The 72,089-nt window shown below is 38.7% G+C and overlaps 3 protein-coding genes and 1 long non-coding RNA gene across 4 annotated transcripts; 1 reads left to right on the top strand and 3 right to left on the bottom strand.

The window, feature by feature from the left end:
* Nucleotides 1-6,615: 6,615 nt before the first annotated feature.
* Nucleotides 6,616-20,366, top strand: stc2b (stanniocalcin 2b). The gene is made up of 4 exons (XM_077224881.1): nt 6,616-6,905; nt 16,627-16,769; nt 17,020-17,231; nt 19,848-20,366. The coding sequence occupies exons 1-4, from the start codon at nt 6,761-6,763 to the stop codon at nt 20,221-20,223; spliced, it is 876 nt and encodes a 291-aa protein (XP_077080996.1). The 5' UTR covers nt 6,616-6,760; the 3' UTR covers nt 20,224-20,366.
* A 5,220-nt stretch (nt 20,367-25,586) lies between these two features.
* bnip1b (BCL2 interacting protein 1b) lies at nt 25,587-42,864 on the bottom strand. Its single transcript, XM_077224755.1, has 7 exons — nt 42,741-42,864; nt 29,718-29,888; nt 29,467-29,559; nt 28,097-28,188; nt 27,916-28,017; nt 27,642-27,760; nt 25,587-26,288 (listed from the first exon to the last, which is right to left on the bottom strand). The coding sequence occupies exons 2-7, from the start codon at nt 29,832-29,834 to the stop codon at nt 26,092-26,094; spliced, it is 720 nt and encodes a 239-aa protein (XP_077080870.1). The 5' UTR covers nt 29,835-29,888; nt 42,741-42,864; the 3' UTR covers nt 25,587-26,091.
* On the bottom strand, nt 40,768-68,728 carry crebrf (creb3 regulatory factor). The gene is made up of 9 exons (XM_077224754.1): nt 68,292-68,728; nt 50,227-50,446; nt 49,995-50,120; nt 47,671-48,868; nt 45,518-45,712; nt 45,113-45,302; nt 44,779-44,852; nt 43,883-44,005; nt 40,768-42,966 (listed from the first exon to the last, which is right to left on the bottom strand). Exons 2-9 carry the CDS (start codon nt 50,233-50,235, stop codon nt 42,848-42,850), a joined length of 2,034 nt encoding a protein of 677 aa, XP_077080869.1. The 5' UTR covers nt 50,236-50,446; nt 68,292-68,728; the 3' UTR covers nt 40,768-42,847.
* Nucleotides 68,729-69,814: 1,086 nt separating this feature from the next.
* Nucleotides 69,815-70,408, bottom strand: LOC143733182 (uncharacterized). The gene is made up of 2 exons (XR_013201286.1): nt 70,256-70,408; nt 69,815-69,990 (listed from the first exon to the last, which is right to left on the bottom strand). It is a non-coding gene; the product is annotated as an uncharacterized LOC143733182 (long non-coding RNA).
* Nucleotides 70,409-72,089: the final 1,681 nt, after the last annotated feature.

Raw genomic sequence — 72,089 nt, 5'->3', positions numbered from 1 at the left:
GGCCGAAGCCGGCAGCTGTGCGAAGGAGCGGAGAAGGAGTGAGGGAGGCTGGCTGGATGTAATCCGGTGAGCCCTTCACAGTGACCTCAGGCTCCGGTATCCTCTGTGAACGGCGCTTCTTCTTGCTCGGTCCAGAGGGCGGAGTGACAGCGTCCGTGGTGAAGGCTTAGAGTCGAGCCCGCAAGCGCTTCACAGCGGAAGCGCTTCACAGTGCACGCAGCCTCCCGAATCCAGGGCGAGGGCCTCGTGGTCTGGGCCCAGGCAGAGAGCGCAGATCACATGGTGGTCTCCGGTGCTGAGCAGGGCTCTGCACGAGCCGCAGGAAAGGCTAGGCATTTTGAAAAAAAAACTCGCGCTAAAACATCGTTTTTCTGCATATATATTTGTGCAAAAATAAAATGTATTAACTATAAGTGAACCTCAAGGAACATATTAAAATAATAATACTAGAAAAAATCCATATTCTGACCCCTTTAAGGTGAGGCACTTACAGTACATTGGAAGCAAAATGTGAAGGCAATAATTTTATAAAAGCACTTACACTTAAACTGTAAAGCTATTTCAATCATTTTACAGTTGTCTTAGGTTTACTGTTTAAAGCGCTTTATAAATGAAGGTGACTTGACTTTTGGGTTTTATTGTATTTAATTGTCATGGCGATAACTTTGTAAAATGGGATATAACTTTACACAGAAAAGGTTAGTAAGGGATTTTTTTTATGCTAGAAATCATGTTAATTCACAAATCACTTGTGTTTTGTGGCTATACTAAAACTAAGCTATAAAAAAACGTGAGTATTTACATTTTTGCAGAAAAAGTAGGAACAAGTCAAAATTGTTGTAATAAACGTTATGCCACAGATGCGGTCTCCTGCTGGTCTCGGGTAGATGGAACTCCATCCTCAGTCTGTATTTGATGCATTAGGGAACTAATAAAGCATGCAAATAATACAATTAATGCACGTCTACAAAAGTACATTTATCCATTCATGTTATGCGGAGGATACTTTTTGTGCACAAAAATAACGACTTTATTCAACAATTTCTTCTCTTCAGTGTCATTCCCCTATGCTGTTGACGTAGTGTAGACACAGTGCAGCGCTTCCAGTTTCTACGTCAGAGCGCCGCCTCAATATTGGCCGACTCACGTGACCAGCGTCTACCATGTTAACAGAGTAGGAGAATGACGGAAGAGAAGAAATTGTTGAATAAAGTCATTATTTTTGTTTTGGTGCACACAAAGTATTCTTGTCACTTCATAACATTAAGGTTTAACCACTGTAGTCATATGGACTATTTGAACAATGTCTTTACTACCTTTCTGGGCCTTGAAAGTTGCAATTACGATGAAGTTCCTAAGATGAAAGTAGGTCTTACGGGTTTAGAACAACATGAGGGTGAGTAATTAATGACAGAAAATACATTTTTGGGTGAACCAACCTTTTAATATTAATATAGTGCCACCAAGTGTTTAGGCGTTTGGGGGAAATCAGCCTACAGATAACGTAGAGCTGCATATTAATCTGGAATAGGAGAAATTTACATCACCTTTTTAACTTACTCAAATTAAGATCTGTTTCCACAGATCTAGATAAAGGCCTTCTGAAGCGAAGCCATGGGTTTTGTAAGAAAAATACCTGTATTTATAACTTTTTAATCTTAAATAACTAGCTTCTGCCAGATGACCGTACAGATACTACGCAAGTCGACTTGCGCCACAAGAGTAACCCGTGACGTGTGTATGACGTATGATGTAGGAGTAGCGTAAATGTGGATGCACATTTTTGGTCTTCAAATTTTCTCCAGCCATTTACTGCCATTATAAAGCTTGGAAGAGCCAGAACATTTTTTAATATAACTCCCATTGTATTCGTCTGATAGAAGAATGTCATATACACCTAGGATGGCTTCAGGGTGAGTAAATCATGGGATAATTTTCATTTTTGGGTGAACTATCCCTTTAAGGTTGTCCATGGGGAATTGTTTGGATGGTTGTGGTTTGCTATTGGTGGAGCTCATGTGAGTGACAGGTTGCCCCGCCCTCACACCAGTAAACACATCATCAGAGAAGAGAAGAGAGGTCGTTGCAAGAGGGAGGGGAAATTATTTTAATTAAAATTTTGAGGTTCTGCATTTTGATTTCATGGTAAACATGCAATCTTGTTTTACAGTTCTTATAAATGTATATTATCAGATAATTATAAGCCATTCATTGTGTTCATGTCACCCAGGGATGATGCAACAGTAAACCGCAGTGCTAAATATTGTCATTAAAATAACTGATATTAAGTAAATCATATGTGGTTACAATTATTATAATTTCAGCCTGCAAGGAGCACATTTCTGTGTCAAATTTAGCCTATAATAAGCTTGGCATTCGTCCTCAGCTGGGGTCTCATTTCTGAAGCTGCTGTATTATGGATGTAAGCCACTGACACTAATGTAAGGATGCCAAGGGGAAATGTTTGGTTTGGCAAGAGACCCCAGCGAAAGCATTCATCTGCCTCTCACCTCATGTTCCTCCACTGCTCCAGCAGAATGAATAAATAGATCTTGGTAAACAGATCATACGTTATACACCTCAAGCAAAACAGTGCGGTGACTTCCATTGATAGTGTAAATAAGTTTGATTCACGACACAAAACTGCATTCGGTTCACAACTTCTCTCTCGGAAGTTTTCTCTTTGAGAAAATGTATGCACTGTTGCAATGAGCCATAATCCCATGCGATCACAAGCTACCACTGCCTAACATGTTCATTGTGTCTGCCTAACTCAAATTCAGATTATTCTGATTTTCTGATATGGTTTCAGCAGAAAGTAGCTAAACAGGATGGAATGGTAAATTGATTGATTTTCATTGTATTCGTGCTGAATTTCCACAAGACAGTACCTTTTAACTTATTGTTTTGTCCACAATAATGATCATATATTTTTTTATAATGGTCTATAATGGTTATAATGGTCTGTAAAACGCACTTTATGGCATGTAATATGCACGTAACCCACACCACTAATCCTACCCAATGGGTTTACCATATCATATGCACGTAAATACTTATTTTCACAAATGAATTGCACAATAAATACAATAACTGCTATAGAGACACATTTCATGAGATCGGGTTGCTCACGGAGGAGCTACGGAAGCAAAAAAGGGGGAACGACGACAGTGAAGGACGAGAGAAGTCCAGGCCTGGTCCTGGTCCACTGTTGGGTTATATAGCTGACTAATTGAGGCTGGATGTGAAAATCCCATTAGGTCCATCTAATAGATTTAACATGTGTCCTCGCCACCTGATAGCTGGAGGCTGCATTACTGTGTGATCATATGACTAGGGTACAAATTATGAGGGGGTTTGGGGATATGGGGGTTATGACCCCCTCCAGAGTAAGTCAAGATAAAAGGTTGGGCATGGAAGTACATAAACATTTATAACTCTACATTGGTTAAGTGTCCACAGCTCTGTCTGAATAAAACGTATCATTAACATATCATTTTCAAGCACCATAAAAAATGGGTCATATTGCCTGAGTGTTCCAAACTAAGTGCATTCATTCATAATGAGAATAAAGAATTAAACATATGAAATGAAATCATTAAATGTATACAGTAATAAAGTTTACTTTGAATGTTGTTAAATCTTACATAATAGGAAAGGATGAGTTGCACAATAATATGTTGAACAGGTGTTTTGTGTCATGGCTGTTACTATATCATGGCTTTTTAGCATGGCTGGAGCATTGCATTGACCAATCAGAAAACAGGAGAGGAACTGTGGTTTTTATAATTCAATTCTAAATTTACAATAGTTGTCAGGCGATGGTGTGACTTTCCAAAATGCACAACATAGTATACTGTATACAAAGTAAGAGTCTTTATTTAACTTGACAAACACTCAGGAGAACTACAAGAGAATAACGCGGCTTTCCACACGCAAACAAAAGATGACATTGAACAATGAATAAAAAGAACTGAAGGCTTAAATACAAAGTGATTATTAATGTAAGAAGAAACAGGTGCGTAACTCAATCAGAAACCATGGATATAAACTAGCAACAAGAACTCAGTAAAGCTGTGACAGGGAACAATGAAAACGAAACCAAAACACAATGAAACTTAACAAAACCCTGACGTCAGACCGTCGTTGGAGGTGGGCTGAGAGCGGATGCTGTATGTATCTTTTTTACTAAAGCATAAAAATACCATAATATGTTTGCAGATATTTAGGAAACACGCTACGTTCACATACTCGTTTCTCTGAAAAACACTTCTACAGAGAGTTATTTTACTTATTATTTTACACGTTCAGTGTTGTCTGTCAGTTTTTGTTTAGATCTGTGTGACTCCGCCCACTGCCAGTTCACCCAATAGTATTTCGACACCCCGGGATGCCAGTTGGCAGGAAACACAACGTATCGCAGCCTTGGAAACGAGCAAACAAACTCAGTCAGAGATTGCAGATTCCACACAACCTAAAAAAAACTTGATATCCATCTTTAAATCTCTATGAACGAGAGCATATTAAAACGCGGATAAATCAAGTCATCAACTCTCCTCGCCTTCCATTGTCAATTGCGCTCATTCCTGTTGTGTGTCCTCAAACTGGAAACCCGCTTGAGTGTCGAGTCTGAGGAGGAGGGGGAGGGAGGAACAACCATCTCTGATATTTCGAATTTGGACTGCAGTTGAGCCACCAAAGTAAGAGCCGAGGGATTGAAAAGAGCCAGCGGAGTTCGGGCCGAGAGAAGACATGATGGCTTTGGCAGAGAGAGAACATCTTTGACGAAGGAGACTTGGAACTAGACGAAACCATCAGCGACAAAAGAGACTTGTAGCTGGGCGGAACCAGCGGAGATGGGAGACCTTGGGGAATGATATTTCAATCCATCAATTAATTGTATTGAGACCATGCTCCGGAATGAAAATGGCTTAGTAATTTCAGGTGAGTTTGCGACGGGCTTAGGCTCTTGGTGTATTGGCTGACATCTGGCTGGGCTCTGGTTTCAGAGTGGGGTTGGTGTTGTCCTCCACGAGGCAGATGGTAAATTGCGAGACACCCACTCCACATATTCGGCAAGTCTCCTTTGAGGACCTTCCACATGCAGCCGTGCCATTGACTGTTGAAGAAGACGCATAACGACGAGCGGCCTAGATAGGGGTTGAGGCATGTCAGATCGAGAAAGTCCCTTGTGTGATACTCGAGGGAGCGACCCCCTGTTCAAGCCAGAGCAGGCGCACTGCAGGTATATCCACAGCTGTTTATATAATCCTTTCTTGAGGTTCGGTGTTCTGTCAAGCGATGGTATGGCTTTCCAAAATGCACAACACAGAAGATACAAAGTAACAGTCTTTATTTAATTAGACAAACGCTCAGGAGAACTACAAGAGAATAACAAGCCTTCTCAGTTGCAAACAAAAGATGACAGCCTTCAATGAACAGAAAGAATTGGAGGCTTAAATACACAAAGGGATAATTAACGTGACAAGAAACAGGTGCGTAACTCAATCAGAAAGCATGCATACAAACTAGCAACAAAAACTCAGGAAAACAGTGAATGGGAACAATGAAAACAGAACCAAAACTAAATTAATTCTTACCATAACCCTGACATTAGTGGAGACTGAGGCTAGTTATCATTCTTTTGATTCCTTGCACAGAAAATGTATTATAGACCATTGGGTTTTCAAACTATGTGATGCCACGACGACACCTAAATATGATGTTCCCTTTGCATGGGACCCCTTTTAAAAACTAATAATATACTGTAGTAATAATAATAATATAATAATGTTTATAGACCCATAAACAGTAACAAATTGTTAGAAATGTGTACAATATTATCTGGAAAATATAGCAACATATCTGAATCCTTTTTTTCTACCCACCAATGTAAGATGTATAAACCTGAAGATAATCATAAAAAAAGTAACTGTCAATTAATTGAATTATTACAGACCAGTATTCAGAAAACAGAATAAAATGGAATTGTCAAACTGTAAATGTATTATTATTATTATTATTAATAATTTGGTTTTACTAACTCATCTACATAATTAAATGCCCCCTTAAGGTCCCTGAACCTCAGTTTGAAAACCCATGTTATAGACTATTCAATAGCTTTTCAGGAAAATTTAAACACTAAAAAAGGGAAACAAAACAAAAAAATTACAACAGCACAAACAACTACAACAGCACAAATAATCAAAACAGTAAAAGTCGCAAAAAAGCAATGGTTTGGTCAGCAGAATTTGCTGTTAATTAATTATAGTATAGCAGGCTAGTATAGTACAGTATAGTATAGTATAGTATAGTATAGTTTGGTATATATCGTATAAAATTACAACATAGCCTATGTGACAACAAGCCCCGACTTAACATACACGAAAAACTATATCACATTGATAAGATTTTATCTTATGGGTTTTTTATAATTCAAAATGTAATTGTACACATATAATCGGGCTTTTGACTAGTGAAATACAACTATAACAGCTTGTGCCCCGGTTTCCCCGATACGGTGTGTATGAACTTCGAAAGGACGTCTAGCCGGTGTCTGTGATTGGTCAGCACCTGCTCACCTCCTTCATCCAAACTGACATGAGTTGGAGGAAATATAGTCAGCATCCACACACCCCCGATCCTCACTTCGCGTCGACTCTGCTCCCTCCAGCGCATGTGCTTCGTTCTCCATGGTAATGCCACAGTGATCTGAAGATATTCGCAGTTTTAGACAGCCTTCTCATCATCCTCACGAGACATGCGTGTGCCACTGACTATAGGAGTGTTTATATTGCTTTTGTCGGTGCGGCAAACACACGCGACTGATTCCAGCAGTGCTCATGACACCTCACAAGAGAGATCAGTGAACATCCAGAAGAGAAGACTCTCTCTGCTGAACACAGGTAAGCTTTTGCGCAGTGCATGCACAGAAAATCAACGACTGCTCATATATTGTGGTTGTTTGAACTCTTGGTCTTAAAGCCTTATCAAACTTTTATGTTTTATCAAACAACTTATCTCCAGAGATTATGTCATACCGGTTAGCACAACTGGATTAAAATTTTTTTTCTAATACGTTTTTATCCTATGTAGCCTTCTTAATATGACAGATGGCATAATGTTTTTTCAGTGTAATAAATATGCAATTTCACACCGTTACGGAAGGTTGTTATGACGTTATTAGCACGTCACCTCGAGTGGCGCCGCTATATCTTTAGGGATATATAGAACAAATATGACACTTTAGTGTTGTCTTCTTACAACCGTCATACCATAGTTCTACTACTGTTTTTTTTTCTTATATAATATACTTGACTCAGGTTTTCCACTAATATTGTCTACTAAAAAGTAGATAAATAACATTCAAAATGTTTTAAATCGGCATGGTTGTATTGTTGTCTGTTTCTGTAGCCTTTCATTCAAATGTATGTACAATAAAACGACCCTGAAACTTTTGATCTGTTTTTTTGTTGTTGTAGTAAAAACAGGTAGGTATAGTAACTTTTAAATATATATATATATATATATATATATATATATATATATATATATATATATATATATATATATATATATATTGGGTAGGCTACATCATTATTATTTAATTGCAATTGTGACATGGTTTCTAGATTTTTTTTTAAAAATATTCTACTAAGTCACCTAACTGCAGCTGTGCAATATTTTCAATTGTCATAAAAGATATTTACTGCCATAAAGCTTCAATGACAATTTACAAATGGTGAACATAAATTTAGAACACTGCATTTCGAACCTTACCAAAGTCCACACAGGGACAGTGTCACAAATATGTGGTAAACATATGGGACATGAAAGGTATGATTATTTAATTTATTTTGAATGTTCTCAATCGCAATCTTTCAGGAAATGTACTTGTACCCATTGTGGCGTAGTTATTGAAAAAAAATGTATATAATTTTTTAAAAACAATAGCCTATATACAAATTTAAACATCATTTAGGCTACACTTAAAATAAATTACAGACAAATACAGTTAAATCCTTATCATATAGGCTACAGTAAAAAAAACTAAATGGTTTAACATCACATTATATGCAATTTTACTGTTACATACTGTCAAATTATTATTATTATTATTTTTTTTGCAAGTAAAAACTTATGCTATAGTTTTAAAATTACCTTATAATTTGTGGTAAAAAAAACAGTAAAAAGTCTCTGGTTGGGTCAGAAGTCACCCTTTCGCCTGAACTCGATTATCTCTTGAACAGCTATAACTTATTGACATATAATCCAGACTTTGCCGGAAACCAGTGATTATAGTTTATAAAGTTTTAAATAAGGATATTTTTTATACAAAAATGCATGTATAGGCGTCATAGTTTCGAACACCTCCGCTTTCAAAGGATACACAACAACACAAAGTGAAGTTATTAAATGTAATTTCGTATAGAGTAGGCTACGCCCATCTAATCTTCTAATCAATACCAAGGTATAAAAATTAGCCTCTTACCACTTCCCATTGTTAGTTCTTTCAACATTTGGCACACCCAAACCCGCATTATTAATGGCTTCCAGGACATTACGATCCATATGGTTCGCCTCCAACCGACCTCAGTTTCAGCCTTTAGCCGCTGCCACCGCTTCCTCGTCCGCCGCTCCGACCAGTTCCGTGGCCACGCCAATAGTGACTCTCACCTTTCCCCCACCCACAAGTACGTAGGTGACCACAATTCTAATTTTTCTCTCCCTCCTGCCTTCCAGTCTCAATCAAATCCATCCAGCTGTATAATAAACCAAAACGTGTGGCTGCCTTTGCAAATGGGCAAACGTAAGGATTTGAGCGTGTTTGACAAGGGCCAAATTGTGATGGCTAGACGACTGTGTCAGAGCATCTCATAAACTGCAGCTCTTGTGGGGTGGTCAGTATCAAAAGTAGTCCAAGGAAGGAACAGTGGTGAACCGGCGACAAGGTCATGGCAACAGGCCATGGCTCATTGATGCACGTGGGGAGTGAAGGCTGGCCCGTGTGGTCCGATTGACTGTAGCTCAAATTGCTTAAGAAGTTAATGCTGGTTCTAATAGAAGAAGTGTCAGAATACACAGTGCATCGCAGTTTGTTGCGTATGGGCCTGCATAGCCACAGACCAGTCAGGGTGGCCATGCTGACCCCTATCCACCGCCGCAAGCACCAACAGTATGGGCATGTGAGCATCAGAACTGGACCACGGAGCAACTGAAGAACTGTGGCCTGGTCTGATGTAGCTTGTTTTCTTTTACATCACTTGGATGGCCGGGTGTGTGTGCAACCCTTACCTGGGGAACACATGGCACCAGGATGCACGGGCGTCAGTTTGGTTTGAAATGTGGGGGGGACAGAGACGCATTCGGAAGTGCATTTTCAGAAGTGGTGGGTACAATGACGCATTCATTTTTTTTTCTCTTTCGCGCAGGTCATGTTTTGAAAGACGATGCCCTGTAGCTTATTAATGCAATTATGTAAATACAAAAACATTTATACAAAATTTGATGTCCGACTCATTTTATGTTGAAGAAAGCCTTACGTTTTCAGACAAGTAGGCTACTCAATTTACAACATGCATTCATCCAATCAACATCAGTCATTTTGACCAGCTTGAAAGCAACCAATCAACATCATCATCATCACAACTATTCCCGTATTCAGCAATAGATTTAAGGCAAGCATAATCCAAACAAGATAGCTACTACTCCACGATCATCTCCACCAAAGCTCACGGGCGTCAGTTTGGTTTGAAATGTGGGGACAGAGACGCATTCGGAAGTGCATTTTCAGAAGTGCTGGGTACAAACTTGTCAGTGACGTGCGGTGATGTCTTAAAGAGGCTAGGCACTGAGTTGAAAGCCAGATTACCTGATTTATTGTTTATGCTAATAATACGTAATAACAGTAAAAATTACGCACAAGCGCGGCATATCAAGAAATGTACAAGTGGGGAGGATGTATATCGTGTAGGCTACTCTCTCTCTCTCTCTCTCTCTCTCTCTCTCTCTCTCTCTCTCTCTCTCTCTCGCACACACGCACACACACACACACACACACATACACGCACACACACAAGCGCGGTACAGGCACACACCGGTAGTAATGTCCACTCCAGCATCAGAATGCAACCATTCTTAATCCTTAATTGTTGCACAGCGGCAAAATGTTTGTCAGTCAGCAAAAGTAAAATCAAACACTGCTCAATTGAATAAGAAGGCAAATGGCTTGCATTGATTCAACCACATTTATCAATTCAATATTAAGGCCAAAATAGTTTTTGACTCACCAATCGATAGATTATTTGTACATAAAACCCATCCGCCCATTCCGCCGTTCTCGTTAAGATGTCGATCACATATTTTCTTTCATTCCAGTCTGTTTGAAACGATCGGGCAATTTTGGGCCCTTTTGCTGCATTAGTCCATCTAAGGCTGCCGTAGACCTCCCTCTTGCTATTAACTCAGATTTTGTGAAAGAAAAATTTCTTAACTCCGCGATCACGGCCGGTGCTGTCATTTTGAGTTTGAATTTGGCGGGGATTAACTATGTAGGCTAGCTGTGGTGTAATGACGTTAGCTGCGCAAATGTCCAGTAATATCTCGATTTTAATTGGTCCATGTCTGATACGTAACGGAGATGATTACTGGCATAACATATGTACGTCCAAAGGCACAGCAGATTTGTGCTTTTTGCCGTACATGTTGAAGAATACAGGATCGAAGTGCGCATGCGCAACATACAAACAAATGCTAGTAAAAGAAAAATGCTAGTAGACAGTAAAAGCACTTCTGAATCTACCATTTGTTTTTATTTGATTATGCGTAACTGCCACATTTGTCATCATAACGTCTAAACAATTGGAATAACACACATATTGCATATATAAAAAACAAGAATAAACAGTAAAAAACTATTTTGGCAGGGTAGTGCCTAGATTGCCAACCCAGACCGCACGTCACTGAAACTTTTCAAACTGTAAAGCCTCTCTGCTCAACCCGTAAATAAATCCATCGATCTGCACAGTTTGTTTGAGTTCTTTAATGGTCTAGTGGTTGATCTTTTGCCAAGCGTGTCAGAGGTTACGGGTTCTAATCTGCACTTGTATAGTTTTTTTTTTTTCTCTCATCAAAACTGAATATGTTCATCAGTCTATATCAAACAGGGACACGTTTGTGTGCATTTTATTTTGAGATTTCACCGGAATGAATAGAGAGTCTCCACAACGGCGATAGATTGAAGTGCGTGTCCGAGTGAAGACTGCGCGAGCCTGTATCCGTGACACTGATTGCTGTGGCAACGAGCGCTCAGCAGCTGTTTCAAAAAGTGGTGGGTACAAAATGACTCATGGCGAAATCTGGTGGGGACTGAGGCAGTGTGATGCTTTGGGCAATGTTCTGCTGGGAAACCTTGGGTCCTGCCATCCATGTGGAAACATCCTTTCTTGGAAACGGTATTCCCTGGTGGCTGTGGCCAGCAAGTTTGAGGTGCTGACTTGGCCTCCAAATTCACCAGATCTCGATTCAATCGAGCATCTGTGGGATGTGCTGAACAAACAAGTCCAATCCATGAAGGCCCCACCTCGCAACTTACAGGACTTAAAGGATCTGCTGCTAACATCTTGGTGCCAGATACCACAGCACACCTTCAGGGGTCTAGTGGAGTCCATGCCAAGACAGGTCAGGTCAGGGCTGTTTTAGCAGCCAAAGGGGGACCAACACAATATTAGGAAGGTGGTCATAAATAATGTTATGCCTAATCGGTGTATACACTCTTAATCGCATCTGCTCTTCCAGTTTCTTCTAATGCAATGGATCCGCCACCCGTCACTATTCATCTATGCTCACAGATTCTAGCAGGTGCGGACATTGATCTCTCTTTTCTCCTCCCCTCTGTTTCAATTAGTGAACCCCATTGCACCCTTGACTGTGGTCCCATAATTATCAACCCTAAAAATTTAAATCCCAAATCCAATCGAATACTCACTATGGCTGAATTTTGCATCGATTTTGGAAGATACACAGAAATAATTTGTTCCGTCTTCCCTTCAAGACGCAAATAACTGAATTACTTTTTATCTATCATAGCTGAACTTTCTCACTTTTTTCACCTATTACAGGCTATTTTCAGCCAAATGCATGACCTGAGTAACTGAGTAACTGGAATCAATGTCCTTTCTGGGGAGCTCTTGACCTGGAGCTTTACCATAAGGTTTTCCTGCGCTGCAGAAGTGTGTCTTGCATTTTGTGTAATTCCGCCACACATGAGCCTTCCTCGTGCCCCCTTTTCAATTCTGCCCCTCCAAGCAATCCGGGCACTAATCCAGGCACTTCTCAATTCATCAGTTCTACATCTTATGTACCACAATCTAAAGGCGATTCCAAAAGCCACAATTTCAGGTTCACTTCAAGCAGACAATAGCTTAATAACTTCAATCAATTTGGCTGCACTAGACAATGCTGCAAATATCTACATGTATGTAATTTCTGTGGTGGAGCTCATGTTTGCTCTGTGTGCCCTGTCTTATTGCTCTTTAGCAACTCCAATACAAAATAGAGAAAGTATCTTTCTTCTCCTATCATTGCCTCCTCTTTAGTGAACAAATTAGCAAATCACATCGACCAAAACTTTACACAATATCTACTTACAGGTCTAAAGGAAGGGATTAATCCAGGTCTGGAAATCTTACCTACTACTAGTCTTATTTGCACAAATCTGCAGTCTGCAATAGCCAAACCCAAAGCAGTCGACACCTTGATATCTAGTCCGGATTCATGATCGGTCCCTTTGACTCCCCACCTTTCAAAATATTCTGTATAAGCCCCATCTGTGTTGCTACAAGAACATTTTCTGGGAAAAAACAATTGATCATCAATCTCTCTGCTCCCCACAACAGCACTCATCCAAGCATAAATAGCCTCATCCCGCTAGATGAATTCTCCTTGTGCTACCATAACATAGACCGAGCCATCCATCTAATTAAAATTGTCGGTTTTGGAGCCTGGTTAGCAAAAGTAGCAATTACTTCAGCATTCAAAGTCATGCCCATACATCCAGATTTTTGGCACCTTTTTGGCATTTGCTGGAAGGGGAAATTCTACTTTGCAGTATGCTTAAATTTTGGCTGTAATGTAAGAAGTGCTCTGCTGGATCTTGCAAAACAACTACGCTGTCCCTTACTTGGTTCATCTTCTGGATGACGTTCTCACCATTACCCCCAAGTCATTATCCTCCAGCCATTCCTCTTTCTACCATTCATCCCTAGAGTTCCTTGGAATTAACCGTTAAATTCCAAGCTTCCCTTCCCAAAGACAAAATAGATTAGATAATCACTATCTCCTCCAATCTGCTCGAAGCACCTTAGTGCAGCAAACGGGATTTGATATTCCAGCTAGGCCAGTTAAACTACGCCATGCCTTTAGTACCCCAATGACGTCCTTTCATCTCCCACTTGTTGTCTCTTGCATCTTCCGTTCTGGCACTAGACAATATCATATCTCTAAAACCCTTATTGTCTCGCGGATCTGAATCTATTAATCATGTTTCTAAATCAGTGAAATTGTCATGATTCTGCCCTCGTGTCCTTGATTTTCTCTAGTCTTAAGGCTTGTTTTTCGTCAAGTAATCAGTCAAGTCTTAGTCTAAGTTTAGTCTTTCCTAGTCTTGTCTGTTTTGCCCCCTCGTGGGTTTTGTTTTCCTGCTTTTGTTCCAATAAACCTTGTGTTCATTGTACACTGTCTGCATTTGGGTTCATCTCTTTCCATCATCATAACAGAAATAGCCTGACCTGCTTTTACGATGACATCCAATTTCATCCTAGTGGTCTCCCTCTGTTTACAGATGCCGCTCCCTCCATAGGCTTCGGAGGTTATTACAAGAGTCCCTGGTTTGCTTCAACGTGGCCTCCTTAGCTCTCTGACAAATCAGTGCGCCGCATTCTCCGCTCTTTTTAAGTTATATCCGATCGTAATAGCTGCCTTTTTGCAGCGTCACAAATGGTCTTTTAAAAACAGAATTCCACTGTGATAATATGGTGACTATTTACTGTATAAACAAAGGCTGTTCAAATTCCCCTGAAATCATGCCCCTCTTAAGATGCCTCACCTGGTTATCCACCTGTAAACGGTTAATCTTCAAAGATGTTCATATTCCAGGCCACCAAAACCAAACTGCTGACGCAGTTGTGTCTCGTTTTCTATTAAAAAAATTCAGAGTATTAGCCCCGGAGGCAGACCCAGACCTAACCCCAGTACCTCCCTATTCAGACTTGATATTCCTATAACTCACCCACTCAAACACCTCCACACCTTTATCTATGGACTTAATATTCCACGCCGTCTCACCTAGAACACTACAATCCAACTGGACAGCATGGGGAGCTTTTAAACAATTCAATTCCTCCTACAACCAGCCTTTTCCCTACTCTTCAATTTCTTAATTTGTCACATATCTCAACCAAGTTAAGTCCATCCAATCCAGTACCATCAAAATCTTAGCGGCATTGACTTTTTCTTAAATTAATGTATGGCCATGTCCCTCTATAACAAACCCCCAGATTACACTCCTAATAAACTCCTAATACACTCCTTTTCATTGACGAAAACAATCTTTCAGTCACTAGGCATTGGAGCAGCTACCACCGCAGCCCCAAAAAGGTCTGCCTGATTATCCAATTAAATTACTGGGTCGCTGGTCCTCAGACACCTTTCATTCTTACATTCGTTCCAACCTCAGCCTCATCAAACAAAAGACCATCTAACTCTCGCTTCTTTCTAATCTGTTTACAATCTTCTCAAGATAGCGGCCCCACGAAACCCAATCCATCCAGTGCCCGCCCAATTTGATACTGCCGCTGTAGTGCCCTGCTTAACTTGATAGTGCCGCTGCAGTGACGTCTTCCATTTCTTCTTTTTCCAATTGTTGAGGGGTCTTCCAGACTGTTGAAATAATTATACATGCAGATTCCTTAGATAGCAATAATCTTTTTTAATCCAGTAACGCTTGCTTGCTGTCTGATTTTTACATTCATGTTTTTTGGGGAGCAATTGGAGCTAGAGTAAAATAACCTCTCTGAGCCCCTGTTTACCACTAATGCTAAAATCATATGGGCACAAAAACTCATTAAGTGAAGTTATAAAATGTAATTTCAGGAGGAAGATGCCAATCTAATCTTCTAATTAATAGCAAGGCATAAAAATCTGCCTCTTACAACTTCCAATTGTTAGTTCTTTCAGCATCTTTCCTCCAACCCTTCTCCTCTTTTTGTATATTTTTGCCTTTGTAATAGGAGGGCAATTGGAGCTTGAGAATAACCTCTCTGAGCCCCTCTATAGCAGACAGCAAGCCAAACCTGTTTACCACGTATGCTAAGATTATATGGGCAAAAACATGTGAAAACATTATTTTCAAATTTATCCACTAGGGAGAGAGTCTTTAAAAAGCTACATTTTCGCTGGACAAAAATGTTGTCTCAATGTGAATGGAAGGCTAAAACAGAGAAAAATATGTTTTTAAATGTATCTGGGTTTATGTGGATATAGCCTAATAATCCCATTAATAAATCAATACACCACAGGACACTACTCAGTCTTTTTACAGTTACTCAGTCCTGGACTGAGTTTTTCGGATAGAATTATCAAGTACATTTAATATACCCTCATGGCGTACATGTGAATAGTATGAGGACACTCAGCAAATTCCAGTGGACTACCATAAATTAGTATTTTAAAATAAATAAACATCTAAGAAATAATTTAGGTAACAGGACAGAACGTTAAGATTGACCTTCCCAGTCGTAGTTACAATATCATCAAAAATACAGGTCTTCTGTATACTTAAAGGTCTTCAAATGGCCATCAGAAAATCCAGATGATGCAATATCCCAGAGGTCTTCAATCCTGCTCTTGGAGGGCCGCTGTCCTGCAGTTTAGTACCAACCCTAATCAAACACACCTGAATCAGCTCATCAGGCTCTTCAGGATCGCTTCAATATATACAAAGGCAGGTGTGCTGAAGCAAGTTGAAACTAAACTCTGCAGGACAGCTGCCCTCCAGGAGCAGGATTGAAGACCTCTGCAATATCCTTTTGAAAATGTGTCTTGTGGAATTTTCCCAGTTTTTCAAAGGGGGGAATGTGTGGTAAGAGGAATGAGTGAAAACTAGGGCTGGTACGGTTACCGCATTACCACAATACCGTGGTCACGTGAGGCCTACCGTGGGTCTGAGTTTGTCACCCTCATCACTGCAAAAAAAACATTGGCCTGCCCATGTGTGCATGTTGTGTCTAATGACATGGATTCATTGATTCTAATGACATGGATTATATCTAATGACATTGTGTCTTTCATGGATTCAAGGTTGCAAGGCGCTGCTGCCGCGAGGCTAGAAAGCTCTTGGCTGTTCTAGAAAGGAGACTCATCCAGTGCAGCAAAGATATTTAAAGGCTAAAGTCCTTAGTCCTTAGAAATGGCACCCATTCGCTGAAATGGCCCTCATATATCCCTTAAAACTGAATCATTGTCAGGTCGTTTTTTTATTTACTGTAAATGTAATGAGCTACTACAGCAGGAGTAACGGGTAACTACTCTAAAAACTGAAATGTTCTCTGTCCCTCAATCGTTCTCCAGCGGAGATTCAGCAGTGTCTGGTGAACGCAGGTGATGTGGGCTGCGGGATGTTCGAGTGCTTTAACAACAACTCCTGCGAGATCCGCGGACTACATGACATCTGCATGACATTCCTCCACAACGCAGGCAAATTTGACTCCCAGGTATGACCCTGACTTATTCACTCAAATCCCAATATGCCGTATGTACACTGTAATGCTAAAAAAAACAAAAACAAAAAACATTGTTTCTTGCATACTTTGCTGAGACCTACAGCAACTCATTACTAAGAGCTGGGTCACTACGTTCATATCATTAGACATACGTGAGCTGAAATCTTCTTGGTCAGCATTTTGCCATTAACTGCACGTGGTAACGGCTCCGGGTTGATGAAGGACTTATGCATCACCGCAGGGAAAATCGTTCATCAAAGACGCGCTGAAGTGTATGGCCAACGGACTGCGCCACAGGTTCAGCTGCGTCAGCCGCAAGTGTCTGGCCGTGAAAGAGATGGTGCTCCAGCTGCAGCGCGAGTGTTACGTCAAACACAACCTCTGCTCGGCCGTGACGGAGAACGTCAACGTCATGGTGGAGATGATCCATTTCAAGGACCTGTTTCCTAAAGGGTAAGTTCTTCAATATAGGGTTGTGCAATATTGGCCGCGTTTCCATCGAAATTACCCGAAAAAATTTGTCCCAGGAACTTTTTTCCCAGAGATCTGTTGCTGTCTGCATTTCCACCACAGTCTAAAGTACCGTGAAGATTAGGCAAATAGTCCGGTGACGTAGGACTGCTCGCTACTTTTCAGGTCCTGCTGGGTTTCCTGTGAATTTAAGCTTAAAGGGTAACTAAACCCCTGGTCAGAGCCTGTCTCCACCCACTGGCAATATTTGAAATAGGAAAATCCAACTACAGTAGCCACTGTTCAACCTGAAGAGGGCAGCACTCAGACGTTTTTACACCATATATTGTAGAATTAAAACCCTTTAAACCCAAATGTCAAAAAATTTACTCGAATCAATGAACAGCATTTATGAAGCTCCATTCTTACAGATCATAAACTACAAAAAGTTGTTTTAGTGTTTAGCTACCCTTTAAGAAAGCCTGAATCTCGTCATCGGTCATATTTTTTAAACTCCATTGTTAATTCGAATAGCAAACAACTCTTACTGCGCTCACCGCAACAGATTTTAAAAATTGGTGGTTGAAAAAAAAGCTGCGATGGAATCAACCAATCAGCATGTTCAGTGCCCAAGTCCCAACCCTGAAAGTTCCTGAACTTTAAAAAAAAAGTACTATCTCGCAAACATACCAATACCACCCCAGAGTCCCCAGTTCCTGGGGAAAGTTCCTGCGGTGGAAACGCGGCTATTGACATAAAAAGTTTAGATTTTCTGGTACTTTGTCGATAACGATAAATATTTTGCTGAGTAAGTTTTTGTGATGGTGTCTTTACTGGTTTAGGTCTTTCATATTCTTCATATTCTATATGGTGGTTAGTTCACAGCATATTTGGCACTTTAAATTGATTTCCAGGGGCATTTTTGCCTCCTCAAAAATTAAGGTTATGTAATGGCATCGATTGACACCCATGGAACTTTTCCATTCCACAAAGGGTTCTTAAAGTGGAGAAGGTTCTTTAAAGTTTTAAAATTTTCTTCACACCAAGTAAAAAATATATATTTTAAGAACTAATCGCTTAAAATACAGAAATTCTTCTAATGCATCACTGCGCCAAAAAAAAAAAAAAAAAACATTTTGGAACCTTTATTTTTAAGAGCATAAGGACATTGTTTTCTAAACTTTATTAGTGGTATGCATAATCTTTGTCAAATTCTTACATTTAATGAATACATTCAATTAGATTAATAAGACACTATAGGCTGTTGCCAATCAAATTAAATCAGTAGCAAGTCCATTTTGCAATGCAGAAGTAGAACAGAAGCTGCGTTTAAAGTAACATTTAGATGTTTTTACACTGAAATTACAATTGTACAAATGACATTAAAAATATACATATATTTATAATATTATATTATATTCATATTTTTAATATTAAAAAATTAAATTATACTTTTAAGTCTCCATGAAATCACAATTCTTATTGCAGTGTTTACTATAAATGATTTATCAAAATAACTTCCCTTCCCTCTTGCAGCGACATCTCTTCTCTTCTCTGATGACGAGGGCGGGGCAACCTGTCACTCACATGTGATCAACCAATAGGAAACCACTACTATCCAACCATCCAATCATTTCCCTTTCCTACATTTCTTATTGTTCTGGTAGCCGTTTTACTCAGATGAATGTCACAATAAGAAAAAATCACAACTTCTGTTTCATGCCGACTTGACTCAATCATTCAACTGATTCATTCAAATGGCTGATTCATTCAGGAACGAAGCAAGAGAACCATTTATTCGTTCAAAAACGCTGATTCATATAAACGGAAAAAACGCTGATTCAGGAACGAAACACCGCTATGAGTTGCTCAGAGACACGATAGTTCTGCTGTGGCTTTGGTTGCAACTATTCTCGTTGGCGATATAGAGCAAGAACTGACAATCTTGTGTCTAAAATGTAACACACAATATTACGTTAAAAGTCTATAATGTATGTCACATTTACAATCGTGCTGAAATTTGTAAAAAAAAACATAGCACGCTTACACACTTTTGCAGACTGAGTGACACACTTGATAATGCCAGCTAATTGTTTAAAGTCCCCCTGTAGTCAATAATTTTATCTCTTAAAACTCATCTTTGATCACCAAAATTACATATATAAACTTTTTTTTTTCGTTAAAATGCCTTAAAATATCTTTGAATGGAACTCTACACCCTTGCCTCATTTATATGCGGTTCTATTAAATATGCAAATGAGCCCCGCCTCCACTCACTCACAGCAGCTCAGAGATCCACTCGTTCCACACGTAGATCTGATTGGTTACAAGGTAGTTTGTGACGTCAGAAACACCTGCGATTTTGAGACTGTCTTTGATTCACTGCAGTTTTAAGGAGAAAATACTCAGCAATGGTGTTTACTTATGAATTTACACATGGTTTGTCTTAAAGCATATTAAAAACACCACATAGACATTTAAACAACATTAAACACTTGATTTTCACCATAATTTTAAAACATTATCATAGTCACTACATTTCACACACCCCTACTTCAATATCAGACGTGGGTAACAGTGTTTTTTCTGTCCTGACTGTCTTCTCTCCTCCACCGAAAGGCCCCACGTGGAGTTGGTGAACGTCCTGCTGGGATGCGGCGAGGAGGTGCGTGTCGCCATCGGCCGGCGAATACGAACTCAGTGTGAGCAGAACTGGGGAGCTCTGTGCGGGAGTCTGAGTCTCTGTGCCCTCGGGAAGGTGGAGAACCAGGCCAGTCCCACCCTCGCACCCGTCCCAGACATCACCACCCCACCGGGAGCCGACAGCAACTCCCTCCCTCCTGCCAGCCTGCTGCTACCCGAGCCTGATGGGGAACCGGCCTGGACGCCCACAGGAGGACATGAAGAGGAACGTCAGTCCTCGGGTCCTCAACACAACGCCTCTGAGGTGGAGAAAGAGCTAAAGAGGGCTCTGAATGCCACCAAGAGGAGGTGAAGGGAAGACCTCGTGCCTTTAGCCCACACTACAGCTCAAACGTTTGGAATAATGACGTTTTTTTTATTTATTTTATGTCTCATATGCACACAAAAATACAGTAAAAACAGTAATATTGTGAAATTATATTACAGTTTAAAAGAACAGTCTTCTATTTGAATATATTTTAAAATATCACATTTTCAGCATCATTACTCCAGTCTTTAATGTCACGTGATCCTTCAGAAATCATTCTAATATGCTGATTTGGTTTTGAAACCATAACATTTTTTTTCTGGATTCTTCGATGAATAGCAAGTTCAAAAGAGCATCATTTATTTCAAATAGTAAAATTATAAATTTCTCTACTGACACTTTTGATCAATTTAATGCGTAGTTTCTGAATTATTAAAAAAAAAAATCTTGCTTATAAATCTTTGATTGGTAGGCGTACCAGGGTTTCTTCAAAAATATTAGGCAACCAAAACATTGATAATCATAATAAATGTTTCTTGAGCAGCAAATCATCATTTTAGAATGATTTCTGAAGGATCATGTGACACTGAAGACTTACATTTCAATATTTATTCAAATAGAAAGCAATCATTTAAAATGGTAATAATTGGGTGAATAATATTTCATAATATTACAGTTTTTCCTGTATTTTTAATCAAATGCATGCAGCGTTGGTGAGGGACTTTTAAGAGAAACCATTAAGAAATGATGTCAAACTGTTGAGCTGTAGTGCAGAGAAAGGCTTGATCACGGCCTCACTCAAGGACAGTGGCTCTGCAAGAGCACAAGCGATGACAGTGTGTCATTCTGTCAGAACATGGACAGCATTTGATAAGAGTCTCAAATATTTCAGAGGCGTTTCACCCTTTGTAGATTGTGGACGACGGGCATTCCTCAGACTCTCCAGAATGCTTAGCCTGCAGTCCTGAAGAGCATTATTACAGAAACCGGGCCTTGTGTTTTTGTGATGACATCATTCCATAAGCTCAGTATTTGTCTGCTTTAAAGCCTGGCCATTTGGGTGAAGCTCACAGAAACATGTCTGGGTCACATGTCACCCCAAAATTTAAAAAAAGGAAGGATTTATATATATATATATATATATTTTGGAGCCCTGCACCTATTTTGGCCACGAATTAAAAATTAAATTACTCGTTCTGGGAAATTGTGGCCATGTTGTACTAATTTGTTTTAATTTATCTAGAACCAAAATTATGACCAAAATTATTATCACTGACCAAATTATTACAACGTGGCCACAATTTAGTAAAACGATGGGCCAAAATATTATACGCATGATTTATGTGTGACGGATCTGAGGTTTGAGCACAGGCACTGTCACAACACTGCAGTCTTGCTGTTATCAAGGCAATGTGACACATCTAATATGGAAGATCAGATTTCATATTTTTCTTGCTTGGAATTCAGAATGGGCATTTTTCATACGTGATAAAAACCTATGCCTTCTTGGATAGATTAGTCACATTCGCAAACATTTTAAAATGTGATTTAATGTGCAGAACATAGATTTTGGACTACCTCATCTCTGCAACACGCACCTGTACTGATATACTGTTTAATGTATTGCATAAAACTTGTTAGAATGTATCCCCCATATTTTCACAAGGCAACTTGGTCAATGCATACACATACTCCCCACTGTTTCAATGCGTATCTTGTAGATATTGCTTTTTTTTATTTAAATTAATTTCCCCAAAGTTATGCATGAAGTGAATCTTGTGGATTTTTACTTTGAAGTCTGTTTTATTGCAGCCACTATAGAGTGCTCGTAAGTCATTTTATATACATGCTTGAGCTATTTATTTTTTTTATTTTACTGTTATGTTGTTTAGCAAATATTAAAAAATAATAATAATTTGGGATCTGTATCAAAAGTAATCAAATGTATCCATAGAAAAAAAAATGTTTTCCCACAATAAATTAACCTCATAATCACTTTTTGGCCTTCAGTGCCTCCAAAACATCACTGTTACTGACAGAATGAGTTATGAAGATAAAGCAATAAAACAAAATGACCATCTGCCACTTGGGTAACTTTCTACCATCAGAAACCTAGAGCAGAGAGACATTAGTTTTGTGCAACACACACACACACTTGAATATACTGCAGCATCACAGTTGTAATACAGAATGTTACTATAATTCAGAATATACTGTAATTCAGAAAACAGGGGCCTTGTGTATAAAACTGTAGATTTCATCCTAAAAGTGTGCATACGCATTAAAGTTTTCAGATTTATTAAAAGGAACACGAACCAGAACCTGCACAAAATTCGCTTTATAAAACCCAGTCTGCACCTATTTATGCCTATTTTTTTATAAATCCCGATCTCTAAAACGATATATTTAAGCATTTTTTCCTTGAAAGTTTTTTTCTTAATGCCTTATCTTGAATGTAACTCTAAACTCGTGACTCATTTAGTATAGGCGGGTTTATGAATATGCAAATGAGCCCCGCCTCCACTCACTCGCTCAGCTCAAAGGATCACACGTTGATCTGATTGGTTACAAGGTAGTTTGTGACGTCAGAAACACCAGCGATTTCAAACCGTGTTTTTGAGACTGTCTTTGGTTCACTGCAGTTTTAAGGAGAAAATACTCAGTTTACACATGGTTCGTCTTAAAGCATATTAAAAACACCACATAGACAATATAAACAACATTAAAAACTTAATTTTCACCACAAGGGCATTTTAAACAATTCACTTAAGGTGTGAAAGAGCCTTACATTTGCCTAAAACAGAACTTCTTTTTTTTTTATTATTAAAAATCAAACAAGCTGGTGAAAAAAATAACAACACAAAAGTAACGTAAAATTACTTTCCATATAAAGTAATGCTATTATCAGAGGTGTCAAAGTAACGAAGTACAAATACTTCCTTACCTTACTTAAGTAGAAATTTTGGTAGGCTACTGGAGTCAATGTTTTTCATCCGACATTTTACTTCTACTCCTTACATTTTCACGCAATTATCTGAACTTTCTACTCCTTACATTTTAAAAATAGCCTCGTTACTCCTATTTCATTTCGGTTTGTTTTCAATCCGGCTTGCCATCGTTCAAAGAAAAAAAGAAAGAAGAAAAAAACCTATCCAGATAAATCGCACCATCTGGATAGAGTGAATTAGATTGTGGTTGGATGAGAAGTATAAACATATACCAATCCGACACCTTATTGGTTTGTACGCGATCCATCGCACCCGCACATGTAGAAACTACACACAGGTCCTTCTCAAAAAATTTGCATATTGTGATAAAGTTAATTATTTTCCATAATGTAATGATAAAAATCAAACTTTCATATATTTTAGATTCATTGCACACCAACTGAAATATTTCAGGTCTTTTATTGTTTTAATACTGATGATTTTGACATACAGCTCATGAAAACCCAAAATTCCTATCTCAAAAAAATTAGCATATCATGAAAAGGGTCTCTAAACGAGCTATTAACCTAATCATCTGAATCAACTAATTAACTCTAAACACCTGCAAAAGATTCCTGAGGCTTTTAAAAACTCCCAGCCTGTTTCATTACTCAAAACCACAATCATGGGTAAGACTGCCGACCTGACTGCTGTCCAGAAGGCCATCATTGACACCCTCAAGCAAGAGGGTAAGACAGAAAGAAATTTCTGAACAAATAGGCTGTTCCCAGAGTGCTGTATCAAGGCACCTCAGTGTTTTGTGTGTGTCTGTGGGAAGGAAAAAGTGTGGCAAAAAACGCTGCACAACGAGAAGAGGTGACCGGACCCTGAGGAAGATTGTGGAGAAGGACCGATTCCAGACCTTGGGGGACCTGCGGAAGCACTGGACTGAGTCTGGAGTAGAAACATCCAGAGCCACCGTGCACAGGCGTGTGCAGGAAATGGGCTACAGGTGCCGCATTCCCCAGGTCAAGCCACTTTTGAACCAGAAACAGCAGCAGAAGTGCCTGACCTGGGTTACAGAGAAGCAGCACTGGACTGTTGCTCAGTGGTCCAAAGTACTTTTTTCGGATGAAAGCAAATTTTGCATGTCATTCGGAAATCAAGGTGCCAGAGTCTGGAGGAAGACTGGGGAGAAGGAAATGCCAAAATGTCTGAAGTCCAGTGTCATGTACCCACAGTCAGTGATGGTCTGGGGTGCCATGTCAGCTGCTGGTGTTGGTCCACTGTGTTTTATCAAGGGCAGGGTCAATGCAGCAAGCTATCAGGAGATTTTGGAGCACTTCATGCTTCCATCTGATTTCATTTTTCAGCACGACCTGGCACCCGCTCACAGTGCCAAAACCACTGGTAAATGGTTTACTGACCATGGTATTACTGTGCTCAATTGGCCTGCCAACTCTCCTGACCTGAACCCCATAGAGAATCTGTGGGATATTGTGAAGAGAAAGTTGAGAGACGCAAGACCCAACACTCTGGATGAGCTTAAGGCCGCTACCGAAGCATCCTGGCCTCCATAACACCTCAGCAGTGCCACAGGCTGATTGCCTCCATGCCACACCGCATTGAAGCAGTCATTTCTGCAAAAGGATTCCCGACCAAGTATTGAGTGCATAACTGAACATAATTATTTGAAGGTTGACTTTTTTTGTATTAAAAACACTTATTTTATTGATCGGATGAAATATGCTAATTTTTTGAGACAGGAATTTTGGGTTTTCATGAGCTGTATGCCAAAATCATCAGTATTAAAACAATAAAAGACCTGAAATATTTCAGTTGGTGTGCAATGAATCTAAAATATATGAAAGTTTAATTTTTATCATTACATTATGGAAAATAATGAACTTTATCACAATATGCTAATTTTTTTAGAAGGACCTGTATTACATAGTGCATTGCACTAACATGCGTTCATTTTCAATTGGCATATATGCGACTGAAACAGGTATATATAGTGCATCCGAAATTTTTCAACACTAACATTTTAAAATAACATTAGACATTATGGCCTTTAGAAAAATGTTTTTTGAGTGTGTGTTTGGCCCCTGTGGCGCAGCCTAAGCTTTTGTCCTTAATGGCATTTTTTCCCCTTATATTACTTTTATACTTTTTGAAAGCAGTACTTTTACACTTTTACTTAGTAAAAAGCTTGTTTGACTTTAGAGACTTTTTTTAGGGAGTGCCGCAATATGTAAATAATGCATTTCCTCAACACTGCTGACAGTTCTTTTAAATCGAAATATCATTTCACAATATTTCAAACTTTGATCTGAATAAGGGACAAAACTAATCAGTTTCTAAATAAAGTAAATCTACTTGGTAAAACAAATCCAGACACGCATTACAGTAAAAAAGAGATACAACACCCTCTAGTGGATCATGCCTGAAGAACACGCGAGACTCTCACACCCCTAAACATGTGGATGACTAAAATCATGCTCAGATCTTTAATTAAGAAGAAATACTCATATAGACATCTAAACCAGGTGTTTGTGACAGAACAACACTCATTTAGCAAGTCATTGCTGATGCTGTAAACGATATGAAAGATGACAGATACTATTATATATATATATATATATATATATGGCATGAACATCTAAGGTTGTTCTGAACTTTATCCACATTGTGTGTCAGGGTTATGAAAGTTACAGAACTAACCTAAACTCGAAACATTTCATTACTGTACAACAAATGCAATGATTACTAAATATGCTACTGAATATGATGCTGCAATCAGAAAAGCATAAGATAGCCTTTAAAGTGCATTAATGTGCTCCTGAAAGCCTCATCTCACTTCAGTAGTTAATGCTGAAGCTTCTGTCTTCATTTACTCACACTTAAGTGCATTAGTTTAAGAAATGTTGGGCCAGTTTGGGTTGAAAGATTCACAGAATGGTTTCTGGAAAGCAGGAAGCCGCCACTAAATGAAGGGGAAGAGTCTCTTTTTCAGGATGTAGAGCACTGTAGCCAGAAACAGAGCGAGAGCCAGAAAGATCAGCAGTTTGTCCGTCAGTTCACGACGATTATATTTCAGGATCAGTTTCCGGCCCGAATGAATGGTTCCCGTCATGGCCTTAAACTCTTCATTTGTCTCTTGTATAGTCCTCGATGATGTCGCTGGAACGAGAGAAAATTGAATAAAACTTACATTTAAGGATGGAGTAAAAGTAATTTCCCCCCGTAATGTTAAAGGACACAGTCACATGACCTCTGTTGTTCGGAAATGTGACGTTTCCACTCATACTTGTTCAGTTTGGACTGGTGGATCACGTGATGCCAGCAATCAGAAGCTTTTTTTGGTAGACAGATGCAGTTGAGAAGCAATGTCTTGCATGTTTTTAAACTTTTTATAATCAAATGTAACGATTTACATTGAACTTGAGTTAAAATGAATACCTCATACCAATATACCAGGCCAGATTTACATCTCAAATCTCAAAAAGATCATGCATCAGATTCTTTTACACAATTATCAAAATTTAATCTGCAAGTTTAAAATAGAAAACTTATTTCACCAAATTAATTATTGGAAAAGTACGGTATATATATATATATATACCGTGCTTATATTGTTCATTTCTTTAGCTGTAAAACCTTGTTAATTAGCAATAGCAATAAATCACTCACCTATGACAATTTCCTACATTTCTACTAATTTGTGAGTGAAGTATTCCTTTAATAGATGGACATTTTGATATATATATATATATATATGTTTAATATAAAATATATATACAATTATATATTTATATAATTTCATCTTCAAAAAGTCAGAAACATTCACTGTAATTCCGAATTGTAGAATGTCCTCCTCTGATATAAAGTCCCGCTTTACTTCCTTTAAGTAAATTTCCAAACCTTTGAACACAAAAGCTTTGAAAACATGTATCATCCTTGAGTCTGTTGTGAAGAACCTTTGATTTATCATGATGACAATGTTATATTGTGTTGGTTTGTGTAATTCATATCTCCACTTGTGATGATGATGTCCGTATGCCCCCCTCATTTCTTACTGCTAATATCTGTATCCTTTCGTTTGCAAGCAAAAAGAAGAAAAAAAGCTTTAGACTAAACACATAATACGCATCTGCATGATGTCACAGTTTTCACAGATTCATGTTGTTGTAGTTTTACACGGAGATGATAAGGGTGTCGTTTTCAAAAACTTGCACTTTGAAACCCATTTTTTAGGCCCCCAAAACGGTATTGTGTACATTAATGGCCAAAACACATAAAACGTCTTGCGTTTGTAGTTGAAAACAGTGTTGTGTAAACCGCCGCTAAGACTAATGATATTTCTCAGACGTGTTGTCCATTTCTTTAGCTGTAAAACATTGTTAATTAGCAATACCAATAAATCACTCACATAATTTAGATTTGCTAAATTTCTACTAAAGTGTGTGTGAAGTATTCCTTTAATAGATGGACATTTTGATATGATGATGATGTCGACAGGATGTTTGTTTTTACCCAGACTTCCGATGGTCTCGTCGCTCTGCTGCACCTGCTGTGACATCATACGACTGATGCTCATCAGACTCTCGGTGATGTCACTGGACGTCTGCACCAAACTCTCTTTAGTGGCCTTCCTGAACCCAGAACAACACGTGATTATGGATAAGAGAGCACTGGCTATAACAGTGTCGAGTAGTAAAAAAAAACTAAATGCTACATACAATTTTTTTTTTTTTCGTCGAACACAACGACTTGATTGTGATTGGCTGAAAATAGCAGCATGATTTACCTGTGTCTCACGGAGTCTCCTCCTTGAAGCAGTTCATCCTTCTCCAGATTATCAATGGCCAGTTTACAGGCCAGATTCGCTTTCCTCCAGGCCATCTGGTTACTGACACATCATGATTAAAGCTGACATTCAATACATAATCAGAGAAAAAGATTGGGGAATAAATAAATGTTTCTCTAACCTTAACATCTGCTTCCGATGGCTCTGCGTTTCACTCAAGATAGCTTGCTTATCAGTCTCTCGGTCTTGTTCTTTTGCCATCTGTTCCATGTCCTATCAAAACAAGTTTCCTTTTGCTAAAATCAGCTGTGTTAAACAAATTCAATAGCACTCAGATTTTTTTTTTTTTTTAACGGAAGAGTTCATTGAAATTTTAAACAAAATATAATAGAATTTAAAAGGAGAAAGTTTCTCTGGCCTCATCTCTCTTTACCCCCAGGTGATGGTTTTCTATTTGAATATACTTTAAAATATCATTTATTTCTGATGCAAAGCTGAATTTTCAGTATCATTCCTCCAATCTTCCAGTCTTTCACATGATCCTTCTGAAATCATTCCATATGCGGATTTATTAGAAATGTTTTTTAATAATTTATTATAAACCGTTGTGCTGCTTAATATTTTTTTGGAACCTGTGATACTTTTTCAGGATTCTTTGATTAATAAAAAGTTTTTTAAAAAAAAGAGAAAAGAATGGCATTTATTTAAAATAGAAATCTTTTGTAACAATACACACTACTGTTCAGAAGTTTGGGGTCAGTCTTTGTTTGTTTTTGTTGTTGTTGAAAGAATTTAAAAGTTTTTATTCAGCAAGGATGTGTGATCAAAAGTGATAGTAAAGATTTATATTGTTAGTAAAGATTTGTATTTTGGGTTAGGATTCAATAAATCCTGGAAAAAGATAATTCAGATCAAAGAATGATTTCTGAAGGATCATGTGACACTGAGGACTGGAGTAATGATGATGAAAATTCAGCTTTCCATCACAGAAATAAATGATATTTTAAAGTACATTCAAATAGAAAACCAATATTTTAAATTTTAATAATATTTCACAATATAATTTTTTTTGTCATAATAAATGCAGCCTTAGTGAGCAGAAGAGACTTCTTTCAAAAACATTAAAAATAGTAATGTTTCCAAACTTTTGACTGGTACTGTAAATACCTGCAAAACGCCAATAATCCAATTATAATTATTATACAATTACGATGGATATTGTCCAGGTGTCCATCACAAAAATGTTACCATAATAATAATAGTTTCAGCCATAACAGTAACAATAAAATCACAGTAACTTGGCATTATCCACCGTCATTTAAATAATAATAATAAAAACTAAATAAAAGAAATGCAGATATACAAAAACCTGTATTATAGAAACTTTTTTTTTTAAGTTCATTATTTAAATAAATAAAAACTGACAGAAAGACGAAAGTAACGTTGATTCTGGAAGCTGCTTGTAATTTGAATTATTTCCTATCATTATTATCGTAGTTTGGCCCTCTGTAACTGTTGCCCTGGCATGTATATCTGACTGGTTGAATGTACCTGAATCCTCAGTCTTAACTGATTGAACTTTTCCTTGACAGTGGAGTTGAGATCCAGCAGCACCGCCTGTGGCCCACAGCACTCTCTAATATCCTGACACGAGAAAAACAAACAATTCACTGTTTCCATTCATGCTGACTGACAAAGTCATGGCAATTATAGCCACATTTCTGCATTTACAGTTAGTTTTTATCGGGCGAGCTTGACAGCAAACCCCTGGCTGATATGATAATAGGAAAAATTAAGTCTACCTGAACAAGAGCTTTAATTTCCAGATCGTATTTAACAATCTCTTGTCCACATATTCGGACGTGTACATCAGAAGAGGACGCCATCTTTGTTGTTGTACGGTACGTCAGAAGGTCCATGCGTTAACGCATTTTCGTAACGCCTTTTTTCTTCATGCGCCCTGCAAAACTGTCCTGGGAACAGAGAGCAATGTGGTGCATACATGATACTTTATAATACGATTTTCCTAAAACAAATGCCTTGTGCATTTATATAGGGACTATTAAGTGACAGTAAAACCTTTTTTTCTGTCATATAATGCTCTTTTCTACTGGATTAATGGCTCACAAGAATACAATACTAAATTGCATTTTAAGATAGAATACCATAGCCAACTTTTTAATACTGTGCCAAATGTAATGTATATTATTTTATTTAAAATGAGTTAGTTGGGATTGTTTTGCACAGTTCTTAACATTCAAACATACTGTGAAAGATAACCAAACCCCACATAACAACTGACATAATAGCAGGGGAAAGTTTGTGGTTTCGTTTTGACTGAGAAATGCATGACTGTTGCCAGAAGTGACAGGCATCCAAGAACACAGTGAGGAAGAGAGAAAGAATTGGAGGAAGAGAAGAAAGGAAGAACAGAATGAGAGAGTTGGGTCTTGGGACAGTCATAATGTTGTCAACATGACATTTATGAAGAAAGTATAAATCTACAGCTTGCACAATTTAAATGTATGTGACTGAGTTAAGAAATATATTGCGGTTTAGAGAAAATGCTTAGCAATTATTTAAATGGATAGTTTACCCCAAAACTGAAATTCTGTCATTAATTACCCACTCCCATGTCGTTCCAAACCCATAAAACTTTCGCTCATCTTCGGGAACACAAATTAAGATCTTTTTGATGAAATCTGATAGATTTCTGTCCCTCCATGGACACAACTACAACTTTGATGTTTCAAAAAGTTCATAGAGAAATCATAAAACTAATCCATATGCATTTTCTGAAGAGACTCAACAGCTTTATATGATGAACAGATTTAATTGAGGCTTTTATTCACATAAACATTGATCAGTGCACACATCAGTAACGGAAAAGCGTGGGTAAATGGAAGCTCAGGCATGTTAGCTTGATGTGCGAGAACCAATGAGGTTCATTCTCGTGTTACACATCACTATTGAGCTTCAGCAAGAACTAATGAGGTTCATTCTAGTGTTACGCATCACGTTTGAGCTTCAGCAAGAACCAATGAGGTTCATTCTCGTGTTACGCATCACGTTTGAGCTTCAGCAAGAACCAATGAGGTTCATTCTTGTGTGACGCATCACGTTTGACCTTCAGCAAGAACCAATGAGATTCATTGTAGTGTTACGCATCACGTTTGAGCTTCAGCAAGAACCAATGAGGTTCATTCTCGTGTTACGCATCACGTTTGAGTTTTCGCAAGAACCAATGAGGTTCATTCTCGTGTTACGCAGCACGTTTGAGCTTCAGCAAGAACCAATGAGATTCATTCTAGTGTTACGCATCACGTTTGAGCTTCAGCAAGAACCAATGAAGTTCATTCTCGTGTTACGGATCACGTTTGAGCTTCAGCAAGAACCAATGAGTTTCATTCTTGTATTACGCAGCACTATTGAGCTTCAGCAAGAACCAATGAGATTAATTCTCGTGTTACGCAGCACGTTTGAGCTTCAGCAAGAACCAATGAGATTCATTCTTGTGTTACGCATCACATTTGAGCTTCAGCAAGAACCAATGAGATTATTTCTCGTGTTACGCATCACGTTTGAGCTTCAGCAAGAACCAATGAGGTTCATTCTCGTGTTACGCAGCACGTTTGAGCTTCAGCAAGAACCAATGAGATTCATTCTCGTGTTACGCATAACGTTTGAGTTTCAGCAAGAACCAATGAGGTTCATTCTCATGTGTTACGCAGCACGTTTGAGCTTCAGCAAGAACCAATGAGATTCATTCTCGTGTTACGCAGCACGTTTGAGCTTCAGCAAGAACCAATGAGATTCATTCTCGTGTTACGCAGCACGTTTGAGCTTCAGCAAGAACCAATGAGGTTCATTCTCATGTGTTACGCAGCACGTTTGAGCTTCAGCAAGAACCAATGAGGTTTATTTTCATGTTACGCATCACGTTTGAGCTTCAGCAAGAACCAATGAGATTCATTCTCGTGTTACACAGCACGTTTGAGCTTCAGCAAGAACCAATGAGATTCATTCTCGTGTTTCGCAGCACGTTTGAGCTTCAGCAAGAACCAATGAGATTCATTCTCGTGTTACGCAGCACGTTTGAGCTTCAGCAAGAACCAATGAGGTTCATTCTCATGTTACGCAGCTCCTTTGAGCTTCAGCAAGAACCAATGAGGTTCATTTTCGTGTTACGCATCACGTTTGAGCTTCAGCAAGAACCAATGAGGTTCATTCTCATGTTACGCAGGACGTTTGAGCTTCAACAAGAACCAATGAGGTTCATTCTCGGGTTACGCAGCACGTTTGAGCTTCAGCATGAACCAATGAGGTTCATTCTCGTGTTACGCAGCACGTTTGAGCTTCACCAAGAACCAATGAGGTTCATTCTCATGTTACGCAGCACGTTTGAGCTTCTGCAAGAACCAATGAGGTTCATTCTTGTGTTACGCAGCACGTTTGAGCTTCTGCAAGAACTTATGAGATTCATTCTCGTGTTACGCAGCACGTTTGAGCTTCCACAAGAACCAATGAGGTTAATTCTTGTGTTACGCAGCACGTTTGAGCTTCAGCAAGAACTTATGAGATTCATTATCGTGTTACGTAGCACGTTTGAGCTTCAGCAAGAGGACTGTTCTTGTGCATAAAGTAGGTTCGGTTGATCTCAAATCTACCTTTTCTATCAAAGATATTAGAAAAAGCAGTATCCTCACAACTGTGTTCCTTTCTTGAAAGAAATGATATCTGCGAGGATTTCCAGTCAGGATTTAGACCGCACCATAGTACTGAGACAGCTCTCATTAGAGTCACAAATAATTTGCTATTATCATCCGGTCGTGGTTGAATCTCTCTATTATTGTTACTTGATCTTAGTGCTGCATTTGACACCATTGACCACAACATTCTCTTAAATATACTAGAAAACTATGTTGGCATTAGTGGAATTGCATTAGCATGGTTCAAATCATACTTATCTGACCGTTATCAGTTTGTAGCAGTAAATGAAGAGATGTCTTATCGATCACAAGTTCAGTATGGCGTACCACAAGGCTCAGTTCTAGGACCGATGCTGTTCACTCTGTACATGCTACCTTTAGGAGATATTATTAAGAAACATGGAATTAGCTTTCACTGTTATGCTGATGATACTCAGGTCTATATTTCTTCAAAACCTATCGAAACTCACCATTTCACAAAATTATCAGAATGCATAGTTGAAATAAAAAATTGGATGACTAGTAATTTCCTACTACTAAATTCAGAAAAAACAAAGATTCTAATTATTGGACAAAAAGCTTCCACACGTAATAACCTACAATACTGTTTAACACTTGATGGCTGCTCTGTTAAGTCTTCGTCGCCAGTTAGGAACCTGGGTGTGCTCTTTGATACCAATATTTCAACTGAAAGTCACGTGTCTAGTGACACTATTGACCACAAAATTCTCTTAAATAGACTAGAAAACTATGTTGGCATTAGTGGAATTGCATTAGCATGGTTTAAATCATACTTATCTGACCGTTATCAGTTTGTAGCAGTAAATGAAGAAATGTCTTATCGATCACATGTTCAGTATGGCGTACCACAAGGCTCAGTTCTAGGAGCGCTGCTGTTCACTCTGTACATGCTACCTTTAGGAGATATCATTAGGAAACATGGAATTAGCTTTCACTGTTATGCTGATGATACTCAGCTCTATATTTCTTCAAAACCTAACGAAACTCACCAATTCACAAAATTATCGGAATGCATAGTTGATATAAAAAATTGGATGACTAGTAATTTCCTACTACTAAATTCTGAAAAAACAAAGATTCTAATTATTGGACAAAAAACTTCCACACTTAATAACCTACAATATTGTTTAACACTTGATGGCTGCTCTGTTAAGTCTTCGTCGTCAGTTAGGAACCTGGGTGTGCTCTTTCATACCAATCTTTCATTTGAAAGTCACGTGTCTAGTTTCTGTAAAACCACATTTTTCCATCTTAAAAATATATCTAAATTACGTCATATGCTCTCATTGAAAAATGTGGAACAATTAGTTTATGCGTTCATGACATCAAGGCTAGATTATTGTAATGCTCTACTGGGTGGTTGCCCTGCACGCTTAATAAACAAACTACAGCTAGTTCAAAATGCAAAAGCTAGAGTTCTTACCAGAACCAGGAAGTATGACCATACTAGCCCGGTTCTGTCAACACTGCATTGGCTCCCTATTAAAAATCGTATAATTTTTTAAATATTGCTGATTACTTACAAAGCACTAAATGGTTTAGCTCCGCAGTACTTGAGCGAGCTCTTAATGCATTATAGTCTCGATCTCGAAGTTCCGGCCAGTTGATAATACCTAGAATATCAAAATCAACTGCTTGCGTTAGATCCTTTTCCTATTTAGCACCAAAACTTTGGAACAATCTTCCTAACATTGTCCGGGAAGCAGACACAGTCTGTCAGTTCAAAGCTAGACTAAAACACATCTCTTTGACCTAGCATCCCACATAATACACTATCGACTTTTTATAATTAAATGTTAGGCTGCATAGATTAGGTCAGCCGGAACTGGAAACACCTCCCTTGAATCCTGATGTACTCGTTACATCATAAGAAGAATGGCATCTACGCAAATTTTAGTGTCTTTGTTTATACCGAGGTTTTCCCGCAGCCTGCCGGATCCAGGCCGTTTCCAGATCTGACGAAGGACTTTCGCCTGGACCCGATGACAATGCAGTGCTGAAGTGCCATCTAGCATCTCCCTATGGAGGATCCCTATACCACTCTACAGATAAAGCGTTGTGGAATTTTTCGGTTTGCGTACCTACCCGAAGTGATTAAATTAAAACTCTGCATCAAAATTTATAGACAAGACAAGTAGTTTGTTTAGGCATAGTTTGTAAGGAATTAAAAACCTGCGCACATATATTCAAACGCACGTAACTATAGAATCAATTCTTAATGCGCATGTGAACGCCATCAGCGTCTATCACAGTTTCGAGTTTAAAGTCTGTTTAGAGAGAACGGTGTCGTCTTAGCGGCCCCTAATTCAATAACAAATGATCATTTAGACGGAAGTGAATCAATCAAAACTAACTTTAGCTGGAAAAAACATTATTCAAGAACCACTATAAAACCAAACCAATCTCTGTTACCTTAAATTATATGTTTATCTCTGTAAAGCTGCTTTGAAACAATCTACATTGTTAAAAGCGCTAAATATATGAGGATGACTTGACTTGACTTCTGTTCATGTTTGCTGATCAGTGTTTAATTAAATCCGTTCATCATATAAAGAGATCGAGTCCCTTCAGTAAATTTGGACTAAACCTCTCAATTCATCATGATTATTTTTACCATGTCTTTATGTACTTTAAAGCGTCAAAGTGGCAGTTAAGTAGCTTAGTAGCTTTCATCAAAAAGATCTTCATTTGTGTTCTGAAGATGAAAGAAAGTCTTGAGGGTTTGGAACGACATGAGGGTAATAATAAATAATCAGAATCAGAATAAAACAGAATTTTCATTTTTGGGTGAAGTATCCCTTTAAGATTATGCAGTAAAAACACACGACATATGAAGTGCTGCAGTTTCTAATGTTTATTTTGATAGTAAAATCAGTAATAGAATTAGACTATCATGGTTACAAGCAGAATTGTGGTACCAACTCCGGGCTGATACAATGCAGTGACAATTAAGGATAATACAAAAAATTTAAATCAAATAATAAGAGGCACAATAACACAGACAGACACATTTTGAAGATCAATCACAACTGCTTATAAGCCTACTTCACATCTGTACACTAACAAGGCTTGATAAACCAAGCTGTTCTCCAACTAGTTGTGCCGAAAAAACAGAAACAAAAGAAACAAAAGTAAAAGAAAAAGTCAAAACCCAGCACAACACTGAAACATAAATAGAACAACTGTCAAGATATTGAATTTGAACAGGCATATATGTGAACTACAAATATAGACATTGCTAATAGGATCAAGTAACTGTTAGTTTCAGTAGGATACACTTCTGCAAAGTTTTGCTTAAGAATATCACCAGGAGATCTATGACAGAGCACTTAGCAATGAAATACAGCCTTCCTACTATGACTGGATCAAACAAACAAAAAAAAAAAACTGACAAAAAAACTAAAACAAAAAGAGAGAGATTTTACACTTAGGGAGTACACACACAATACTAGCTACTTAAAGATCCCATGCTAAATTATCAAGTAGAATACCATACAACATTAGAAGCACATGTTCACGTTTTGTGTATTTTTTTCTTCTTCGTTTTTCGTTCTTTTTCAAAGAACTGACACTTCATGTCAGTCTTTGTTAAATTGAATGTTGTATGGATTTTCAGAACTAAAGAAACGAAAGGATTCGAAATAAAAAGCTTTTGGTGGCCCTGGCTAAGTTTTTGCAAACCCGCTTCCAATGTTGAAGGTCAATTTAGTACTTTGATGCAAATTTGGCAAAAGTTGGAAGGGAATGTAAATCACTGCAGCTTAATTGTGTAGAAAAGTATGCGATCAGACAGGTGCGAGCATTCATCATCGACCTTTTTGGTAACGTTGGTTGTAGAGTCCATTAGTGATTGGAGCGTGTCCGGTGCACGTCAGTGCAGGAGATCTGGGCCATACAGTCCAAGTGACCCTACTAGCTCTCCATGTCTTCCTCAACAGAAACAAACAAACAAACAAACAAACAGACAATCAAAATTAGCTATCACCGCTACATTATCACGGCCCTTTTCCCGCTCGACCACTGGTTCGGTCCAAGTCCAATATGAGCGCCCGGTATGGGGTCAGGTCTTGGCACAGCTGTTGCAGTGGCTTGAGCAGATGTCGTAAGAGCAACTTTATTTCGGAACGGTTTCTAGCGTAAGATCGGGGAGGGAGAAGAGTTCACGGACCTGACTACACATGCCAAGTCATAGCTCCGAGGGTGTTCAAGTACATTTTTTGAAATTCAGCACCATGGGTGGCGAGACAGGACTCCTACCCAATGTCCATGTTTCTTTGAACCCAATAAAACGAAGAGCTTCTTTCCCCCTTTTGCCGTGAAGGGAGCCATGCAGCAGAAACCACCAAAAGAAGACTCAACTTTTCTCTGAGGGAGTGACTGAGTGCAAGGAAAGCGTCCCGACCGTATGAAAGATATCCACCGAGACTTCCCGCCCTCCACGTCTTTTAATTCCACCACTGGTCGATCTAGGCCGAGCAATGCGCACCTCTGCTTGTGTCGTCTTTGTGTTTGTGGAAAACTTGGTTCTGTTCAATGGAGAACAACTGCTGAAGGCCATTTCTGTTGGTTAGTGAATGACTCTGCTCCAGGTCATAGCCGGCAATCTGAGGAACAGAAGATCCAGAAGAATCGGGAGGCACAATAATCTTGAGCGTTGGTGAGGGGACACAATAATAAGGTTTTACATTGTCTTTGCAAAGCTTCTTCCACTCCGAGGGCTTCCCACTACGCACGTCGAACGTATAAAAGTTACAATGTATCATGTATGAATGGATTAACCTGCTTCTACCAAATCAAGACGAGGTCAAAACAAAGGCAGAGACAATTTAAACTTGCACCAGAACCTAAACAGAAGAAATCTCACATGGTTTATATATATAATCGATGATATAAACATTTAAAAAACAAAAAAAACAATGAGTCTATGATTGCATCACTCTTTGGATAGTCTCTCAACCAAAACATACGGGACAAAAGTCTTTACGCTTAATCATATTGGACTCCACTGAAGGAAGACTACATTCATCTTTCATTGAAAACTGTAAGAGGGCAAAGCAGCAACAGTTCTCATCTGAAGCAAGCTTACTGCTAGATGCAGCAGGAAAACAAACAAAAGAGAAAAAAAAAGAGAGAGAGAGAATTTCAGAGGAATCTTGTGATTTAATTCTTGGCATAATGGGCAAAATCTCATTTACGTAAAAAAAAAAGTCAATAGATCAAGTTTGGATTTTCTGAATAAGGCACCTGATTTTGCAGGCAACATTTCAAAAATAACATTGTAAATTCTGTAAAACCAAGTGCAATGCGGGTCTTTTTTCAGCTCGCGAGCTGAGAGTGATGGAGGTGGTTTACATCAAAGTATCAGAGTTTCTTTTCCCATTTGTGCTCATTGGTTAAAACAAAGACTGTCTGTCGCAAAAGCTCCAGGAATATCAATTTAGCAAGGTTAGCATGCGCAAACAAACATACCCATGGTTTCAAATATCATATGTAAAGGGATCATACAGAATTGTGAACATTTACGAGCAGCTGGAGTCATGATATGTAGGAATGCATGCTCGAGTTCTGCTGCTAAACCTTCAAGCGCTATTATGCGAGCCTGAAGGTCATTCTACTTGCGAGAACACTCAAGTTGAAACGAGAACACAAGATACAGAGTAACAAAATGCACAGAATGGTAAAACGATTCATCAAGGTCCATTAAACAACAGCACAAAAGGAAAGCAGGAAAAAAAGCAAAACAAAACTACAACATTCAATAGGTTAAATACATTGGAAAGAGCATGTTTATTTAGCAACAATAAGACAGGCCGCCTTCCGTGAAATGCTAGTTCTCAGCTTAGTCACCATGTTGTTTACCATCGATAACTAATTTTACAATACCCATGAATCAGATACAATTGTAAAAAAAATAAAAATACAAGTGCTGTAAACGAAAGCATCATCCTGTCTTTCTACAGAGGAAAACCTGCATAGTGCACCAATAGGAGTAATCTTTCTTATATATAGCGAACACATCTACACAAACCACTGAAAAGGAAAGGTGTAGATGCTTGTTTGAATGCTCTTGAGTATATACTGTAGCCATTTTAGAAGAATCCAATGTGAATTACCCAAATGCATTTGATGAATCCGCGGTATAAAGATAGTGGCGTAAGATCCATCTGTTGATAAATATTTGTTTATCATATAAAACTCATTGCTCGTAGCTTGAATGTAACAGGGAATGATTCACTATACAATTTTACAACGTGATTTAGCAGCTTTGCGTCCAAAATTATTGAATCATCAACAATATGCAGACAATGAAAACAATCAATCAATCAAATTGAAAATAGCTAGCTTACTCTTTTTTTTTTTTAGGATCCATTAGAATATCACGGTACGGTCGACTTCTGATAGATTTCCGCAAAAAAAAAACAAGCAAAATAAAGCAGACCATGCAAATCGTTCAGAAACAGAAAGCTACATTATTTCCCTTTAAAAAAAAGAATATGATGCTAAATGTCCGACTATGCAAGAAACATATTAAACTGCGAAATATATGCTGTATAAACAGTGAATTATGTTTTACTTTTTGTGAACTGTTTTTTTTTCTTTTTAAATGTATTCAATGCATATATCTGTGTTTTTGAAGGCAGAAGTAATTTCCCCAAGATTATAAAATAAACTATTAATTCATATGAATGTTAATCACGCTATGAAACAAAACAAACACACATATACAAATGTGTGCATGTATATGTGTATGTGTTCCTTAAATATCTTTCTTTATATAAAAAGCTTATCAGCAAAAAGAAAGAAACATAAAATACTGGCTTTAAATAGCAACCTTTTCCTGTTTGAATGCCACAGAGTCCCCCGGTTAAAACACTAAACGGCACAGCTCACAACATCACGTTGAATGCGAGAGCTTGCGACAGCAAACTACAATAACCACCAAACGCTCTCCATACAGCAGGCCGTCGACAGAAGGACAACATGCATTTCCATCTCCGTTTGCTCATCGTCACTTGCCATCAAGCTTATATTACAGGACAATCGTTATCATTTAGAGCTAATGACTTGGCACAAAAAATGCCAGTCTTGTTCGCCATAACAAATGGCTTTTTCTGTCTTTTGAGAATAGATGGGTTCTTAAAGAAAAAGTAAAAAAAAAAAAAAAAAAATAGATATAAACTAAAACAAAATAAAGACTAGTCCAATTGATTCCCCATGGCAAATGGAACTGCCTTACAGTACAGCGATATTATATATGTGTATATATATATATATATATCATTTTTTTTCTGAGCTCCTTTCTCAGATTTCCCTCAGTACGTAAAAAATTACTTTAAAAAAATCAATGACAACAATACCTATCTCTGGCCAGAGAGAATGTGTCAACACTGTACATCAACCTGAAGAAAAATTCAAAGCAGAATTTGTATTTTTCCATAGGAAATGTCTACTGAAGGCAAATGAAGATTGTGACGTCAGAGACTTCATTCCTCAGTGAGACGCATGCCAATGTCTGTCTCCGCTCCAGACCTCAGTCACACTGCTCTGGTCGAGACGGCAGAAGTCAAGTACGCACCGCAGCATTCAAACGAGGTCGGTTTTTAGCAGCAAATGGGAGGGGGAAAGCTTTTTTTTGTCTTGTTTTGTTTTTTATTTTTTTGTCTAGACAAAGTGCTTTTGCTTTCTTACATGTAATATAGAACTTATTATACATTTATAGATTTATAGATATATAATATAATATATATATATATATTCCACATTTAGATTAAATCTAAATTCCTTTCTATGTACAAAAAAAGGAAAATAAAAAAAGTTACAACACATCATGGACGGTATATAGAATCTTTACTATGCTACCAAAAGTAAATACAGAAAAATAGCCTTACAAAACTCTTTCTACCAGTTTAGATTTTAAAGGAAAAAATATTCTCCCTTCTTTGATCAAAATGATATTTGAGCAACAACCTTCCCCGCAAGCTTCAGCATAAAGTCACTTTTAAAAGGCCTTTGGAAGAGATTTTTCAGAATGACGAAATTTGCAGCAACTCGAGATCATGGTGGCATGATCAGTTCTCATTAAAGTAATTCTGATTATTTCGACGTAAACTATCATGGTTACTTTTTATTTTTTCTTTGATACTGGGGTTAAAAATAACCTGGACTTTTTATCATGAGATTCAGCCGGAAAAGTACATATAAGTAACTGATTGTGTTAAATAACAGTTTGCACAGGATCATCTGATTTTCCTTCGCAAGATAAGTGCTTTCAAAAACTTTTCAGAATGCGGGCAGCGAGGAGAGGAAAGATAAAGGCAATCTCTACAAAAATATACGCAATTTAATTTTTCTTTCAATATTTCAACAATAAGAGTAAGAAGACACAAGCATAAAAACGTTTCATGCTGAGTAACCCATCAGTTCAGAAGGAGGCATCTTAATATTGACTAATGCTTATACAAACTATAAACAAGACAAGGACTTTTGTGTATTATTTTTGTGTATGCACTCTTCTCTACGACTATAGGAAGAATAGAAATCCTTTCGGTTTCGTGATCATGTCTTCCTATGGGGCACAATAGAAACATCTTGATTAACTTTATAGCTCATCTTTTAAATACGCAACAAAACTTTGTGAAGGGAAACCAAACATTTCAAAGAAGTATATTTGAGAACAAAAAAGAACAGTACAAAATTGTACAAAACGAGGATGCAAATGAACGCTTCTTTCTGCAGAGAATTGGACCCAAGCAAATTTCACAGTTCATTAGAAATCCCTGACCCTACCATTTTTCCTACATTCAATACGGTGTCAGGTAAGCTGTGCAAAACCTTACTTAGACTGGCTAGTTGCCATTTTAAGTTGCATGTGTCTTTGGTACAAAAAACAAAACAATCAAAATATAGTGTGCAAACATCATTTTTGTATTTTATATGTGAATATTTCTTATAGCACGACACCGCCCACCCCCCGTCCCCTCTTAAACGAAGTACCGAAAAAAGACATTTGCCAGAGCCATCTTTTGATACAAAGCACAGACTCTGTGGCATATATATTTTCCATGTTCCTATGTACATTCAGAGTATCTTTAAAGAGCTGAATTACATTACAAACCTCGCCTACTTGCTTTCTGCAAAATGGTCCGTTTGCGCTCTCTATTGAGTTTTATTTTTCCTCAACTCCGCGATTACAAGGCACAATGAATCTTACTTATATATAAAGTACAAATATAAACAAAACCCAATCTGGGAATCAACTTTTTAAGCCCCTTTCGCTGAGAATTTGCAAAACAACATCAAGGGTGGTTTGACGTGAGGGCACTTCAACCAAAGTGTAGAAAGAAAAAGGTTTCACCAGTGGATAATAATCATCCCGCCTATTTACAATAAGGGGTTTAACTGACCATCATCTCAAGTCAAAGAAAGAAAAAGAAAAAAAAAACACACACTCTTTCTCTTTCTCTCCAACCTGAGACGATCGCAATTGTGAGGAAATGGGCGTCTGAGGCCCGTTTCCTCACCTCCTAGTCTTTTGACGCATCCGTATCCTACATAAATACACCGAACTTCAGTAACGTTGCACTACTCTTTGTTGAACGTCAGTTTTTGCGTTCTTCAGTACTTCCCTCGGCATTGTTGTAGTTGGTGTATAAAGGTGTATCTCGAAGGTGAAATCGTACATGCCGTGTTCAAAACCTCGGGAAGTCTTCATTTACACCTTTTTTCGACCGCTAAATCAAAGGAGCTAATGCCTTCGTAGTTTCTCTGCAGAGCGCGTCTCCGCTTTTCAAAACTCTTTATGGGCATTTGACAGATTTAGCTGGATGCAAGAGGAAAATGGCTACAGCAAAGACTGGTGCTAATTTAGCTTTTTTTCCTCTCTTTTTCTCGATTGTAGGAGGTATCTCATATATTGGCTTTTAATATTTGCAACATGGCGGCCTGTTGATTGATACCAGCCACATGCACACATGGTAGGAAACAGACTACTGAGTGCAAAGTTTAACTACTATAGTTTCATTTCCATTGGTGTGCAAGTGGTGAATATATACATACGTATGCACAGACAGGCGGGTACCGTATGCATGTATTCACTTTAAATGTGAGGGTGCGTCTCCAAGTGAAATGGACATGCAGAGTGTTGGGCCGATATACAGTGTGGGACAAGAATGGCGCGGATGGCTTCATGTGTGCTGCGAGGTTTACACTTTCGATGTGGGCACACGCAACCCCACCAGCCCTCCGGTGGGATCTCCTTTCCCAGTGTTCTCCAGGATCTGATTCACGAAGTCTGAAGTCTGGCCGGCCACTGGTGGCTTCACTGCATGAACAAAGAAAAGCTATTACTTTTTTTTTTTTTTTTTTTTTAATAAGAGTTTGTAAACACAATATTGAACAGTTCCATTAAGACGAGTGCAAAGAAAATACACTAATATTGCCACCTTAGTGATGAGTCTACGTTTTCAAACCAGGAATTAAAGTTGCGGTCACATTTACCGTTTTTCAGCAAATTTTCATGGGTGAAATCCAGCCATTTCAATAGGAATCCACGTGAGATCCATCGGAATGTCACGTGAGGGCGGAAGATTTCCCCACACAGATTTCGTTCAAGTTGGTCACGCGAATTCGCCACGTTGATAAACAGAAAGATGCTTGGTTTGAAAGTGGCTTATGTGTGAGCTGTGCGTCATACATCGCTACACTAGTAATGGAAAATGGACTTTTTTTGCCCCGTGAAATTTCAATTTTCAAACGTGGTTGTATTAAAAAAGTAAAGAAACTCACAAAATTGCCCTTTCTAAAAACTTTACCAACATTGCCGAAGAGTTTACTTCCCAGCCTTGGGCGACAAGTTCATGAGCTTCCACCCTATTTTGTTGTAGGGTTTCAGTTTGGCCCGGTTAAGAGAAAATGTTTCAGTGATAATGACAAGAAGAGGTTTAAAACATTCATCTTATGTTCTTTTAAAGTTGTTTTGATAACTGCGACAACAGTGGGATGAGGGTAAATTTTGTGGCGTTGTGATTTGCTCATTGTCCCTAACAAAAAGCGAACAGAGCAGAGCAAAGTGGAGGCTCTTAAAATTCTTGAAGGCACAAGGATAGTTGTTACTAGTGTGCTTGAGGGAAACTTGAAGACAGCTTGTGCAAGATCACACATAATTAGCATATCCGAAGTCAATGCTAAATGCCCTTTTACAAGTGTTGATATTAATGTATTGCATCATATTTTCTTACCTAGGGTATCATCAATAAGTTTATCCAACTTCTCCGTCATACTTGTTTCTTTGTCATGTGAGATATCCTGAACTCTGCTGACTATCTCTTCTTTGATTGCGTTGATCACAAACAGCAAACGATCTGAAAAAGAAGATAATCATATCTTTGTTTCATTCTTGGCATACATGGATGCATTTGCAAAACTTTGAAGAACTTACCAGCCCTATTTCAAAGGTAAGAAAGGTGGTTACACTCATTCGTTTCCCGTACAACAACGTAATTCGCTGCTTAACTACCATAGAACAATGCGTTAGCTAGTCACGACTGTTTCCCAAAACCGCACTGTCATACAACCACGTAGGTTAATGCAGGTGGTGGAGTAATAACTTCTTTTAATTTATCCATTTGAGATCAAATTAATGAAAATTATTTTGCTATAAATTGCAGAGACTAATTCTCATTTTGGTTTATTTCCAGATTCAATCATAGGCTCGTTCTTACGAACTAGAGCACGTACGCACATGCGCACTCTTCAAAAACGGTGCTTTGTATGTCTTGAAAAACGAAGATTTGTATATATTCTAAATGTACTGAATGTCAGCTTGCTTATTTTGCTCAAGATAAGGATTTTTTGAGTCCACGTGTCATGCAAACAAGAAACTCTGCTTCTAACCACAGGTCGAGAGCTGTCTTTCCAAACACACAACTTTGTGATGCTGTTTGTGAATGTTCGCTGGAATTATGGTTGAATGACTTGTTGAACTATGCTGATAAGGACGGAACGTGCGACCATAGTTGGCTAACAATGCTTTTGGGAAACGCACCCCTGGTTAGCAAAACAGAATCTAGAGAGATTCTATAATAAACAGTCTCAGGCACTTTCTTTAATATTTGATTGCAATGTCAAAACATACCGTATTCAGTTCCAAGGCCCCATAACTTCACTTTGTTGGCTTCATACTGAGCTTTTTTCTTCAGCCTGCAGGCCCTGGTGGAGAAAACAACCAAAAAGAAGAATCAAGAATTGCCGTTTCATCTGCATACTTACAAAAAATGTCCATCTTCATTAATAAAGGTGCCCTGTAATTTAGCATTTTATTCACTAACCATCTATCCATCCACTATACAGTTTGACCAGTCTACCTATGCTGGTATTGCGTTGCATAAGAATAAATCTAAGAGAAGTCATTGGGGTGTTGGCTTTGAGAAATGAAAGCACTAGTAGTAGTTCAAATAGCAAGGCTTTACCTGGATGCGAGCTTGTTCTTCTCCTTGCGAGATCGAGGCCGAGCGGTTAGTGGTAATTCACTAACGGGCGTCAGGTCACTAATAACTTTATTGAGCTTCCGGAGTTCATTGCCAATCTGAAGCAGCTTCCGTGGGTTTGGAGTAAGATCTTCCACATCCGTCCGGCGTGATTTCTTCAATGCGTATTTTCCTAAACAAGTCGGTCAAGCATCGCAATTAATATATCAGGCTTGATGGGAGATACTGGAAGATGTTCAAAATAATTGCTAGTATTTCCTACATTCTGTAAAAGCTTTAAATATCGTGATCTTCTGTGATTATAATCTGTGGCATGAATTGAATAGCCACTGTTTTGGTCCATAAATTTAAAGAGGGAACCTATGAGAAGGACAGTAAATATCTCACCATGGTGCAGGCCATTCTTTTGGAACATGTTGCTGGGAAGAGTTTCTCGGTCCCATTCGGAGGGTTTCAGCATGCGCTCCTGTTTGGATGGGATGAGCTGCTCACTGTACTCCCAAAAGTATCGACGCTTTCCCCTCTTCCTGGAAATCCCAGCCGTCAGGCCTTTGACATCATCAACCATATCTGTGTCACATCCTGTTTAAAAGAGATAGTAATGAGAGGAAGAAAGAAACGAACAAAGAAATATTCCTAACATGCATGTATAGAATCACTTTATTCTAGCAAATTAAGTCATAATTCTCAATTTTTAAGAAAAATACTGATAGTACTGATACTTCTGTTTTTGGCATTTGCTGTTCCGTATACCTGTATTTCAGTAATGCTACAAATTTCTAGGACAGTCCAGCGAGACTGATGATTTAATATTTTCATTAAAAATCAACTTCAACAGCAAATACAGGAGACTACTGTATCATTATGCAATAGGTGAAATTACAATGTTTACAAACAAAATGTTTGCAACACTTCTGTGTTGTTGAGAGCAACCTGAAAAGAAGCTTGATTTAATTTGAGCTGACAAGCTAAAAAAAAAAACTTTGGGAAAAAGTTCCAGTGAGTGGCGTTTCAAATTATATTTTCTGACAGGTGGAAATTTGGGTCTCTTCAGTTTCCAACAGGATTGGTGGATGAGGACACATTTAGGGTTTGACACAAATTATGACACTCCTACAATCCCTATCTGAAAGATTTCAGGCTTCTTAACAAGAGTCACTAGGTTTCGCCAAAGCATCATCCAAACCCTAAAAAACTGCTGTAATCAATCATATAATGAGGTCAAAAGTGTACCATACAGATCATTTTAAAATAACAAATTATAATAAATAAATAATTACAGACACATGTGTACTTAGCTATCTAAATGGAGACTTTCCATAGACATCAAATATGGTAAACAGACACTGAAATGTGCTTGCTTGACACACAAGAGCCAACTAAATTAAATCTGTTGATCATGAAGCGATCACATCCCTTCACAAGACTTGGATTAAACCGATCAATTCAGATGGATTACTTTTGCGATTTCTTTATGAACTTCTTGAAACGTTTTGGTGGAATGGACTTTCAATCGAGGGACAGAAATCGCTCAGGTTCAATTTAAAAGATGTTATTGCAACACACATATGGGTTTGGAACAACATGTGGGTGAACAACTGAGGACAGAATTTTCATTTTTGGGTGAACTATCCCTTTAAGTAGGTACACAAACAGACATACACATTGCAAAATGCTTATAATATTAGCTCCATAATGCCGCTCACAAAAAGATTTGTGCCTTTAAGAACCTTTACGTGCAAACGCGTGACACCAAGATCATGAGTTCGATTCCCATGGAAAGCAAGAACTGATAAAATGAGTACCTTGAAAGCAATGCAAGTTACTTTGAATAAAAGAATCTGCCAAAAACATACATATAAATGTATAGGGTAAGATCAACTGTTACTTTCACTTCCCTTGGGTTATCTTCACACAACCTTACAATGCACTTTCCAAGTATCTAAGTCCTAAAACAATCTTCCAAATTCTAATTGAGAGCGATGACATTCTAGGAGAAGGAAAGCGATACAGACTTAGTCGGATTAGATGCCATATTAAATTTAACGCGATGCAAACAAGGAAGTGAGGGATAGACTTACAGTCTTTACAATTTCAAGCACCGTATAAAAGTCCTAGATCAATTCATTTTCACATTGACAACTTTCAAAATGGTTTTAAGGAGTTTTGTCCATTGAAAGTTGTTTTATTTTCCCGAAAAGAAATTTGTCAGCTGTTAAACAACAGTACAATCCATTGAATGCACTGTACTTCAACCTCACAGCCTCATTTACATTCCTGTCAAAACTCAAACATGACGCTACCCTGATTAAGATCTCGCTCTTCCTGCTCACTTAGTTTTAGGTCTGTGAGCTGAAAGTACTGTGTACTCGCTTGGTGGCACTGAATATTGTCCCTTTGGAAGGGTTCTGAATTGAAAGGACATTGTATGTACATAACATACAGCACACGAGCAACAACATCAGATCTGTATCAATACCAGTATGTTTTTATGCATTTGGTTATAACAGCATCAAAAAAAAAAAAACGTAGTTTCGCACCTGGCTCTGAGAATGCATCACTAACGTAGTCATCTTTGTCGCCTTCATAGTCCTCATCCTCCTCCTCCTCCTCTTCCTCTTCATTCTCTGAGAGCTCGTGTTCACTGCCGAACCCTTCATCATGGTCTTCATCATCAAGGTCTAGTCCCTCTGCCTCTTCCTCCTCTTCTTCACCTTCTTCCTCCTCCTCCTCCTCTTCCTCCTCTTCTTCTTCTTCTTCTTCTTCCATTTCAGCAGTGGCCTTCGCTGCCAGTCTGGCCCTGGTCAAGAATAACGAGTAGTTGTGCTCTTCCTCCTTCTTTTTGTCCGCGGCGGAAGTGTCGGATCCGAGGACGCTGGTTTCACCTCCGGCAGCGGCAGGGAACTGGACTTTGTGTGGCACTGCCCTCAGAGTCGCTACTTCAGGACCAGGACTGCGTGGTACCTCTCGTTTAGGAGTCTCAACGCTCTTCTCACAGATAATAGAGGATGCCATGTTAGCGGCAATGGCTGTATCCTCACAGACCATTGAAGCTGTCGACTCCTCCTCCTCGATTTGAGGAACGGTGGAAACACTAACCTGCTGGGTAGAGCTCTCAACTAAAGGCTTGCGTGGTACGCTGATGCGCACCTTTGCTTTGCGAACGTAATCCATGTTGTCTGGAGTCCCAGGTGGGGCTTTGCAAGGGGCCTGAAACAGGGCCTTGGCCATTGTGTCAGTGCTGGAGGCAACAGGCCAGGTCGCTTTCTGGGATCCCTCGGCGAAGTCAGGCAGAGGGTTGCGACTCAATGAGGCGCTGGTTGCAGAGTTGCTGAGTCTGTTGGCGTTCTTTGCCATGGTGGAAGGTGGAAACAAAAGCTGCTTTTGACCCACCAACAAGTCCGGATGGTAAAGAGTGTCGCAAACTGGCTGTGAGTCTTCACTGTTGAGCTGGGCAAGAGTAGGCGTCCGACCTATCACTTCCTCGTCTTGGTAAGGGCTGGAAAAGTCATCAAGGCCCAAGAAATCAACTTCTTTGGTGCCCCAGATATCACAACTGGTGAGGCGGGTGTACTTCGTCAAGTCCTCCCAGTACGTGTCCCACTGCTCAAAGTTTGAGCTGTAAGCGGGGTCGTTGTCCGCCAGCTCAGCTAGATGATCCATGCTGCCCATGTCCTTGCAGTCCGCTACTGTGAAAATGTCTCCTCTAGGGCTCTGGCGGCAAGTCATGTCCCGATCCTGCGAACATTAAAAATGTCACTTCTTTTATACGGCACACTAAAGAAACTGGCGGTCTTTTAACACGTGAAATTAATAACCCCGTGTCATTTACATAACCGTTTGGAAATCTTGTTGCATGTGTAAACTTCACCTTGGGTTTGTAATTAATGCTGGGTTGAAAGGTTTCAACTTTTCACACTGTTCTTTCGTAAGCCCTGGGTTAACATTCTTGAGGTTAGTAACTTTTACCACACAAGTACACGATGCAACCTGGTTTATTAACTGCTTATCCCTTTGTGGAAATGTCACCACAACTACTTCTGGCAGTTTTCTGAAACTCTATACAAAAGTAATGCAGTCAATTTGTCACTCAATGTTCATAAATTCATGACTTCCATTGCATGAACTGTATATTACAGCCATTAAGACATTACTTTTTGCCAGAGAATGAGCTCCCCCTGATGGTTCTCTCAAATGCCTAATTTTTTTTTTTCCTTGACACGATCACCTCTGGCTTGTTGACTGTAATATTTTGCATTTTCTGTAAAGCTGGTTTGAAATTATTTGTATTGGGAAAAGCTATACAAATTAACATGAAAAAATTTAACTGAACATTGTGTAATCATAATCAAATCTTCAAATTAAATCAAATTAATTTAGTTAAAAAAACAGTTCACACGGCCCATCAATCTTCCAAAAGGGCCCCAAGATGACTTAAAAAAAATAAAGCAAGCTTTAAAATAAGCAAAAGTAACTAAACAATCAAGGTATTTCTATTTTAAATCACTACCTTTTTTCTTTGAAGAACCAGGTAGTCTTAGGTAGCATAATTTTAAAAATTTGATCTTTTTTTTTTTTTTTAGAATTGATGAAGTCATGTAAATTGGCTAGTCTGGCCACAGATAGAGAACTGATTTCAACGTTTTAGACAAAGCGCAGCCATGTTGTACTAGTTTGTTTCCTCTTTTTAATTAAGTGAGATTGTGGCCATGATTTAACTAAAGCAAAGGAACAAATCAATACAATGCCACGATATAATTTTTCTGTTTTTTGTTTTTTCCTCGCTGCAAGTTATGTGCAGGGCCTGTAATGTGAAAATAGATTAATAAAACTGTGGGTATTGAGGGTACTGTGGGTTACTCACCAGTTCATACATGAAATCTGGGTCAGAATTGTTGGCCAACAGGTCTGTACTGGTCAGTGCTTGGTCAGCAAAAGAGCAGTTTTGAAATGCATCCCCAAAGGGAGGTTCCATACCGCTAATGCTGGGCTATAAGATGAAAGCAAGAAGCAGAAGCATACCATGAGACCTATTTCAAAAACACCTTAATTTGAATTTCAATTTTGATACCAAATATGATCAACAGGGCCTGTACCTGAGGCATTGCCAAGCACAGACTTCAGTTCCTTGAAGGAAACTTGTATGCGACCACCCCTATCTTAATCTTCCTCACTTTTCGTCAATCTCTGGATGATAATTAGATTTTAAGCACTAAAAAATAAAATAAAATAAAATAAAGAGTTTTTGTTTTGAATATAGAGGATTTATCAGCACGTTTAAGTATGGCTGAGTTGTTCTCCTCAGTTGACGGTTGTCTGTGGGGGGAAAAAAACAGAAAGGAGAGAGGTTAGCTAGCACAAATATTACAATAACACGCATTATCTGTATAAACACCAGCGTACAATACAGGACACTGAGCCTGCGCAGTCTGGTATCGCAAGTCTATAAACAAAATGTCACTTACAAGCTGCGAAATGGCACAGACTATGAAACGCTAACAACACAAAAACAACTGTGTGCTGACATTAGAACAGCAGCAGACTGTACGTCTCATAGGCATCAATGCTTTTTGCATCTGCAAACATCCGCAGAAACATTGTGGTTTTTGTATGGTCATGGTCGAAAAAGTTAGGGAGGTTGCCTGAGATCCATGGAGGAAGAGAAGGGAGCCCTCAATCGTATCAGTTTGATGGGCAGCAATAGTGCAAGAGCATCGAACACTATGGCTATTTTTAAAACGACGTCAGCGGCACCCTTTCCCCTAGACTCGCAGACAGCCATAGGCAGTGAGACCCGAAACGCTGGACACTCTTTGCATAACAAATCAACAGAAATATGCCAGAGCATGTGAGGCTTGTGCTGGCCAGCTTCAACGCCGAGCAAAACAATCCTGTCTCTCTTGTGCTTGATGACATCATTTCCTCCTGGTGCACCGAGAAAGTCAAATAAGCGTCTTATCACCCTTTGGCTTTGTGCATGGCAGGGTTTGCATACAGAAAAAAAGAAAAAATTCCCTTTAGTGCTTCACTATTCTACTACATACTCACTGATTTACACTTTCTGACGAAAATGTGGTTTGATTTGACTGATTTGGAGGGAGTCCTGGTTGTTTCTATTTTTTTGCACATTGCTATGAAGTTGCTAGTGTGCACTCGGTGGTGTCTAGGGCATTGATAGGGTAGTTACTTACTGGCCTTAACAAGCCACACAATTTGAGGTATTATTGTTAGCCCAAAGTGAGTGTTTACAATGACAGCGATCTGCAGCGACAAAGCGACCTGCAGTCATTCATTTTCAAGACATGAGTGAGGGTAACCACTGACAACATGGTGTGGGAATTTACCTTTTAAATTTAACTTGACAAAACCAAATGAAGTGAAGTCAGTAGAGTTCACATGCCCATGTCTCCAATGAGATACTGTATTTGAGGTTCATGTTACTGTGATTTTACTGTTCTATACACAGAATAAAAAAATAAGCATGAAAAAACTTATCAAGTTTGGTTCAACCATTGATAATTGTTCATCTTGTTCATGAAATGAGATTACACACCATTGCATTTAAATACAAAAGCATTTCTTCGTATAGCTCATTTTTAGCTAAAAGAAAGCTGTCCCTCCTTTCGAAAATACCTACTTCCCTAATAAGCAAAAATAGTACATGAATGCAGTAGTATCTCTGAATTCATATAGTGTGTTCAAGTCACGTCAGAGAAATCGTGTATACACGCTGAATCCATATAAATCCATCTTGCTCTGACTAAATCGACTTGAACGCACCTGATGCTGTAATTGCGACTTCCCAACTTGTTAATGCTGAACGCAATAATAGCATTCATAAAACTGTGGGCAAAAGTGCCAGGATGACCTACTACTTCCACCGAGATTACAGTATGCATCTGATGGACACTTTACGATCACTTGAGGCCAGGGGAGAAGAGTTGGAGAGTTGAACTGAATTGTCGGTTCCGTTGCGTTGCCACCGGCGTTGCTCGCGGCGGTTGAAAACTTGTTTGAAGTTGAAAACTTTTCAACTTTTAAGCACCATGCAGGCGTCAGCCAATCAGATCGCCTAAGCAAATATGCTAGCACAGACAGTACGCACTACCCGCACATCTGGGAACTTAACTGTCAATTTCGTCCCCGCCCCTTTTTAGGGGAAAACAAACAAGACTTCCCATTGACTTCAATAAAAAATAACGGCACAGACCAACGTCCGTACACAGCGGACAGGCGTGAATAACTTAAGAAATCACTAATATAAAACATGTCAAGTAATTATATGTCCACCCTGCCTGCCATAGAGCGTGACAGATGCATCAACAAACTTAATTTGGTCGATTTAAAAACATGTCCCTTCATTCTCCCAGCGTCAAATTGGTTCAACAACCCCACCCAGTGGGGTTATATATATATTATAAGATATATTATCATGTATATTATAAGACATAATATATATATTTAAAGAGGTTTACTTTAAAAGACGAAGTAAAATCATTCACTGGCTTACCATAGTTACTCGATGAGGTACGACTACGAGTAAATGTCTCGGTAAGACACCTCTGGCCACTGGGTGGGGTTGTTACACCAATCTGACGCTGGGAGAATGAAGGGACATGTTTTTAAATTGACCAAATTAAGTTTGTTGATGCATCTTTCACGCTCTATGGCAGACAGGGTGGACATATAATTACTTGACATGTTTATTCTAAGCTTAGTGATTTCTTAGGTTATTCACGCCTATCGGATGTGTACGGACGTTGTTTTGTGATGCTATTTTGTATTTAAGTCTATGGGAAGTCTTTTTATTTTCCCCTAAAAGTTGGCGTGAATCTGTTCAGAGACATTCTATGACGTTGCGCCAGTTGTACGTATTGCGTTCATGCAACACCAAAAAAGTAATGTGATTGGCTGTTGCCACTATGACGGTTGTGTCAGCACCAAGTTTCAGACACGCCATCCGTCAAGCGTTGATGCCGATGCCACGTGTGAATGCAGCGTAAGGCACACAAAATGGGAAACACTTTGGGAGTTTTGAGGTCGTCATCTAATTGGTTGAATTCTACAGGATTTCCGGGTGACGTGCAAGTCACGTTCTTTAACGGTCCACCTGGAAACAAAGCTGTCGTGACACCAAACCTCATCTTGGAAGGAAGAAGCAGTAGTGTTTACAACTATAACAAAGAGCGCTTATCATGATCAACTAAACTCTAGATTTTCAAAAGTATCTGAAGTTCACAGCATACAAAGACTCTTTAAAAGAAGTCCAAGAGTTTTACACACCGGTCTGTAGGAACACCAGCTTTAGATTTTCACACCCCTAAACACAACACTGAACTGTGATTGGTTTCCTTACATGTCATTCAGACGGCCTCTTGCGTGGTCCTTGGCCAATGAAAGCTGCTAATGAGTTAACACTGTCTGCTGTCGGTCTGAAGGTCTGGCTACGATAGACTATGACGAAATTCCAATTGGCAGTGAGCATCCCCATGCCCTATCCACTCCGAAGGGCAGAACATGACCATAAATGATTAAATTGCTTCCTTGAAGTGACTCACTGCATGTTCCCTTCGCTAACAGACCTGTGGAGGGGCCCTTCGTGAAGAGATTCAGATGTTCACATTCGTTTGGAACGGTCCTAGAATTGGCGTCTCGTCCCTGAAGTGCCTTTCAAGGGTACAAAAACTTCTTAAACGGAAAGCTGCCTCCTGGTGAGGTTGTGTCCTTCCTGGTCCAGTAGCCTCGAGTCCTCAAATTTATGGTGCAATTTTTTTCATATGCTAACAGTTACCAACAAGAACAAATTCTTAAAGATAAGTTATTTAGAAAGTTAAATTCTTGGTATCCCTTCCCCTAATTTATCGGATAGTGTCTCTACATTCGCGTTACGAAAGGCACAAAAAACCTTGAATGACCCAGACCACCAGACACTATAATTATTTTAGCCCCCTGCCTTCTGGCTGTAGGTATAGGTTACCGATGTGTAGAAAGGCCAGGTATAGTAAGAGTTTTGTTCCTGTATCTATACGAGCTCTAAATACATAGGAAATCGGCCATTGATACGTCACTTAGCTCTCTTTGTTGTTGTTTTTTTGTGATGTCCGTGATTATTTTTGATTGTATTATGGTATGTCGATAATTTAACATGTTATGTGTGTTTGTGTAATGTACGCATCTACGGTGGAAACAAATTTCCTCTCGAGGACAAATAAAAATCTATCTATCTATCTATCTATCATCTATCTATCTATCTATCATCTATCTATCTATCTATCATCTATCTATCTATCTATCTATCTATCATCTATCTATCTATCTATCTATCATCTATCTATCTATCTATCTATCTATCTATCTATCTATCTATCTATCTATCTATCTATCTATCTATCATCTATCTATCTATCTATCTATCTATCATCTATCTATCATCTATCTATCTATCTATCTATCTATCTATCTATCTATCTATCTATCTATCTATCTATCTATCCATGTCGCACATTCATCACTGAAATACATCACTGAATAAAAACTGAAATACTTTTATAAATTATAAATCTTTATATTAACTGGCTTTCTATTAACAGTGAATGACAGCCGCCTGAGGTCTTCCAGTGCCTTACATTATTAGCAATTTAATGTTAAGTGATTAATTTACACCAAAAAAAAAGATAACATGTTTTGAACAGTATGTTGTCTTGTATTTCATAATGAACTTATGACAAGCTCAAGTTTCCGTATCATTCAAAATGAGCAGAATGAAGGACGCGAAACAAAGGCTGCATTCAAAGGCTTATTCAAATTGAGACGGCCTTCAGCGGCGCTTGACGTACCGGCCCAGATACGCAGCCTTACTGGGCTAAGCTGCTAGCTCGCTAACTGACAAAACAAAGAACTGGAAACATTTAGCTTTTTAGCTTCGGTAATATATGTGACACTTAAAAGACCTTAATTAATATATTTTCATGATTACAATTTAATACTTATAACCAGGCACCGAACGCAGCATTCTAATAACATCAGGGCATCCATTAGTAGGACTGTAGAAATACTAACTACAAGAGACCTGGCAACATCCATAGTGGTTTTATAGTGGAAAAAGCTTCTTTAGATAATTAAAATGTTCAGTAACACTTTACTAAAGACTTTATGTATACTGCATTATAAAGGTATTCGTAAGGTTTGTTATAATGCATTATATATTTTCAGAAATAATTGTAACCAAGGTTACATACTGTGACCATACTGTGAATTATAAAGCATAGACCTAATTAATGCATTACAAATAATTTTATAATGCATTATAGGCTATAAAGGCTTTAAGTAAAGTGTCACCAAATGTTCTTCACACTAAGAAATAAAGATAGTTATTTTAAGAACTGTTCACTGAAAGGTTCTTCTGGGGAACCAAAATGGTTCTTCTACGGCATCACTGCCAAAAAAAAAGAAAAAGAAAAAAAAAAAGCTTTAGGAACCTTAATTTTTAAGAGTGAGTGGCGTGATGATAATAGTGGTTTGCATTGATCTCTACCACAACAACCAACACGTACATTAGTCAAAACTAGGGCTGGGCTATTGATAGATATGGGGCAATTTAGTCAAGAGTGCTGAGACACCTGCCTTAGGAAACTGAGGAAGAGACACAGACTCTCTGTACAAGCAATCCTGCCATAATACGTTATCCACCTGTTGTGATATAACTCATAAAATCTCATCAAGATCATGAGAAGGAAGGTAATGCGGAGGAACGTTTACTCAGCAGACGAACATCAAAAGTACAGTCTCACTGAAGAAATCAGCCTTCATGTTATTTATCAAAACTAGGCTATCTTACCAAAGACTAACAGCAACAAGTTGGATGATGTGAAAATATAGAAGGACGGATGAAAAGACAGCAGCTGATAATGATTATCTTGTGTAGTAAACAAGCATTGTTCTCATGAATACACGTCAGAGCGGCTGCAATGAAAGGTCTATAGGAAAGGAAATATGATCTGGGAGTGACCGACTGTAGACCAGAGGAAACATGATTTCAGCTTTAGAAATGATGGTGTTGGATTGAATACCCTTGATGTAAAGAGTCATTTCAAAATGTTACTTGATGGAGTTTTAAATTATGGTTCACACCTTTTTAATGTTTTGAAAGAAGTCTGTTATGCTCACCAAAGCTGCATTTCTTTAAAGAAGAAAATACAGTAAACAGTAATATATTTCAGTATATATTTGAATACATTGTAAAATGTAATTTATTCCTGTGATCAAAGCTAATTTGTTTTTCTTCAATGTCACATGATCCTTCAGAAATGATTATAATATGCTGATTTGCTGCTCAAGAAACTTAGCTTATTATTATCAATGATGAAAACAATTGTGCTGCTTCCACATATTTTGTGGAAACCGTGATACATTTTTTCATGATTATTTGATGAATAGAAATATTATTTAAAATATAGTTAAAATAAAAAAATACAAATCTAATAATGTAAAAAATCTTTACTTTGACTTTTAATCAATTTAATACCTCCTTACTGAATAACAATAATATATTTCTTTTAAAATGTATACAATTAGCAGCAATATTTGAAATGAGTTGGACAGGTTTACAAAACTGGTCTGAATGACTTGTTCATGATTTAGACTGAATACAAACACGTCCAACAGGTAATGACCCAGGTTATGGTTTATAATGAGCTGAGAACTAAACAGGGATCCGATTCAAAGCACATTTGTACTAGTGAAGTAAACAAAATGTGAAAAGAAAGTTACTTTCATACCATTTACACGACAACAAGGTACTAAAAACGGAAAGGTTTTTCCTTTGCATTTTTCGCGTACAGATGACAACGTTGTCAAAGCGATCCGCATTCACATAGATCCACGAAAACAACTAAAAACGTTGTATTCTGCTGCCAGGCCAGTAGTTGGCGATGTCACTTTGTAAAGAAACTCTATGCGCCTATAGACTGACATCATGCGCTCATATATTGTTTGTTCACTGTTCTCACAAATTCGCGTTTCTGTACTTTATGTGGAAACGATGATGGTATTCTTTTCAAAAACTTGCACTTTGAAACCCATTTTCAAAAGTTTGTGTTTTCAGGCCCCCAAAATGCCACTGTGGTGTAAATTAATGGCTAAAATGCATAAAAAGATTTCTGTTTTTAGTTGAAAATGGTGTTGTGTAAACTACACAGCCTAAAGAGCCCTCCCTGATTGTGTGTTTACAATCTGCTGTAGTTGCCTAGTTCCCGGTAAAACCCAAACACTTCGAACAAAATGTAGGACGCCTCTTAGGAGAGTTTATTACCAGTGAAACAAATAGGCTACACTTCAAATACAGCAAGTGGACCCAACATACTAGATTATTTTTACACAAACATTTCCTTAAAATTAAATACTGAAACTAATTGTTTATTATTTAAAAAAAAATATATATATATATATATATATACACACACATTTATTTGGTTCAATGGCACTCTTGGCAGCAAATAATTCACCGCACAAACCCCACTGTGGTCAGACTCAGCACAAATCATGTTAACAATCTGCAGTCTGGTTTGTCCTCTCCTTTACCTATCCATGTTGGTATTTGCCTATTTTGTCCAGTTTGTCTGAATTTGATGGATTATTACAAAGAAAACCCTTTCTCCTCCCCTTTTAAACAGTATTTATTTTGCTTCTCTAGTTAGCTAGGAACCACTGCTATAACAGATTGAATAATATTATACGAACAAAGTCACCCCTTTATTTATTTTTATTAAATGTGTTTTACCATCACCATTGTTTTACTGACAAATTATTGACTAAATGACTAGTTCAACCCCACATATAACGCAAATGACGATATTAATAATCTCATTTTTGTCTATTCGTTAAAAGTCTAGTTAATCAACATTTTCAAGCTTGAAAAAGTTCATGAAGACATCATAAAACTAATCCATAGTGAGTAGTTTTATCAAAGTCTTCAGAAAAGACACGATCACATTATGTGATGAACAGATTTTATTTATTTTATTCACATATAAACATTGATCTACGCAACACATACATAGTGCACATCAAATATTGTCAGAAGCTCAAACGTTTGTGCACCCAAAAGAATTATCAAAACTACATGCATGCAAAAATGTACTTCTATCATTAGGCAAATTTCAGCTAGGCTAAATCAATATTTTCGATGAGTCACATTAAAATGAATCATTTTAATAAATGTTTTTCTTTTATTATTTTAATCAGCTGGAAGCCAAAAAAAGAAATAGCTCTCTGTAAGTCACTGAATGCTGTTACCAGAAATGCAGTAGTTGTTGAACTGTTAAAAAAATAAACTGCAGTCCTTTCATGTGAAATTAAATGGTATGAGATTTATTAAACAATTTATAAAACGACCAAAGAATGAAACCTTAAAAATAATCGATATTAAAAAAATCTACTTTATCTGATTCAAACTTTGCCTGTATAAAGGTCGAAATTTGCCAACCGGTAGAGATTTTGGACTATTGTCTCTGTCGCAGTTGCGCTCACATGACGTTGCTGTGCTACGCAGTAACGAAGGCTTATCGTTTGAATCAGAATCAGAAAGAGATATGTTTTACACATACACAGAATTTGTCTTGGTGGCAGAAGCTTCCAGTGCACAAACAGAATGACAGCGAGAACACAGATAATCAAAATAAAATAAGTAATTAAAAATAAATTGTCACGGAGCAACCAATAAACTCAACTGGGAATTCCTGTCGCCTTGATCTTATTATGCCTCCGATCGCAAGGGAGATCGCTATTCGCTAACATAAATATATTTTAAAAAAAACAATAGCGAGCCTAAGTCCCTCCCCTCCGCTTCCGGCTCATGGGACCTTATTTCGGAAAAAAATATGTATGATAGTCAATGGCGAGAGACAATATATCTTTTTATTCCGTCTGAACTGTGCCCTGAATTACACATATGATGTTTGTCAATTTAAAAGATAATTATGAAAGTCAAGAAAGTCACAGTTTGTCATAAAACAGAAGAGTAACATTTAGTTTTATGTGAAAATCGCTCAATGAACTACATCTCTCGTCTCGCACTATGTACGTCACCAAGCTCGTGTGTGTGTGCAGTCTGGTACAAAACACACAGGCATGACGGCATTACGTTACGATTATAACGTTAGACTATAGAAACAATGACAGACGTTAGCTTCATTCATTGAGAGAAAAGGTAAGACGTCACATGCGCGCCTTTTGGGTTTTGTAGTCTTTGTATTTACGTATTTTCACAGTCATATACCTCAACAGTTTTACATCAAACTGAGACTGTCTTGACTTTAAAATGTATCTTTTAAATTGACAAACATAATTTCTGTAATTCAGGGCACAATTCAAACGGGATCCAAATATTTGTTGTCTCTCGCCATTGACTACCATACAACATTTTTCCGAAATAAGGTTCCATGCTGGTCCACCGGAAGGGGAGGAACTTAGGCTCTCTATATGAATGGCTGTTCTTTTACTCAGTGCTCTGTAGCGCCGGCCAGACTGCAACAGTTCAAAGAGAAAGTGGCCTGGATGTGAATGATCCAGAATTTTCCAGAATGATTTTGCCAACCCTTTTGCTCACTCTGTATGAGTATAATTCTTGGGGATTGGGAATGGGTGATGATTGTCCGATGAGAACTGATTACTCTCTCAGCAGTCCAGACTATCCGCTGTAGTCTTCTGAAGTCTGATTTGGTAGCCGAGCCTAACCAGACAGTTACAGAAGTGCAGATGACAGGCTCTATGACTGCAGAAGCAGCTCTTGTGGCAGACTTAACTTTCTTAGCTGGTGAAGGAAGTACAACCTCTGCTGGGCCTTTTTCACAATGGAGCATATGTGAGTGTCCCATTTCAGGTCCTGAGAGATGGTGGTGCCACAGTACTGTTCATAATGGTGAGTGGGGGGAGTGCTGGGGTGTTCCACATGAAGTCCACAATCATTTCCACTGTTTTGAGTGTTCAGCTCCAGGTTATGACTGCACCAGATAACCAGTTCTTTAAATCTCCTTTCTGTAAGCAGACTCGTCACCGCCAATGAGTGTAGAGTCGTCCGCAAACTTCAGGAGCTTAACAGAGGGGTCTTTTGCAGTGCAGTCATTGGTGAACATGAAAAAGAGCAGTGGGGAGTGAACACAACCCAGGGGGGCGCCAGTGTTGATGGTGCAGGGTTTGGATGTGAATTTTCCCAGTCTCACTGGCTGCTGCCTGTCTGAAAGGAAGTTGGTGCTCCACTGGCAGATGGCCTGGGTACAGAGAACTGGGTAAGTTTAGTTAGGAGGATATCTGGGATGATATTGTTGAAAGCCGAGCTGTAGCCCACAAACAGGATCCTCCCATAAGTCCCAGGTCTGGAGAGATGTTGACATCCGCAAACTGCAGGGGGTCCAGAAAGGGTCCAGTGATGTCCTCCAGGTGTGCAGGAGTGCCAGCAACAGTCTTTCAAATGACTTCATGACGACAGACGTTAAAGCAACATGTCTGTAATAATTAAGTCCTGTGACTTTGGGTTTCTTTGGGATGTGGGATGAGCTTTTGGGAAAGTAAGGCATTTGAAGCAGGAATGTACTTCGCATAGCATCAGTGATCTGGGGCCAGACGGTCAGCACAGATTTTTAGACATGCTGGTGAGACGGCATCTGGGCCTGGTGCATTCCTTGTCTACTGTTTCGGGAACAGCACATATCCTCTTCACAGATTGTTGGGAGAGTCATCAGGTCATCGGCCAGTTGTTGATTCGACACAGTGGGGGGATGGTTTCTTGTAATTGGTGATGTCTTTCGGGACTTTCCACACTGATGCAGAGTCGTGGGCTGAAAACCGTAGAGTAGTTTTAGAGTAGTTTCTCTTGGCCACTGTGATCTCCTTTGTCAGTGTCTTTTTGGTCTGATTATACAAGACTCTGTCCCCACCTTTGTAGGAATCTTCTTTGGCCTGAGTAAGCTGTCTGAGTTTTGCTGTAAACCATGGTTTGTCATTTTTGTGTTAATTAAGTGCTGGTAGGAATGCACATATCCTCACAGAAACTGATATGATGTAACAGTTTCAGTGAGCTTGTCCAGATCGGTGGCAGCAGCTTCAAAAACACTCCAATCTGTGCACTCAAAACAGGCTTGTAATGCCCGATCTGTTTCGTTGGTCCATGTCTTTACAGTCTTTACTACAGTTTTAGATTATTTAGATAAGTTTTTGCCTGTATGTAGGTATAAGATGATCCAGTATATTACTGTCTCTAGTGGGATATGTAATGTGCTGTCTGTATTTTGGCAATTCACAGGAGAGATTTGCAAATTTGAGTCCAGGTTTTGTTGCTCAGTGTCTATGTTCTGATCAGCCAGCTGTTGAAGCGCTGCGTTCACACACGCTTGCAAAGGAATGTAAACACTTGCGAGACTGAACAAGGCAAACTCCCACAGTGAGAAGAAAGGATTACAGTTGATGAAGAGTATTTCTAGATCTGGACAGCACATCTTCTTCAATGCTTTTACTTCTGTACAACACCTTTCATTGATGTAGAAACATGTCCCACCGCCTCATGATTTCTCTGCGGATTCTGCATTGCGGTCTGCTATGAACAGCTGGAAGCCCGGCAGATTTAACACGCTGTCCGGGATGGCTACATTCAGGCAGGTTTCCGTGAAACAAAGCATCAGAGTTTTAAAAAGTCCTTATTTGTTCAGGACAGGAGAAGAAGTTAGTCCGTTTGTTGCGGAGGTTTGCCAGATGGATGCTAGGCAACGTCGTTCTAAAGTAGCGCTGTCAGAGCTTCTCTAGCACGCTGGTGTCCTGACGAATAACGCTATCACCTATCAGATTGTGCTACCAACAATTTTTAGCATTGTTTTAAGGGTAGGTTTGATATGGACCTTAATAAAGCCTCAAACCACAATTCGCTGTTGAATTGTGCTACCCACTGTTTTAATGGGAGGTAGCTAATCTCAGCGGGTAGCACTAACTGTGAAATTAGAACTTGAGCCACCGGCCTTGCTCAGTTCTCACGGCTCTCAGCCCCGCACTGCTTGCCAAATACTCCCACCCCCCTCACAGCCAGGGGGTGCCCTCGAGAGTGCGCTCTACTCCTCCCCCAACCCCCCCCCCCCCCCCCCTCCTCTCCGGGGGGCCCCGTCACAGCACCCGCAGCACCTGGGGGTAAGGACAGACGAGGTGAAAAAAAAGGAGATGGAAGGATGAGGAGAGACAAAGATGAAGGGGAGAAAGTGGGATAAAAAATTCTTGCTCCGGTTCCCAAAATGCACTGCCACTCGGTCCCCAACCAGCTGAGAGAATTTCTTCGCACCGGATGCCCCAGGTGGACGGCCTTATTCTCCCCCTTCCTCTGATGGCCGGCAATGGCTCCTCCTCGTTGGGGTCCGGCGGCTGGATGCAGACCCAGATGCCGGCAAACGGTGACGTCTCCTCCGACCCAACGGTAGCCACCCCTCCATGCCTTGGTGGACAGATGCGAGTATATCAGTCCCCTCACCGATCCCTCCAGCTCCACCGCCTCAAGCACCCTTGGCGGTAGATTCTGCTCAATCCAACTCAATGGCACCTCGACTTCCCCACAGCGGCGAGGGCTCTATGACAGCGCTTCTCTCCTTCCTCCCAGGTTTCAGTACCAATGTAATAATGTACATAGTTCAGGGAAGAAGGAGCAGAGAACCGGCAAACATTTAAAATAAAACCTTAAACCAAAAATAAACAAACAATAAAACTAAAGTAAAGCAGCAGACCCTCAGGGGCAACTGCCACACAAACATAAACAAAATACAAAGACAAAATACAAAGTAATGTCCAGGCCTGGTCCTCTCATATCTTGCACTGTCGTCACTCCTCCTTTTATCCTTCCAGAGCTCCTCCGTAAGACTCGAGACAGTGTGGCGCTAATTAGCACTCGAAACACCGGCCTCGCTCTGTTCTTATGGCTCTCAACCCCGCCCTGCTGGCCACAGTCCGAATAATGAAAACTGGTGAAAGATTGTGTGGTGTGTACTGCCGAATGTTCAGCAGTTCGTCCCTGGTGAAACTGAGAGGAATAACTAAAGACAGGACAAACTAACAAAAACCGTAAAACAACTTTGGAGCTACACACCGAGGCAGCTTGATGCATGAGTTTTTAAGTATTGCGATTTAAAAACTATTTTAAACGGTTGAAGCGCAGTAAGCAGCGTAAGACAACTCATTTTGCTCTATGTGCATTATGGGTGTGCACGAATATTCGATCTGTAATTATAATTCGAAAAATAAAATAATCCAAAAAAAGGGAATCCATGATACTGCACTAACTTGCAGTTATAATTAAATGCACTGGGTGGCGCTGTGGAGTGTTAACAAGTTGTGTGTATTTGATCACATAATGTTGTCGTCTGCCTCGCGAAGTTTGGAATTCCTTAAAAATGATCTTACTAAACGGAATTACTTTTGAACAAAATAATTAATAAATCTGAGTTATAATATCATCACTACAATGAGAAATCACATGAATTGGTATATTGCCTAATCATAAGCTTGTTCAGAAATGGTGACAAAAAATGTAACTTAAAAAATAACATATTTTTCGTTAAACGTCATTTAAATAAATGAATATTCGATTTTTATGAGCCCGAATATTCAAATGCAATATTTTTGAAAAATGCCCATCCCTAATGCGCATACTGTCAGAGAGACTGTTTCTCAGTGCTGTCTGATAGATATGCGCACTTGACATCTCACATTGAAGCACTGCACCGGACCTTAATTCATTTTGCCATAACCACGTGCTCTGTGACATCCAAAGCTTCGTTTTCACACACAACCACGTGACTGCTTCGTATTTGGATTCAGAAATGGCACGAACACCTTGCGCAGCTCGAGTGTCATTCGCTTCTTTGATAAGCATAGTTCATAATATGAATATTTACATGTGTAGTTTTGTGCATTTTCAATTTCAGTATTAATCCCAAGCTCACAAGTACTTCAACTGACCATTCGGCAAAAATCTTAATTTATTTTGATCATATATTCCTACATCAGCCTTGTTTATGAACTCCCGTCTATGATCGAAGCAGAAAAACTGCTACAGTAGGCTACTGTACAACACTAAAGTAGCCTCCACAATTAGTTAATTTATTGATTTGTAAATGTATTATTTTTCATACATTTATTCACATTTATTGATACATTTTGCAAGTAAAGACACCTGAAAGACTATTATTTATATAGATTCAATATTTGTATTGCCTTATATGGTTTTCGCAACTCAAACTGAATTATTATTTGAAACAATGAAGAACGGCTGGTTCGTCTGGGACGCAAAAGGCAGATTTTCCACCTTTTAACCACAAGATGTCGCTAGAGTGCACCATGTTGAAGAGCTTTGAGTAATGAACCATTTTATGATACAGTCAGAGCCCGTCTACGGAGAGCCTGGCCACTCCCTATTAAGTCCTATTGTACCGAATTTTGGTTGTAGTTCCACCAGAGTTCCACTGGGGACGATCGCCCATGAGTGTAAAATGAATGGGAGTCTATCGAGCTAGACGGCTAAATTTGTCTCTATCACCCAATTGCCGTTGAGAAATCTCAGATTTGATTGTAGGTTTTGCAAGTTCAACATGGTTTATAGGTCAAAAGTTGAATGAACAAGTACTTATGTCCTTTCGATTTCTTACATGTTGAGTTGTTGTTGCCCATTACACGCTACCATTCTGCTAATAATTGCTGATTGGTCAGTGAAGGACTGATTACGACCAGAGATACCGCTTGATGGCATCGTGGCATACGAAACGGGACCAGAATGTGTGCGTGTGTATTTTTGAGGGGTATAGCTCCATTGACCTCCATTCATTCCTAAGCGCCCTCATATGGAACTAGAGTGGAACTGCAACCAGTTCAGAAGCCAGAAGTTTACTGAGAGTGGAAGTTCTCTAGCCTGGTTCTACCAGACTCTCGTACATTTCATTTGTACAGAGAGTCTGGCACCGCTCCATTGACAAGCGTTAACTTCCTTGTAGGCGGGTATTCTATTGAAGTCTAAAACTATTGGATCTGCCCAGAGTCACTCTATCTGCCATAACCAATCGCTGACGTTTGGTCGTGACATATGTCTTTTCCCGAACCCCGTGGGAGGATGGCCATAAACACAAAACTAAGCAAAGATTGTTCGTGCTCCGGCTTTAACTGCTTGATATTCGGTAGCGTTGCCACAACGGACCGAAAGGCTTCGCTCGCATCTTTCTTATTTTGAACTACAAGTCAAAATAACGCACGAGTCGACATCAACGTCATCATTCTCAGCCACTCCCTCTGTTCACTGATTGGCCCGGTAAAAAATTGATCGGAGAAAACCAAAGTCTACAGCGCAATCCCAGACGTAGTACTGAAGGAAAATGAAATTGAGCGGAAGTGCGTAGGAGGGCGGAGCCAGGCTAGAAGTTCTCCCCTTATTAGACATTCTCTGATGCTTCACAAAGCTTTTTTCACCATCACTATTAAAGTGACAGCAGCCTAATGTACCTGCTGCTGTCTGTGCTATTAATTTTAATCAAACAACAAAAAAAAGAAAATCTTGTATATATTTGCTTACACCGTGAAGGCAATGCAGTGTTTTAATACTAATTTATAAAATCTTTATTTCTAGACCCCCCCCCCCCCCCAACACTATTTTGATATTGAAAATTGTGACAAGAATTATGAAACTTCAAATGGTATCCAAAATTTGAATATCATAAAAACCTTATTTAAAGCAAAAATAACCGGAGCAATATTGTGATAGTGTAATAAATAACTCATATCGTGATATATGATGTCCATAAACTAAAACACTTTGTTACATACTAGTTTTTCGCAGTTTACACTTGCAGGTCGTCACTTTATTATGCAGAAGCTGAGGAATCTTTAGCGTAGGCGTGCTGTGATCAAACTGATGGCCTTTGCCCTAAATCTACAGACACACTGTGGCTAAAACTCAGGAAGTATGACTGGAGACAATCTTGCTGATGTTTAGACATGTTTTATTAGCTCCAATTATTTGATGATTATTTGCAGCTGAAAATGACAGTCTGAGCTAATTACAAACAAGCTTGCATTTTGCAGTCCAGGTTTGAAATGCACAGACTATTCTGCAAATGTCAGAGGTCTCAGCTCGTTGAGACAGCAACAGCACACTCCTTGCACACAGTCTTAAGGACAACTGAAGCTCTCTGAACATTTTAATTAGGCTGTGGATTATTGCTTTAAACTACTGTCTGACTGTATAATTATAAAAAAAATATATATAATTTACTCCATCACGTCATACTAAACGTATGAAATTTCATATGAAATACAAAAGGAGCATTTTTGAATAATCGACATTAGTGAAGCACCTAAATACATTTTTTTACAGAAACACTGAAATTGAAAATAATGTTTGTTTGAAAATTAATTAAACACTTTGCATGGGATTATTTTATATTTGAATCCTTTTTTTTTTTAACTGAAGGAGGTGACAATTGCCCCTGCACTGATAAGGTCAATAAAAGATAAATGAGTTAAACTTTTGTAGTGAATTAATCTTTTGATTTTACAACAGGCATTTGAGAAATTCCAACCTCAGGTTGGGTAAAACACAATCGTTTACTTATTCGAACTTGGACGAGAACACACTTTAGAGGAAATACAAGCTCCGTTTCATAGCTGACTGTTTGACTTTTAGCACTTTAATATTTCATGGCTAAGAAAAGTCAAATCCAGCTATAAAACATGTTCATCTACTATCAGTACAGGCCTCTGGGTGAAGTCCCAATCAAACCCTTTTGCCATGACATTGCATTCAAAGTTAAGTGCTTGCTCACTTTTTTGTCTACTCATCAGGCTACACAGGGGTTCTTAATAAAAACCTGAATAACAGCAAGCAGATGTAATGCTATCCCTCTTATATGTGACCACCCCTGCAATGTTTACATGAAGACAGAATGACCTACTAAACATATCTTGACTGCTCACATTTCTACACTTCTGAGACCTCACAGATTAAACACATCCGCAAAAACTGCATTAAACCAAAGGAATGTTGCTTTATGATAAGCGTTGTGGGCGAGATCGTACTTTATCCTGACCTGCTAACACTTCACAACAACACCCTGAACTCAACATGGCACCCTTCAAAAACAAATAGCGTCAACCTAACCCGCTGCGATACTGCACCAACGCCCACGCAATGGCGCTTTCTGATTGGCTGTGAGCAAACTCATAACCCGCCTCCGCATATTAATGATTGCACCAATTCGCAGTCAATCAAGACCCGCCCCACTAAGCTCGGTTGACTCAACGAGCAACAAACAATATCGCAGGCCTCCACACGTTACGTAAACAGATGGAATGCAAAACATTATATCCGCAAACTTTTAGTTTGCAGACAAACGCTCCATTTGTAATCCTTTACAAGACAGCATGTAAATAAACTTGAGATTAAAAGACTGGTTCAGTGACCAGAAATTGCATATTAATGCGTTTTTATTTTTTTTGGTGCACGATCAAAACACATTAAAATCAGTTGGGGTAGATGTCCATGTCCCAAAATCATTCTAGATAACGCGAAAACTATCGTGTTTTGTCATTTCACTTTGCATTGTGCATGATGGGGGGCGTGTACCCTTGCAGACTTGTAGTAAGACACCGTCAAATAATCTATGAATAAAAAAAAAATCTATAAATCATTGATTTCCTAATTCTGAGAAGCTTTAATGCGTCTAATTTATATTATCAGCTTATTAGTCGATATCTAGACTGGGTTTGTACACTAAAAGAAAACTCTGGGGTCCTGCAATGTTCTAGAAGTTCTTGTGTAACGTATCTGAAAGCGAACAAACACCTCATGCCCTTACTCAGCACCAATGACTGCCCAGCTAAGCAAACACGGGGAAAATATTGATCTGAAAGGACAAACGGGCACCTCGAGCTGTGAAACACGATAAAATATCGCTCTGAATCCAGTGAGATAAACAGAAGAGAACGGGTTAGAGGAACTAGCGCTGCTTCAACACTATGGCCTCCGCGTCCCTCCCCTCTGCTAGCATAACTTAGCCAGAGAGCTAACTGCAAGAGACACTGTTTTTATCATAATTAAACAACTATCATTGCACACTTCAATGCGTTGCCATAGTTAAAGAAGATGACTCACCTTTAAGCAACCCATTTACTAGACAAAATGGTAGTAACTTCAAATTTTAATCGTCTCTAGGAAAACTTAATGTCATTTCTTCTCAATCCACGCCGTCTTCCTCTCTCTGGTTTGTTTTGTTTATCTTCTTCCTGACGGGTTCCTGGAAAGCGCGTGACTCCCTTGTCACGTGGTTCTGCACTGACCAATCAAGGCGAGCGCTCGTTCTTGTCCCAAAACAAGTTATTTAAACACTTTAGCCTGGAAAATGGGGTTTCATCATAGCTGTCAACCCTCCCGTTTTTTCCGGGTTTCTCACGTATTTTAGCTCTTTTCCCGCTGTCTTCCCGTTTTAGTATTTTCCCGTAAAATATCACGTATTTTTACGCTCTGATTGTGTGAGACGTACAAGCTCGGGCAGTGTCGGCTTGAAGTCTCACGGTTATGGTCACAGCCCTAACACACACACAGACACACTCTGTCTCTCTCTACCTCACACACACACACACACACACACACACACACACACACACACACACACACACACACACACACACACACACACACACACACACACACACACACACACACACACACACACACACACACACACACTGTCTCTTTCTCTCTCTCTCTCATATATACATACAAACACTATATGTAGGCCTATGTAGTTATAAACTCTTTAGACTGTTAATGATTAGTGCTTTTTTAAAAGTTTGTGGGTAAGAATCGTGTAAAAAAATCCCTTATTTTGGGGATGGATTCCGGGAAATCTCCCTTATTTTCAATGTTCAATGTTGACAGCTATGGGTTTCATACTATTATTATTGTTATTATTATAGTATATTACATTATTATGGTACATTATATTATAACCCCAAAAAGGGCAAGACCATAAAGAGACATCCGAAAATTAATTTATTGCTATTTTCCATCTTATTAGGACACATCTTATACAATGTCATGATTTTCTTTTCTTTTTTTATATTAATGTTTGTATCGCCAATGTTTGGCAATGTGTATTACAATTATTACATTTTAGAGACATTTTTAAAACATTTATCCTCTCATAACTTGAACTAAACATTCTTTTTAAAAATTCTGTTGAACAATAATGCCTATTTGTGAATATATCAGCCTACTGTATAATATTTAATATGCAAATTTCTAGGGCCTATAAATTATCAATTTGAACAAAACTTTGCTGAAAAAAACTGTTGTATACAATCTTCTTGCCTCCCGTCATCTGATTGGTAGTTCATACTTTTTTTTTATCAAATAAAGTATTTTTATAAAGTAAATGTAAGATTTTTCTGTTAAACTTTACTGGACTGAATCAACTCGGGTTTACTTGATTATTCAAACATCATTTTCAAAATTCTTTTAAAAATATTTAATGTTAATGTTAAATATTAGACACGAAAGGCTTTTGGGGAACTTTTAATTATCATTATTTTGCAATGCATATATGAGCCATAAAAGCCATTTTATATCCCTAAAAGGGCAACATATCCCCTGAGATAAAAACATTTATAGACAGATTGTGAAAAATGTAAAAATTTAATTCAGAAAATTTCAACATAATCTTACAACAACTTTTTAAACATGTAAGCCCGGTCCAAATATTGTAAACATGTGAAATATATCAACTTTTATCTGAAGCTGAGTAGATTTCCCACAACAGGTGGTCATGTTGTTTTTAAATGCTGCCTGCGAGCTAAACAAAGAATGAACAAAGTCACCAGATCAAAATACTCACAAAAAACACAATTTTCAACATGAAACCAAGAAATGAGACATACACTTTCCCTGCCTTTTCCCACGGCCTCTCTAATGTTTGTATCCCCCAGAATACAAAAACAATATAATATAATATAATATAATATAATATAATATAATATAATATAATATAATATAATATAATATAATAAAGTTTTGTTGGCTTTGTTGTGCCATTGTATGGATTTCTTTACAAAATCTACCTTTTTTGGACCTGATTGTGAAGGAAAAGCAGCCAAGAAGTGTTCGGCACACATGGGAACTCTTTCAGGAATGTTGGAACAGTATCTCAGGAAGCCCAGAACAGGAATCTAGGTTAGAAGTGAACTTTTTTAGTCATCAACTTTTTAAATCAATATATGTATGCAAGTCAAGGCAAGTCACCTTTATTTATATAGCGCTTTTTTAAATACAGACTGTTTCAAAGCAGCTTTACAGATGGGATAACAGGAAAATAATGCAACAAAGTTTGTTTGCAGAAGAAAATAGTGTCATAGTTCAGCTTGATGTTTCATTTTTGTAGTAAAAAAAGTTATTTTATATAGCCGCTCTGGAGAAAACCTTGATGTCATCGTCCAGCTCAGTTCAGTTCTCATATAATGGTGTCAATCCAGGCAGATCAATAATATTGTTGAATATTAAATTAAATGTCCCCATGTGCAACATTCAAGTAATAGTAAGATTATGTATAATATACACAGCATTCACACACATATTGCAATAATCACAAAAGTGGAGTATGAAGGCCTGTTTGTCAGGTGATTTGCAAAATCTATTTAAAAAAAAGATGAATACAAACAATCATCAATATACCCAAGCCATATAGAGGAGGCTTGCGCTTTAAGGATCACAGTGGTTTCTCTGGTACGGAAAAGTACAAGTAATCTCATATTTCACAAATAAATACTTTATTCTTTTATTTGGGGGATGTTTAAGTATTTTTGAACTGTACAACAGAGACAACATTAGGCTTAGATTAAAAGCTCATTTTAGCTTTTGGTCCTCTGCCGAGACCCTATGGCCAGGTTCAACTCCCCATCTTCCGAACACAAATTAAGATATTTTTGATTAAATCTGAAAGCTGGATCACTCCTCCATAGGCTTCCGAGGGATTGAAACTTGTTCGCCGAAAAGTTATTAAAGACATTGTTAAAATAGTCCAAGTGACTACAGTGGCTCAATCTTAAGTTTATCAAGCGACAAGAATACTTTTTGTGGGAAAAAAACAAAAAATACGACTCTATTTCAACTATTCATTTCCTTCTCTGTGGGTCTCGAGTCAGTTCACTAGTGTAACAACTCTTCTGTGTTGTAAGTCACACGTAGGCTCACTATTGGCCGACGCTGGTCATGTGTGTGATGCGTGTGACGTACAACAACAGAAGCTTACGCTGTTATACTAGTGAACTGACTCGAGGCCCACAGAGAAGGAAATGAATAGTTGAAATAAAGTCGTATTTTTTGTTTTTTTTGTGCACAGAAAGTATTCTCGTCGCTTGATAAACTTAAGATTGAGCCACTGTAGTCACTTGGACTATTTTAACAATGTCTTTAATAACTTTTCGGGGAACAAGTGTCAATCCCTTAGAAGCCTATGGAGGAGTGATCCAGCTCTCAGATTTAATTTAAAAAATATCTTAATTTGTGTCCCGAAGATGAACGAAGGTCTTACGGGGTTGATCAACATGAGGGAGAGTAAATACGGACAGAATTTTCATTTTTGGGTGAATTATCCCTTTAAATTCCCATAACCCATTGCTTGGACTTATTATGCTTTATTACTTCCAACTGTCTCATTAACCTGTTAACTATATAATCCCTGTGTTTTCATTCACTCTTTGCCAAGTCTTGTTATTGTTACACTGCATTTCTGAGCACTTCCGCTGGTTTCCTGTATTATGGTTCTGATCTTCTGCCTGGTTTCTTGGATTGCCCTGTGTTTTGACCATTTGCCTGATATGTGGATTACGATTGTGGATTACCCCTAAAAAGCGGCGTTTGGGTCTTCTAACCGTGTGTCAGAGCAGTGCGTAACAG

This window comes from Siphateles boraxobius, unplaced genomic scaffold, assembly GCF_051911475.1.
Source record: "Siphateles boraxobius isolate OS27281-9 unplaced genomic scaffold, OSU_SipBor_1 92, whole genome shotgun sequence".
In the NCBI taxonomy this organism is placed as follows: domain Eukaryota; kingdom Metazoa; phylum Chordata; class Actinopteri; order Cypriniformes; family Leuciscidae; genus Siphateles; species Siphateles boraxobius.
This window is presented reverse-complemented; position numbering and strand designations above follow the sequence as displayed.

What these genes read in the sequence shown, in the direction of transcription:
- crebrf (XM_077224754.1), bottom strand. An exon ending in TGATGCATTCTCAGAGCCAG is followed by an intron (nt 45,713 to 47,670) that starts GTGCGAAACTAC and finishes TCTTTTAAACAG; the next exon opens with GATGTGACACAGATATGGTT. An exon ending in AAAGAATGGCCTGCACCATG is followed by an intron (nt 45,303 to 45,517) that starts GTGAGATATTTA and finishes CGACTTGTTTAG; the next exon opens with GAAAATACGCATTGAAGAAA.
- bnip1b (XM_077224755.1), bottom strand. Translation starts at nt 29,834, where the DNA reads ATGGACCTTCTGACGTACCGTACAACAACAAAGATGGCGTCCTCTTCT. An exon ending in CATCGGAAGCAGATGTTAAG is followed by an intron (nt 28,018 to 28,096) that starts GTTAGAGAAACA and finishes ATGATGTGTCAG; the next exon opens with TAACCAGATGGCCTGGAGGA. An exon ending in GGAGACTCCGTGAGACACAG is followed by an intron (nt 27,761 to 27,915) that starts GTAAATCATGCT and finishes TTCTGGGTTCAG; the next exon opens with GAAGGCCACTAAAGAGAGTT.
- stc2b (XM_077224881.1), top strand. Translation starts at nt 6,761, where the DNA reads ATGCGTGTGCCACTGACTATAGGAGTGTTTATATTGCTTTTGTCGGTG. An exon ending in CAGGCAAATTTGACTCCCAG is followed by an intron (nt 16,770 to 17,019) that starts GTATGACCCTGA and finishes GCATCACCGCAG; the next exon opens with GGAAAATCGTTCATCAAAGA. An exon ending in AAGGACCTGTTTCCTAAAGG is followed by an intron (nt 17,232 to 19,847) that starts GTAAGTTCTTCA and finishes CTCCACCGAAAG; the next exon opens with GCCCCACGTGGAGTTGGTGA.